The sequence below is a fragment of the Hesperophylax consimilis genome, chromosome 17 (assembly GCF_061612785.1).
Source record: "Hesperophylax consimilis isolate HC1 chromosome 17, BYU_Hcon_1.0, whole genome shotgun sequence".
In the NCBI taxonomy this organism is placed as follows: domain Eukaryota; kingdom Metazoa; phylum Arthropoda; class Insecta; order Trichoptera; family Limnephilidae; genus Hesperophylax; species Hesperophylax consimilis.
The window spans coordinates 11268138-11340226 of record NC_142852.1 but is presented as its reverse complement, the minus strand read 5'-3'; the positions used below and the strand labels follow the sequence as shown (position 1 = coordinate 11340226).

At 34.4% G+C, this 72089-nt stretch overlaps 2 long non-coding RNA genes across 3 annotated transcripts; one reads left to right on the top strand and one right to left on the bottom strand.

Annotated features, from left to right (window-relative positions):
• Positions 1–11935: 11935 nt before the first annotated feature.
• On the bottom strand, positions 11936–13559 carry LOC149415975 (uncharacterized). 2 transcript variants are annotated; one of them, XR_016303618.1, is made up of 3 exons: positions 13374–13559; positions 12611–12759; positions 11936–12471 (listed from the first exon to the last, which is right to left on the bottom strand). It is a non-coding gene; the product is annotated as an uncharacterized LOC149415975 (long non-coding RNA). The 2 variants fall into 2 exon arrangements; XR_016303617.1 differs by having other exon boundaries at positions 12611–12763; positions 13374–13418.
• A 3501-nt stretch (positions 13560–17060) lies between these two features.
• Positions 17061–23599, top strand: LOC149415974 (uncharacterized). The gene is made up of 4 exons (XR_016303619.1): positions 17061–17177; positions 21625–21739; positions 22545–22694; positions 22848–23599. It is a non-coding gene; the product is annotated as an uncharacterized LOC149415974 (long non-coding RNA).
• Positions 23600–72089: the final 48490 nt, after the last annotated feature.

The window sequence follows — 72089 nt, the reverse complement described above, 5'->3', positions numbered from 1 at the left end:
AACAATATATTTTAAATAAGAATCTTTTGTTATATTGTAGTATTTTGATAATTAATGAAGATAATCAATTTTATTTACATGCGTATGTGATATGTAAGTTTTCTTTTTTTAAGATGCTTGTTAATATTAAATTAACACATCAAAAGTTACACACTTTTCTTTACCAGATCCAGAATATTAAAATACATTTTATAATCATTGTTTATAGGCCTACACTATTTAAATACGTTCTATACACCTACTCTACATATACTATTATGTCCATTGCCTTGCATCTAAATTATCTATTAATAAATACTGTATTTCAACTTTTTACTTTTATACGGAATGTTATAAGTGTAATATTTTATTATATTTTATATAAAGAGTATAATAGTTTATATACACCGCAATACCAATATTCCCATTTAAATCTGCACTACTGTTTCAATACTTGTTTTAGCGGCGTAAACTCACGCACACTATCTTACTTACAAATCGTTACCAAATGGAGAATGAAACAAATAAATTATTGTTATCCATTAATTATCATGTTATCAATTAATTATCAATTAGTTATCAATTAAAATTCAATGAACGAAACAAATATATTTCATGTAGAAAATGTACAGTATGTATTTACTGGTGCAAATTATTAAACCTACCTTATACTGAACAACACTATAATCTAACCATGAATGTTTTTGGAAATATTTTATTTAAATCATTATGTCTTTTAGTTTCATAGATGATGACAATGATATTAATTTTTGTAAAGTAAATAACCTGCGTGAATGGTTTCAAAAGCAAGATTCAAGGAAATGTGATACAAGTAAACTTAATTTTGTTCAACTAAACATTAGGTCAATATGTTAATATTTCGACCTATTTCATGTTTATTTTAAAGACTGTTTAAATCACGTTGACGTACTCATGCTTTGCGAAACGGCAATTCGTTCGGAACTTGTTAATCTTTATGATATTCCCGGATACAATTCGTATCACTATTGTAGAAAACAAAAATCCGGTGGAGGCATCTTGTTATATATAAAGAATAACCTTTCCTTTTCGCAAATATTTCTGGACACCAAATTTTTTGAGAACGTTTTTGGAATATTGACACTTCCAAATAAGAGCACTTTAAATGTCTTAGCAATATACCGACCTCCGAATCTAAATAAGCTATCATTTTTGTCAGAAATATCCTCTGTGTTTGAAAACAATATTAAATCAAATGAAAGTGTAATATTTTTCGGCGACATAAATTTAAATTTATTAAACAAAAATGATCCTATCATAGTAAATTATGAAAATATTCTTACAAATAACTATTTGAAAAAATGTATAGATGGCGTCACTAGGGAAGTAATTGTTAAACAGAAAATAAATAGTTCATGTATCGATCATTTCTACGTGCGAATAAGCGGTAAACTGCCCGCTGGATTAACCAGTACAATCTTCGCATGTGTATGTGACTATAACATTGCCGATCACAACACAACAGCTATAAGTATGCGCTATAACTCGGTAGATAATTTAAACTCAAATGATTATAATAAAGTTAAAATTCTTTCGCAAAAACTGGTTGATAAACATATTTGTAATTATGATTGGAAATCGCTTCTAAAGGAAACCGAATGTTCTGTTATTTATTTGAAAATTAAAAATTATTTTGATGACTTGTATAAAAAAAGCACAATTGAAATAAGCAAAAAATCAAAAAACCGACCGCATGCCATAAATGAATGGATATCTACTGATGCACTTTATAAAATTAAAAAAAGAGATTTTTTATACAAACGTTGGAGAAATGCTCCAACGAACAAATACTATGAAAAAGAATATAAGTGTTTTCGAAATATTTTAAATAAATTGTTTATAAAATTAAAAACCTCATACTATAATGATAAATTCAAAAATATATTTCAAGACTCAAAAAAAACATGGGACGAATGTAATCAAATTTTAGGAAAGAAATGTAAAAATGATTTTGACCAAGTTGCATCCAAATATTTGATGAAAGATCGGACCGAAGAAAGCGTAACAAATGACTTTGTTGATTATTTCTCTGACAATGTTTGCAATATGTTACATACATGTAATCACAGGACAACTGGTTTTGAACCAGAGGAGATGCCTCAAAGCATGTACCTACCTAGGGCTAAAATTGCTGATATAGAAAACATTGTGAAACAACTTAAAAGCTCTTCTCCTGGAATCGATAATATCAGAATGAGCGATATTAAAAAACATATATTAACATTAGGTCCAATTATAACCCATTTTGTAAACAGAATCTTATTTGAAGCAAAAATTCCAGATGATTTAAAATGCAGTATTATCAGACCCATTTATAAAGGAGGTGATCACACCATTTTGGGTAATTATAGACCAATCAGTATTTTGCCATCACTAGAAAAAATTCTTGAAAAATACATTCAAATTAAATTAATAAAATATTTGGAAGATTTTTCTATTATTGATACTAACCAATATGGATTCCAAAAAAAAGGGCACTGAAATGCTACTTCAAAAGTTTGCCAGCTTGATAAATAATAATTTAAATAATAAACATCATGTATTAGTCTTATTTATAGATTATTCCAAGGCATTTGACACTATTAACCATAAAAAATTGTTGAAAATACTAGAAATCATAGGAATAAGAGGGAAACTTCTAAAACTATTTGAAAATTATTTGAACAACAGGTGCATGCAAATAAAGCTTTTGAACACATTAAGTAAAAAAAGAAAAATCTTAGCAGGTGTTTCTCAAGGTTCCATATTAGGTCCTATTTTATATATAATTTATGTATCTTTTATTAAATTTATTTTTAAACATGTAAAACACTTTGTGTACGCGGATGATACTGCATTGGTGTTTTCTTGCAGTGATTTGCAATTATGTATTGAACTTTTACAAAAAGATTACATTGAACTTTTAAAATGGTCTCACGACTCTGGCCTAATCATAAATGCAAAAAAAACTAAATTGATACACATTAGATCACCAAATGCCAAGGTAAATACTATTATACCCGAAATTAAAACACACAATTCAGATTGCTTACATGTTGGTATCCCTGCGTTGTGTACATGTGAAAATATTGAACTGGTTAAAAAATATGTTTATTTAGGTGTTATTATTGATTGTTTTTTCAAATGGGATTTACAGATAAATAAAGTCTGTGAACGACTGAGATCTATTATTAGTAGATTATATAAATTAAAATTTTATGTTCCAATATGCACACTTCGAATAATTTATTTATCACTACCTGAATCTATCATAAGGTATGGAATTACAGCTTGGGGATTTTCCTCTAAAACAAATATAAATCATGTTCAATCAGTTCAAAATTCTCTTGTTAAATTATTAGCTCATAAAAGTTTATATGAACAAAGGCATAATGTTCCATACCTTTATCAAAATCTGAAAATCCTCTCGGTACTCTTACCTTGCAATTATGTGGTATAAAATAATTTTTCAGCACATAAATAGCCCTATGTACATAAATAGACTGGAACACACCTACAATACTCGTTTTACATTAAATGAAGGACTAATCGTACCAAAGCATGTAAACAAATATGGACAAAAAACGCTAGACTACATGATACCAAATTGTTTAAATATGTTACCTGCAGAAATCAAAAAATGTACAAATATAAAAAGATTTTTTTTGTTGAAAAATTGGCTAGCTGAAAGAAATAGTTTGTACTAGACTCTAATACAAACTATTTCTAACTGCATACGCTTTAATTGTTTTTTGTTTTTATTTTTATTGTATTACACCTCTCATGATATGAATGTATACATTTGATATAATCTGTTTAAGTTAAAAGCACCCAATGACAAACTACTTTAAAGTAGTTTATTGGGACTTTTTGATTTTTGTATATTATTTTGATATTTAATAAAAAAAAAAAAAAAAAAAAAAACTAACCCACACAACGGGGGTGATTTGATAAGGTTTATAATTGATAACGATTATATTTTGATAATCAATTATTAAGAAATCGAAAAATCATTAGTTAGTTTTTGTAACGAGATTTTGAATGAATTAATGAAAATATGTCAAAGTTGTGGTATTTACTTAGGTATTTCATGCACTAATCTTGTTCTTTGTATGAAATTATGATATACCGTGTTATTTAAGTGTATATCTAATCTGTCCAGAACAGATCTAAGTGTCTTGTACATTTCGGTACGTCATTAGGGTAAATGTCAATATTTCCAGGTTACTGACTTGATTTATGTGAATTCCTTAATAGCACAGGTGAGGTGCCTATATGGAACGATATTCAAATTGTTTCTCTCACTGGAAATGTTCACTAACGTTGTTTTATTCATTTCTAAATACAGGTGTAATAACATCTTGAATTTACGGTACGGATGTTATTTCGAATATTATGGAATTTTTAGATGTAAGTGAAGGTTATAATTCCTAATTTATGATTTTATATAGTACATTTACATATAGGGTTAAATCGTAGTGTTTGCCTTACCATAAATGATGGGTTCGTTTGTATGTCAAAGGGTTCGAAATAAAACGAATTTTTGGAAAATAATGAAAAAAAGGTATTTTTAAATCTTAAACGTGGAGTAAATTATTTTTAATTGTAACCTCAGATATTCCTGTTTTTGATTTTTCTATGTAAATACACCACAACAGTCTCAACTGCTCCCAATCATCTGGAGCCAGTGCGACTATGGCATTCACAAATGGGGGATGTTGGAGTGGCGGCTCGTAACTTTTAGGTGTACTGGAGTGATAATATTTCAATTAATAGTAGACCCAAAAGTAACGAGCCGCTACTGGTATGTTGTAAGGCTAAAGGTAGTGGGGAGGGTAAGGAGATGGGGAAGAAGAAAGTGGGGAAATACCTGGCTATTCAGATCTGGTCACCAAACAAGGTAAAAGTCATTTCAAGCAACATTCGAAATGAATTCTGGTCACTAAATTGTGAAATATCACAAAGTAATCTATTAAAATTTAAATATTGAAGACAATATTAGTGATTTCTAAACGAAAATCTGATTTTCGTTTAGAAATCACTAATATTGTCTTCAATATTTAAATATTACAATTTGAGGTTTTACTCAATAAAGTCATTCCGAAAAATAAATATTAAAATTTACTTGCGCACACCGGGATTGGAACCCGCGACCTCCGGTTTACTAGTCTAGAGTCTTACCTCTCGACAACAGATGCTGTAATATTTATGAAAAAATATATATAATATCAAGTTGCAGGGCGGTAGATGCTTTCAGTATTGCCCTAGTAAAAGACCACCATGTAGAATCCAAACGTTGCTTGAAATAACTTAAGCCTATATGGTAATTAAATTTGAATATGCATGTACTTTCACCTTTTTCTTTCCCATATCCTCCCCCTCCCCATCCCCACTATCTTCAGCCTCACAAAATACCCCAATTGGGGATGCCATAGTTCTACTGGATAGGACTGTTGGGGCTCTTGTGCGGTTTTCACACAAATGAATTAAAACCATAGAATTTTATGATCTAATTTAAAACATTGGTAAATATTCCGTAAGAAAATGCAATAAATACATGCCGACTGATTACATAAATTCTAATATTAAAAGTACAGAATAAATATTTTACAACCTGAAAAAGATATTAATTTATAAACACCATTTCATAAGTATGAATGAACTACTTACCAGTCTGAAGATGCCCATAGCAGGGTGAAACTAGTCCGGTTTTGCAGAGAATTATTTACCACGAAAATTTAGAGAATTAGCAACTAAAACCCCGAGGAACATAGACTTTTTAACCATATAGAACTCTGTTTTTATTCAAGTTCCTTCAAATTACTTAAAAATGTAAACAAAATATGTGTCTCTTTCTGACAGATTTCTTTTCCATTTGAGAAACAGAGACAGACATAATTTTAATGTTGTCTCTAAACATGAAACATTTACAGGATGCACGCCAGACAGGCGGATCTTAGTCCGGCAAGTGAACATTTTAGCATCGCAAAAGGAAACACCAGTAGTGCAGTGTACGCGACCGGGAGTTAGCCCTTTCCATAAAATGCAACTTTTACGGTCCAGTTCGTAGCTCGCTGGATCGTTCTCGGTGGAGAGCGGGTAGTAGGGATGGGGACGGGGGAATTTTAGCCGATGCTGAGGTGAAGCTGAGGTGCGGGGCAGGGGACAGGAATTTTGCCGTAATTTTGTACAAATTATTTAATATCTAAGAAACTAGAAATAAAATATATATTTTTTAAATGCAGATCGATAACCAAATAGTTTTTTTAGGATTACCTAAATTACAGAGTATGTGGTGTGAAAAACAACTTAGATATAGCATAAAACTCTCGTTAGTGTGAGTGTGTTCCCTCCGTCCGGTACGGGAGTGTTAACAACGCTGCAACGCTGTCCGAAACGTCGGCTAAAGAAGGAGTTAGCGCAACACGGCATAACACCCCAAAAACAAACAACAAAAATGCTTTTGGCCGTGAGAATCTAAAAACTTACCTGACAGTATTTTAGCCTATTATGGGTGTAGCGTCACATTTCGCACATCGCTTAGTGCTTGGTCAAAGCAATGAAATATTTTATTTTCAACTTGAATGGAATCATTGTTTTGCATCGAACATTAAAAATTAACTTTATAATTCATATAAGAGTCCTTTAGGTATTTACACTAAACCAACCCAACATAAGTTATCGGTATAGTAAGAAGCGCGCTAAGAATTGGTTAATCTATATAATATTTAATCCATACGCAACAATATGTTGCATAAATCTATGTTAATACGTGAAACTAGAAGTGCAACTAATGTCATGAAAGAACTTCAACTGAAAACCGAAACATTTGCATTTGTTTTTTTTTATCTAAGGAAAGTTTTTTTTATCTAATGCACAATTGGAAGCACGTGGTTGATGTTTATGGTGTGCATAATCTTTACCTATATTGAAAGTACTTATGCATTCGTTATGTTGTGGCCACAATTATTACCTCGAGGTATCGCGGTGGAACTCATGTGATTGTGTTGTGCTTGAATTCTATATTATGATGTGTGCTTCTTCATGGAGAGTGATTCGTCTCCCTTTTTTCCTTCTTTCATACCATGTTTCAAACTTACATGTATGATCGCCCAATTCCAACAAACATCATTCATTTGATGGGATGATAAATTTAAAGGCGTGGGGTAAACAATATAAGGGATATTATATAAAATTAGCGCTTAGAAACAGGATGAAACGATTGGCAGATGACGAAAGCATGTTTGTCCACTAAGTAAGGTTGTGCAAACAACAAATACATAATAAGTCATAGTCTATAAATAGGTATATTTTAATTAATTCATTCGAGTGGGTACAGAAAACAAAGATCTGAAAAAATCTCACTTCCTTACTTTATTATGTGAACAAATTTTTGTAAATATATTGAAAATAGGGACTCACTTAATACGCACATTTTATTTACAAAAGTCTTTTTATCAGATAGACAATATTGAGAAATAAGTATTTGTGTTCCAGAAAATAGAAAATAATGTATTTTATAGCTTTTAGCTAAACCAATAATAATTATACTGGTTTCTCGACGCCTCGTCTTGATTTGATAATATAACAAAACACACTCTTTGTGAGGCATATTTTTTATTGGTTTAATGAATGATAGACAATCAGGATTCAACTCATGTAAACCATTATTTTGCAAATATAGGGTCAGAATTAGCAAAAAAAATCACAACAGATAACAATACAACCTAACACTAGAGACCCCTCTACCAATGATGAAGTCCCAACACGTTTTGTTCTTAAAACGGTTACAGAGAAAGATGTTTCTGTAGCAATAAACTCTCTCAAAAACACTTCATCTGCCGGCATAGATGAAATACCAAACACTGTACTTAAAAAAATTGCCCCTGGTATAATTCAACCAATAACCCATCTTCTTAATATAAGCTTCCGCCAAGGCCTTTTTCCCACTATTCTAAAACAAAGTCTTATTATCCCAATTTTTAAAACAGGTTCTAAACTTGACATCAGCAATTACCGTCCAATTACGTTGCTCAATTCCATTTCAAAAGTATTTGAAAAGATCGTGAATAATAGTCTGATGGAATACCTTGAAGCCAAAAACCTTCTATCGCCTCGTCAATTTGGCTTCAGAAGACATAAAAGCACTAACGATGCCATAGCCACAGTAACTGACCATATTTCTAGCAACCTAGATAAGGGCTCGAAATGTCTATCGGTATTTCTCGACCTCTGTAAAGCGTTTGATACAATCTCACATATCAAATTGGAACGCAAAATGTTCAATATGGGTATTAGAAATAAAGAACTAGACCTTATCTCCAGCTTCTTATCTGGCAGATCCCAATGCGTTAAGCTCGGAATAACAAAGAGTCAATTTTTGCCAATTAGTTTTGGTGTCCCACAAGGCAGTGTTATAGGTCCAACGCTCTTCCTAATATATATAAATGAGTTGTGTAACCTAGATATCGATGCCACTATTGTCAGTTTTGCCGATGACACAGTCCTTCTATTTCAATCAAAAGACTGGCCTACCGTATACGCCAAAGCGGAAGAAGGAATGCAAAAGGTAAAACATTGGCTCGACTCTAATTCACTAACTCTTAATATACCTAAAACAAAATACACACTATTCAGTCTCATAAATATCCCAAAGTCAAACCTAAGTCTAACTTTGAAAATACACAAATGCAAAAAATCATCTCTTAACCGGAATTGTGACTGCCCATGCTTAGAACAAGTAAACAATATTAAATATTTAGGTATAACTTTTGACACAAATCTTAATTGGAAACAACATATTCATAACACCACGAATAAAATCCGCAAATCTTTATACTTTTTCAAACAAACACGCAATTTTATTCACCTTAAACTTTTAAAATTACTTAATAACTTTTAAATTACTCACTATGCCAATCACACATAGAATAAGGAATTCTAGCTTGGGGTAATGCTTCTTCTAGTGCCCTTGACCCATTATAAAAGCACAAAAATTAATCATTAAAATAATCCTTGAGGTTCCTCTTTCTACCAGCACTGATACGATCTTCAATACTACCAATGTTATGGACATAAAACAGCTGTATGCAAGATCCATCTTGGTCAACTTACACCAGAACAATAAATCACTATACAAACCAACACAAACTATTCACAATACCCGAGCCAAAAACAAAGAACTTCTTCAAACTCCTTTTGCTAAAACCTCATTCGGACAAAGACATTTAAAAAATATAGCTTGCAAACTATACAATACACTACTAACTACGATCAGACAATTAGAAACAATGTCAAAATTTAAACACGAAATAAAGAAATGGATTGCAATCACAGGGCGTCCCACTATTGCAAGCATATGTAAACCAAATTGCACATAGACAACAAGTACTATTTACACACGACCAAATTCAAACTTAATTAAAATGATCTATTTATATTTTCCCACATTTGTAATGAACACAATCTTAACAGGATTAACCCAACCGTTCTTTTGATTGGATTGAAATTATGTTGTATTATTTTTATATTTTGTATTTACCCTTATTGATATTCACTTAACTATATGTATATACATCGATGTTCTAAATGTCTGTCTCGACACAGGTTTACCCTAGTGAGACAGGCATCGAAAAACCACTTGTAAAAAACTTTATATAGATAAATAAATAAAAAATAAAAAATAGACTTTTCTTAAACTATAATAAAACATTTTACCTAACTTTTTATAAAAACAGTAAAAAAAAACCTCCCAATAACCTTAAAATTAGACTACATAATGCTAACTGTAATAAAGTAACATGTACCTCTTGCTTTGAAATTGGAAAAATTGAAAAGATCAAATATTTGGGCATATATATTGACACAAATTTAAACTGGCAACCACAAATTAATAACACCGTTTCTAAATTAAGATATCTGACGTTCATATTTTATAGACTTAAGGAATTACTCAATGTTGACAAATTGAAAATGATTTACGGTATATTAGGATGGGGTGGTGCACTAGATACATTTATAAAACCACTACAAATAGTAAAAAATCATATTATCAAGGTTATATATAATAAAAAGAGGACATTTTCGACTGATCAATTGTACAAGGAATCTCAACTATTCAATCTCCGTAAACTATTTTTACTTCAAAGCCTGAAATATGTCATGAAAAACCAAAATAAATTTCAAAAATATGAACCCAAAATCAACTTTAGAAGAAATCATGTATTTTATACCCACACACCAATACCAAACTAATGCAAACTCACAGTAGTTTTATTGGACCTCGCACTTTTAATCTACTACCAAAAAAAATTCAAGTAACAACTAAACTAGCGCAATACCAAAAAGAATTAAAGTTGTGGCTGTACAATGCACATGTTGAAGCATTATTCATTTAATTTTTAATTTTTTCTATTTTGTTTCTGTATAGTTATTATTATTTTATTAAGTGTTCTTTTAATTCATATATATTATCTTACAATCTTTATTCTTACTTTGATTTATTTTTAATATGCACCTCTTGTACAATCTTTTAGACTAACTTTAATTATAACTCTACCGTTTTTCTTTATTATGCTTACTGTTTTTATTTTATTTTTACTGTTATATATTTTTAGATACAAAAATCTAATGTATTAACTTATATTACCCACGCACAGGCTGCGCCTTAGTGGGTTCCCTTGCTTATTATTATAAAACTTGTACTGTGAAATATATAAATTGGGAAAAAAATAAAGGGTAATAAAAAAAAAATAAAGATAAAAACACTTATAATACCCACTCTCAGACTTCGCCTTCGTAGGATTTTTTTTAATTATGTACATTTTTATCAACATTTTTTATACATTTTTCAATATTTTATGTAACCATGTATGCATAAAAAAAATTCAATAAAAAAAAAAATCACTCATTCAAGAATACGAATAATTGCAGTCGTAACATGAAAAAGGCTTTTATCCACAGTGAGTCAGCATGCGTGTCGTCAAATGTACCCTTTGAGAAAATTAATACTTGCACTCGGAACATGAAAAAGATTTTTCTCCAGCGTGGGTCAGCATGTGACTTGTCAACGCTCCCTTTCGAGAACATGAATAATTGCAGTCGGTACACAGAAAAGGTTTTTCTCCACTGTGGGTAAGCATGTGTCTTGTCAAATTACTCTTTTGAGAACAGGAATAGTTGCACTGGGAACATGAAAAAGGTTTTTCCCCACTGTGTGTCAGTATGTGGCTCGAAAGACTAGCCTTACGAGAACATGAATAGTTGCACTCGTAACAGGAAAAAGGTTTTTCTCCGCTGTGGGTCAGCATGTGACTTTTCAAATCTCCCTTCTGATAACATGAATAGTTGCACTCGAAACAGGAAAGAGGTTTTTCTCCACTGTGGGTCAGCATGTGCCTCGTCAAAGATCCCTTTCAAGAACATGAATAATTGCAGTCGGAACACTTTAAAGGTTTTTCTCCATTGTGGGTGAGTATGTGGCTCGACAGACTACCCTTTTGTCTGCATGAATAGTTGCACTCGGAACATGAAAAGGGTTTTTCTCCACTGTGGGTCAGCATGTGACTTGTCAAAGTTTCCTTTCGAGAACATGAATAATTGCAGTCGGAACATTTAAAAGGTTTTTCTCCACTGTGGGTAAGCAAGTGTCTTGTCAAATGACTTTTTTGAGAACATGAAAAGTTGCACTGGGTACATAAAAAAGGTTTTTCTCCACTGTGGGTCAGTATGTGGCTCGACAGACTACCCTTTTTAGTACATGAATAATGGCATTCGGAACATGAAAAAGGTTTGTCTCCACTGTGGGTCAGCATGTGAATTATCAAAGCTCCCTTTCGAGAACATGAATAATTGCAGTCAGAACATATAAAAGGTTTTTCTCCAATGTGGGTAAGCATGTGTCTTGACAAATAATTCTTTTGAGAACATGAATAGTTGCAATGGGAACATGAAAAAGGTTTTTCTCCACTGTGGGTCAGCATGTGTTTTGTCAAAGCTCCCTTTTGAGAACATGAATAGTTGCACTCAAAACATGAAAAAGGTTTTTCTCCACTGTGGGTCAGCATGTGACTTGTCAAAGCTCCCTTTCGAGAACATGAATAATTGCAGTCGGAACATTTAAAAGGTTTTTCTCCACTGTGCGTAAGCATGTGTCTTGTCAAATTACTCTTTTGAGAACATGAATAGTTGCACAGGGAACATGAAAAAGGTTTTTCTCCACTGTGGGTCAGCATGTGTTTGGTTAAAGTTACCTTTTGAGAACATGAATAGTTGCAGTCGGAACATAAAAATCGTTTTTCTACGCTGTGAGTAAGCATGTGTCTTGTCAAAGCTCCCTTTTGTGAAAATGAATAACTGCAGTCAGAAAACGAAAAAGGTTTATTTCTACTGTGAGTCAGCATGTGTCTTGTGAAATTTGACTTATGAAACAGGAGTAGTAACACCGAGGACAAGATAATCGTTTTTCCACAGGATCTGTCAAGAATTTGAAAAAAAAACGGATACAGGCTCAACAAGTCTTATATTATTTGCTATTACGCAGAAAATTCGTAAAAACGTTATTAAAATGGGATAAGCACGAATTGATAAATCTTACAATGAAAATCGGTATTACCTTCTGTCTGGGCAATTCTTTCAAAACGTTCTAAGCATTCCTTTTTAACATTAGGCAGGTCTATATCAATTTCCATATTTGGACATTCCCTTTCATCTTCTTCTCGGAGTCCAGGTTCCGCCTTGATGGTAACAGTCTCCAAATTAAATCTACCTGTAAAAAATACAACAATTCGTGAATTGATCATTGATACAAAACAAAATATATTATATTCTTAAATTAATAAAAAGTAACGAATAAAGATACCATTAGAAGCAGGATTTCGTTTAAAGTGTTTAAGGTCAATGAAGAAAATATAAGAATGACCCCCGATGTCTCTTAGGGACCGATGCTTTAGGAATAAAAAGCGCTGCTCTTGAGCTCTTTCAATACGGTTGTTTTAAGTTGATGGAATCTAGCATCAATTATTGTAAATCAAAGTACAAATACACGTGTTTTAAGGGTGCAAGTTGCGGAGCGTGAACTTCCTTATTCCGCACTACACCCTCTAAAATATCACTTGATACTTACATCATGTCCCAAATAAAACGGGGTGAAAACTTGAGGAATCGACAGCTTATTTGGAGAAATATACTAAGTTAAAAGAATACCGTAATTAGGTAGTTTCCGGCAAGGACTAATTTTAAGGTAAATGAGTTTCGACAAGAGAGGGTGTTGTAAATAAGCATAATCTGTTCTGTTCGCACGAAATTTCAAAACGCACATGGATTCCAAACATCCAAATTAAACATCCTACAATTTTAATATATTCAATGAAACTAACTGGCTGTCTGAGTACTCTTTGCATACTGTAAACATTCCATCTTTACATCTGGGTGGTCGAAATCTATATCCGCATACGACAATTCACCTTCGCCTTCTTCTTGGGGCCTGGTTCCGTCTTGGTAGATATAGTATCTGGATTTTGTAGATCCATGGCACTGCCGTGGTAGTTAGGCAATTGGTTTAACTTCGAACAAACATACCTGAAACAGGACATAGTTGTAACGGAACTCTAATTTGAATAAGTTTTTAACATTTGGTTACGGTTGGAATATTCTTTCAAAACAATAAAGTCATAGCCAAAACACAAATTTGGAAAAAATGATACAAATTGTGACCTTGAAGTTAAGACAACGGTTGAGATAATCGTTCTCAATCATCGGATAACTCTGTATTTGGTATTTATATAATAAATCTTCTCGTATATCTAAAAATAAATCGCTATTCTGCTTTTAACAAAATACCGGTAATCCATTTATTTGAGATTATTTTAATAAATGCCTTCAAAATACTAATCTAAAAATAGGTAGAAGTAATATCAACAGTTTAAACGTTCGACTATTTACCAACAAAACGCCAAATGATTCCGTAACTAAACTGGAATAACGGCCGCTACAGAAATGAATAGCGATGAATATAAGCAATCTTACTTGCCAATACCTGTCTCAGGTTCGATGAAAAAATGACGTTAATTTCGCGAAATTATCCATAGATAAAAACCACTCACTAGACACAAGACCAGTGTTTCCTACTCCCGCGAATCTAACCATCCCAATGTCCCACCTCAAATGCGTCACAATATTTTCGTATGCGGCAGGAGGGTGTGTCGCTTTCGAATTTCAGAGAAAAAATGTTAAGCGTCATACGACTGCACGTATTACTGTAGTATTTTAAAAAACATGCAAACCTACCGCCCCCTCCCGATTTTACCTCCCGTCCCCCCTCCCATACTCACAATCCCTCAACCCCCCGGGGAAAGTACCCCCCACCAACTTGAATGAGAGGTCGCGAATCGTCACACTAAAAATCCCGATGAATTCATTCTCATTATTTTCTTCTTGCATGATATTTTTTTCGGTTCATAGAGGATTTCTAAGGAACAGATTTGCAAAAATTTTCATCATAAAAAGTACCTTTTTAAATTGAGCCAATTGTCAGTTAAATGTAAAACTATTAAAATAAAAACGAGATTTAATACAAATTACTATGCGAATTGGTTAAAAAATGCGCCAGTCAAAAATTTTCGCAAAAAAAATTCATTTACAATTGTAGAATATCAATAAAAAAAAATGTCATTTTGTCCTGCGAAGCTGTAAGTCTTAAGCGCCCAAGTTACCGATCGCATAAAAACGCTACCACAATATAATTTATTTCAGCAGTCTTTGGTAAAAAGTAGCTTTAAACCTCATAAAGGTTGTGAACCCTTGACTTTGATTTTCGATTGAATACAAGATTGCGCAGTACATTCTGTCACATTTTTACTGGCAATTTCTTAAAATTTTACATTTTGTTGATGTTGCGGTAGAGTATATTTATTATTTTTTAACAAGTGTTTTTGATTTATGTGTACCAATTAAGAAGTAAATAAATGTAAGTGCAACCTACACGGTATGGTTCACAAAATCAATTATTGACAAAATAAAAATCAAATATCGGCGATTTCAGAATCACCTAAATCCATGAGGTTTTTGATGTTTTAATAGTACACTTTGAATCACAAAAGTCACAAAAAATGTTGTAATTTCCGGCTCACAAACACAAAACACAAATAATAATGATAAAAACGTATAAAAATATGAATCACAATGCTCAAAATATCACAAAACCACGAAAAAGTTATTTTAATACGGTTGGATCACAAGAAAAGTTTCGAAACTAAGGAATTTACAGTTTGACAAAATACTACATTAAAAACATTGTAGTGATCACCTATGCCAGTCTGTAAATCGACTGTAAAATGCCGGTTTCCTCTCTGCGGTACCTTAGGGAAGGATTTGCAATTGAAACACAACTTTGCGAATGTCGTCGGAGAAATGACTGATTGGGCCAGTTGTTTGCATATTTATTGAGTTAATATTCAACAGTTTCTACACGTGTTAATATGCAGCAAGTATTCTTATCTCGAAATAGGATGTATGAGAGCATTAAGGAACTTAGAAAAAATAACCGAAATTTAATTACTTCGGTTAAATCCGATTCGACACATGATACGAGTCCGGTGATAATCATTATAAAGTATTCGGCGCGGCGTCGTAAAATGTGTGATAATAGATAAATATTATTTTTCTTTTACCTGCTGTCCGGTACAAACGTAAAATACATTAAATTCAAACTCTAATGTTCAGATATTCCAACAAATTATTAGAAATCCGCGAGAAAAACGTAAAAACACGTACGCGCCGAAATAAATTGTTGAATATTTCTGTGTATGTCCGAATTTGTTCCTGTGACGTCATGCAAAATAAATACCGGCCGATATCTGTGTCGATAATATTGTAAGATGGTGTAAAGTTACAGGAATATGCCCATAGATGGCAATACGATGCATATTTACAGATTCGAGATTTAACTATGCGTCGTCCATAGCCGTCCATACTCCTTAGGCAAAAGTATGTACCGTAGTTCAAACGTCCATACTTTGTAACGAGATTTTGAATGAATTAATGAAAATATGTAGTTGTAGAGTTTACTTAGGTATTTCATGCATCAATCTTAATGTTCTTGTTATGAAATAATGATATCCTGTGTTATTTAAATGTATATCTAATATGTCCAGAACTGAACTAAATGTCTTGTACATTTCGGTACGTCATTAGGGTAAATGTAAATATTTCCAGGTTACTGACTTGATTTATGTGAATTCGTTAATAGCACAGGTGAGGTGCCTAGATGGAACGATATTCAAATTGTTTCTCTCACAGGAAATGTTCACTAACTTTGTTTTATTCATTTCTAAATACAGCTGTAATAACATTTCGAATTTGAAGTGAAAAATGTTGACATACCCCTATATCGCGCCAAAAATATCGAATCGTCCGAATTAAGCATTTTATTAAACAAATTAGAAAACTAATTGATTGAAGAACACATTTTGGGGAAAAGGCTTTAGTCGGACGTAGTCGGAGGCATGACGGTGACCATAAACAAGGTGAAAGTTGGTTTAGTGTTGTTTGGCATATTTTATATATTTTTTTTTAATGTACAACAGAATACTTTTTCCAATTACAGTACAATTTTACATACGTCAGCATTTAGCTAGGTGTCTATTCAATAATTGTTTTAAGTCATTTAGAGAACGGTCACTTACATCCAAATTCTTTGCAAGTGGTTTGAATATCATAACATCCCAAGAAGAATGGGCTATCGATAAAATTGTTCTTATTTTGAAATACGTAATAGCTAAACTTGCTTTCCGCCAATATATTGGCAGTTGGTACCACTCGCGTGGAATGACTCGCAAATTGTGCTGAATAAGAAATGTTCTTAAAAATCATTATTCTTAGTTACGATCGTTCTTAATAATAACCTTTCTTATTGATTATCATATGATAAATATGAATGTTAAGAATATATGGTTGTGTTCAAAAGTCACACGATGAAAATGTTTTGTTTTTTTTGAGTTATCTGGTCGCCATGAAAATTATAATAATTGTCTATGACTTCATTCTTGTCTATGCATAACCTATAAATATTTTTGACAAGTGCTAATAAGTGCTTTCTTCTCCGAGAGCCGTTTGTTCCTGTTTCCCAACTCTGTTTATCCCGCGTTGTTAAACTTACTATCCCACGCCTGTGATGGTTATTGGTAAAGTAATTACTCATTCTTATATTCATCGCTATTTATTTGGTAGCTGCCGTTATTCCAGTTTAGTTAGGGAATCATAGGGGCGTTTTTTCACCGTATAATGTTTAAACTGTCAATTTGACGTCTACCGATTATTAGATTAGTATTTAGAAGGCATTTATTACAATTACACAACCAAAAATATATTGTTAACATATATTTTGTTAAAAGCGGAATGGCGGTAAACATTGTAAATATATAAATATAGTTTTCCCACGATAAACAACGTTTCTCTTAACTGTTGTCATATCTTCAAGGTTTTCAAATATGTGTTTTGGCTGCGACTTCGTTATTTTGACAGGATATTCCAAGCGAAACCACATTTTATTTTTTTATTTTTTTTAATGTTTTTTTTTATTCTAGATAAAAGAAAATTACATTTTTAATTATTTAACTAAAAAAAACTAATACATTACATATTAATATATTACATTACGATTTTATTCACGATCATTGTTTTGTTGACTGAGCATAAAACTGAACAACTTTTTTTAAAATTTACCTTCACTTTTTTCATTTTTAATTTCGTCTGGGAGGCAATTATATATCTTGCTCCCCTCGAAACCAATGGATTGCTTGCCGTTTCGAGTATGTATGGTGTTTAAATGTATTTTATCTTGTTGCCGTGTAAAGTGTGTGTGTAATTGGTACGTTTTAATGATTTCTGTATTTGGATGTATGAGTTTATTATTTATTTTGCATATAAGGAGACATGTATAATATTCTTAAAAAGTTTTTTAATGTTAATAGTTTTGTTTCCATGCATAATTTTTCTGTTGATGTTCTAGGTTTGAAGTGAAATAGCTTTTTGATTACTTTGTTTTGTTTTACGTGTTGTTCATTTCTATATGTTTCATTGGTGGCCATCCCAAAAAATATGCACTTACATGCATTCATGTTCCACCGGGCAAACACGGTTGATCAAATAACCTCATTTCTAAAAAAGAAGAAACCCGATCTAGAATTTACGGTAGAGAAACTCGTTACGAGACATAAAAGGTATGCCTCTTTCAAAGTAGGAATTCCGGAAAATAGTTTCCATTTTTTCCTGGACCCCATGATCTGGCCTGAAAACGTGGCCTTCAACGAATGGTCATTTCGGAGGCCACGACCCAAAACCAGATGGCCGACACCAACACGCACGAAAACCAACATTAGTGGAATCTACCAAATCGTCAGAAGTTTAAATAATAAAATTTTAGATTTTATGACCAATGTAATGTGTCAGAAACCACTTCTGGTTGCTCTTACTGAAACGTGGCTAACTTCGGGCACGTATTCCGCCGAGCTATTCGGAATTCTATACGAAGTAAACAAGAAGGATAGAGGCAGTCGCGGATTAGGGACACTCCTGGCCCTCCGAGCTGACAGCCACTCACACGCTGAAAGACTGGAATACATTGAAACCCAAGGTGAAGACTTGTGGGTGAAAGTTTCACACAGAAATGTCATCATATATATATATATATATGTAGTATACTTTCCTCCAAATACAAAATCGGAACAATATAAATTATTTTACGAGAAAATCATCAGTGAAAGTGCAAAACTACAATCTAAAAATATTATTATCTTCTGTGATTTTAACTTTTCGTCACGGAAGAACCCGAGTGATGTTTACGATTATTTTTGTTCTTTTTATGATTTGACACAAGTAAACACTGTTTATAACATAAATGCACGCATGTTAGACTTAGTATTAAGCAACATACATTCCAAAAATACTGTTGTCCGTCGTCATGATTCTCCACTTGTCAAAGAAGACCTTAATCACCCTTCACTATCATTCACACTTGAGTACATAACAAAAACACAAGAAAAATCAGACATATTGCCTCCGGACATAAACATGGGTTGGATTTTCAACGAAAACTTATATCATAAACTTAGAAATGACTTAGAACAACATAACTGGAATCATTATGACTGCCTCGATGTAAACCTAGCTGCTGAAATGTTTTATAAGCAGTTCAATAATATTTTTGACTTATGCTTAATGAAAAGATCCACATGTATGCTCGGAGATAATGAACAATATCCAAAATGGTTTACTGGAGAGATCATTCATCACATACGAGAGAAAAATAAAATGCACCATCTTTGGAAAAAAACTAAATCCGAATATGCCTTAACAAACTTTAAAAAATCACGAAAATTAATCAAGCAGTTAATTGGTAAGGCCTACACTGACTTTACACGTGATGCAGAGAATAGTATTACAACACACCCCACTCGATTTTGGTCTTACACGAACGATAAACGCCGCGGCTGTGACAAACTTAATCACATGACCTTTAATGAAAATCAATACAATGAATATTCTGAAATCGCAGAAGGTTTCGCAAATTATTTTCAATCAGTATTCAGCGACAATATTCCCAAACTTGACATTTCCTCTATAGCTTCTTCGTCACACAATGCTTTACCTGTTCAAATTCACGAAATTAACGATGATGATATTGTTGCCGCTTTTCACAAGCCAAAACCTAAATACTCGGTCGGTCCAGATTTTATACCACCCATCATACTCAAAAGATACTCAAAACATTTAATTCAACCTCTAAAGCACCTTTTTAACCTTTCACTTCGTCATAATACCTTCCCTGAAATGTGGAAACTAACAAAAGTTCGGCCTATACACAAAGAAGGCAAAAAATAGGCAATCGATAATTACAGACCTGTAGCTGTCTTATCAGCACCCGCAAAACTTTTAGAAACCATAATTTACTCACAAATATAATAATCAAACAAAACATACACTCACCGAGAATCAGCATGGATTTCGCCCCTCTCTATCACCCTCAACAAACCTTATGAATCTCACCACCTATATAAATAAATCGTATGAAATTTTTTTACATGTCGATGTGATTTATACAGACTTCGAAAAAGCATTTGATAAAGTCGACCATGATATTTTACTAATAAAATTGAGTGACATTGGATTCTCTCAGGATTTTTTCTCTTTCGTAGCTAGCTACTCACACAATCGTCATCAGTATGTCAGTTACAGACACCAGTTCTCTCACGAATACAAAACTAACTCCGGGATTCCCCAGGGATTTAATCTAGAACCCCTCCTCTTTCTTTTATTCATTAATGATATAGGCAAGACCATTCACCGCTCAAAATATCTCCTCTTTGCTGACGATATCAAACTTTTCAGAGCTATCAAAAGTTGTTTCGATTCCATTCTTCTACAGAATGATCTTGATTCTCTTGTCAAATGGTCGGAATTAAATAAATTACCCTTCGGCATCCAGAAATGCAGTTAAGTTACATTTACAAGATCCAAAGATACATTTCTATTCCCATATCACATTAATAAAAATTTATTAACACGCAAAAACGAGATTCGTGACCTTGGGGTGATCTTCGAAGCAAATCTCTCTTTCAAATCCCACATATCTGACATTGTCTCCCTCGCCAACAAAATCCTTGGATTTGTTCTTCGTTATGCGAGATCATTTACTAATGGAATTGCAATACGGAGAACATATGAAGCACTTGTCCGCAGCATCCTGGAATACAGCTCCATTATTTGGGCCCCTTCTGAACAAAACCATATCTTAGAAATAGAAAAAGTACAATAAAGGTTTATGCGTTACCTGTATATGAGGGAATATACATACTATCCATTCCTTTATTCATCCTTGTTCTTATCAGGAATGCTCGATTTCAATACATTAGAAGCCCGCAGAAAAATATTTTTAGAAAAACACTTTTTTAAGTTAATCTCTGGTACAATACACAATCCGCCTATGCTGGAAGAGGTTAACATTTATGTCCCTAACAGTTATACTCGAGGGAGATCCCATGCACTCTTATATGCTCCGAAAGCGAGGACTTCTGCCTATCAGAACGCGCCAATAAACAGAGCGACTCAACTGCTTAACGATTCTGCATAGGCCATCGACATTTTCAATGTCACCTACAGACAATTCAGTAACTATCTTATAACACATGTCACAAAATAGTAAAACTGCCTCTGTAAACTTTTTAATTTGTAATCTTCTCCATGATATATTGGTGTATAACCGTTTTATGGAGAACATGAAAAAAAATATAATAATGCAGATTTCAATCAAGTAGTTAAAATGTGAATGTACGAGGCTATAATATTAACCTTTTTAAATTTTATATGGTAACAGATATGATATCTGGCTAAATACGCTAATTAAAGGGTTGATTTTATCATTAATATCTTTAATATGCTGTTTAAAAGTTAGGTGTTTATCAATGCACAGCCCAAGATATTTCTCCCGTATCTGGATTTGCAGGTTGTTATATTCAATTTTTAAGGGTACGTAAGGAGGAATTATTTAACGAGTTAAACTAAAAATCATGTATCCTGTTTTAATTAAACTTTTAAATTTTATATTTTTATTTTAACAATGTTCTGTTTCAGATATATTTTTGGGGTTAAACCAATAACCTAACTCTAACATAGCAGACCATGGATCTACTGAAGCCAGATACAATATCCATCAAGACGGAACCAGGGCTCCAGGAAGATGATGGAGGTGAAATAGCATTTTCAGATTTAGATTTCGACCACCCAGCTGTAACGAAGGAATGCTCGCAATATGCGGAGAGTTCTCAGACAGCCAGTTTGTTGCATTGCATACGTGTTAAATATAGAACTTAAAATTCAGATGTCCGGAATAAATGTCTCTTGAAATGTCGTGCAAACAGGACACACACTTGTGCACAACATCCTCTCTTATAAAACATGAGGTGTATTGGGGATTTACCTTAATATGCATACTTGCCGGAAAATACAAAATACAGCACTCATTAAACTTTATAATATTATTCATTATAAGTCGGTTCCTCGATATACATCTAATTTTATTTGGGATATGATGTGAATTACACGTATTATACGTTAAAAATACATAAATATTGATTGGAAAAACAATATTCCATTAACTGAAAACAACCAAACTCTCTACTAGAGAAAGGTTTTTCCTTCTTGAAGAATCAGTCTCCGAATCGGACATCAAAATTCAATTTTTCAATTAAAAAAATTATCGTTTATAACAATTTGACGAAGATACAGGGCTGGCCTTATGTGGGCGCAATTGGTGCAATTCGCTCCGAGCGTCGAATACTTAACCTAACACATCGCCCTTGATATTATTTTTGATAAATACCGTTCTACAAAACAACACAAATCATCATTTTAATGATTACATTGATATCCTGCCTCGGCGTGTACTAATTAAGACTGTTAGGGCAGCCAAAATTAAACTCGCGCCAGGCACCGTTTGGTTCAGGGCTGGCCATGCAAAGATTCATTCTATTAATTGTCCTTTTTTATTCCAGGAAACATTAATGTGAAGACAGTTACCATAAATGCGAATCTTGGACCCCGACAAGATGAAGCGGTGCTTACTTATATGAAAATTGACATAGACCTGCTGGATGTTAAAGAGGAATGCTTAGAACGCTTTGGAAGAATTTCCAAGGCAGCAGGTAAAACCAATTTTTCACTGTAAACTTGAATGATTCGGACTCTCCTATTTTTTTAACCTTTCTACGAACTTACTTCGCTTATTTTCTCTAAGTTTAGGAAATAAGTTTAACTGAGTCATTTTCACCCATGTCATTTTTCAAATTTGTCGACAGATCTTCAGACGCATTTTGACGAAAAAGGATTCACTCCTCCCCATCGCAACTACTCCTTTCCTAAGTCAAATTTGGAAATAAACGTACGAAAAAGAGAAAATAAAAATTCATGTTCCGTGTGCAACTATGCATGTTATCATAAGGGTCATTTAAAGAGCCACATGCTCACTCACAGTGGAGAAAAACCTTTTTCATGTTCCGTATGCAACTATGCGTGTGGTCGAAAGGGTCAGCTGAAGAGGCACATGCTGATTCACAGTGGAGAAAAACCGTTTTCATGTTTGGAGTGCAACTATGCATGTTATGGAAAGGATCAACTGAAGAGGCACATGCTGATTCACAGTGGAGAAAAACCTTTTTTATGTTCCGTGTGCAACTATGCATGTAATCGAAAGGATCAACTGATTAGCCATATGCTGACTCACAGTGGAGAAAAACCTTTTTCATGTTCCGTGTGCTACTATGCATGTAATCGAAGGGGTCGACTGATTAGCCATATGCTGACTCACAGTGGAGAAAAACCTCTTTCATGTTCCTTGTGCAACTATGCATGTTATCAAAAAAGCGAACTAAACGGACACATGCGGATTCACAGTGGAGAAAAAGCTTTTTCATGTTCCGTGTGCAACTATGCATGTAATCATAAGGGTCTTTTAAAGAGTCACATGCTGATTCACAGTGGAGAAAAACTTTTTTCATGTTCCGTGTGCAACCATGCATGTAATCGAAGGGGTCAACTGATTAGCCATATGCTGACTCACAGTGGAGAAAAACCTTTTTCATGTTCCGTGTGCAACTCTGCATGTAATCGAAGGGGTCGACTGATAAGCCATATGCTGACTCACAATGGAGAAAAACCTTTTTTTTGTTCCTTGTGAGACGATGCATGTTATCCAAAGGGCCAACTGAAGAGCCATCTCTCACATCGTAGTAAAAACCTCTTTAATATTTCGTGTGCAACTATACAGCAAATGGTCAGCATATGTTGTCTGAAATACTACATGCTAACTCACTGTGGAGAAAAACCTTTTTCATGTACCGTGTAAAACATTTCATTTAATCAAAACGCCCATTTAAAGACCCACATGCTGACTCACAGTGGCAAAAATTCTTTTTTATGTTTCAAGTTCACATATTAATGTTTTTATAAAGGCAATCTGAAGCGCACGTTGATTCACTACGGAGAAACTTTTTCTTGTTCCTTGTTCATCTATGGAAATTCTTAAAAGCCACACGCTGACTCATAGTGGCGACAAACCTTTTTCATTTTCCAAGTGCACATATTCAGATTCTAAGAAAGGCCACCTTACCCCCAATATAGGACATTTGTTGGAACACATGCTGACTCAGAGCGGAGAAAAAACCCCTTTTCTAATTCCGAGTGCAATTATGCAAGTTATCAACAAAGGTGGTCGTCACGATGGAATATTTTTCCTTAGATCTGCTGCGTCGTCATTGTGTGTGCCGCTTACAATAATATTTAATATATGTCTGAGTGATGGGTTTTTTTCTGGCAGGTGGAAGTTGGCCTATATTATACCGGTTCACAAGGGTGATTCGCGTCAACGAATGGAAAATACAGGCCAATATCCATTCTCTCGGTGATCCCTAAACTGTTGGAAAGATTTGTCCATGCTTATATATATCCCTAACTTGCCGCCAAAATTACAGACCAATAACACGGGTTTGTCAATGGAAAATCTACCGTGATTAATTTACTTACTCTAATTTCTTGTCTAGTAACATAGATCGAGGCCATCAGGTAGATGCAAGTTACTGTGATTTCAAAATAGCTTTTGATAAGGTTGACCACCTTATTCTTGTGGTTATCTTAGGTGTACAAATAAAATATCTCTTCAACTCTAATACAGGGTTTATTATTTAATCGAAATATCAATTTTATAGTCGTAATATTCACGCATTACTATTTACTATACTATGGAATGCGGTCGAATCTGGGTCAAATTCCTTAGCGCGATAGTACGTGGCCGACGGTGTCGAGACTGAATACTGGCTGCTCGCTGCGTCGGGCTTATTTATACTGTTCTGCCGGCGACGGTAGTAGGTAGGTGATATTGCAACTAAATCCGAGGCACTCGCACAGTCTGGGTGTTTCGGGAATCTTCGGCAGCGCGGCAATTATTCATAGGCGGTAGACTCGAACCTTTTGGCGAGTTGTCGTAATGTGCCAGACCGACTTGCGATCGTAATGTCGCCGGTAGGCGAGTAGATACTTGAAGCAGGTAGGTTGCTTTGTTTTGTTTACGATTTCGGCTGCAAGTACGTAACTCGGGAGTAGGTACTAAGTAGGTCGAGCGGTTTATTATTAATTAGACAATACTGGATTGTTATCTCGACGCTACATTCTTATTAAAAAAATTATTTACAACTGAATTAGGGGAAAATTATTACGTTGGTTCATCTAATATAAAACGACACCAAGCCGTGTCGTTACGAGGACATACTTCTGTATGGGAACCAGTTACTTCTGACATACTACGGGGATCAATCCAAAGGGTAAGTCGGCATATCCGAATTTTCCACTCCTATTGCGACGGTGCTTTTCCGTCCCCAACACGTTTACTATAGGCTGGTCCGTTTTCAACTTGAATACTGTACCTCCATAGGGACTCAACTTCGCAGAAGTCAAGCTTAATGGCAAAAAATCGCATTCATACTAAGGAAAAACCATTCTCATGTTCTTACTGTGACTATTCTTGTTCTCAAACGACAAATTTAATGACTCATATTTGCATTCACACTAAGGATAAACCTCTTTCATGTTCTTACTGCGATAATTCACGTTCACAGAAGTCACGCAGACAGAATAGCACTCATGCTTAATAAAAACCATTCTTACTGTAATTATTACACACATTATCACTCATATTTAGGATAAACCATTTTCATTTTCTTAGTGTCATATCATGTCACTATTCATGTTCACAAAAGTCAAGCTTAAGAAGAAACATTCGCCCTCATACTAAGCAAAACCCATTCTCATGTTCTTACTGCAATCATTCTTGTTCACGGATATCCAGCTTAATTTTACAAAACGCCCTCATGCCTAGAAAAAATCATGTATCATGTTCTTTTTGCAATTATATATTTTATTCTAAGAAAATTGACAGTTACTTTGTTGTTTGATTCATATGAAATTTACTTTACTGAGAAACCAATTATTTATTTCCTCGTTATACTTATACATTGTGTATTAAACAATTAAGCAGTATATTGTCTACATCGTGCATAGTTTCTGTCTTTTTAGATACATTTCATTATATTTTTGGTAATATTTTGCGTATATTTAAATATTGCACATCTCAGACAGTTTTTTGTATGACCGACGAGTATTAAACCTGTCTCATCTCTGAGGCGTTATGCCCCACAGGTCGGGCGTACGCCCCACCGTGGGAAACACTAGTCTATACACAAATTAATTTACTTATATACTTTTTCCCTATTTATATTTAAAAAATATTTTTGAATTGTTATCTACCAAGCCAATCTGTAAAAATAGTTGGGATGCAGGCAAATTCTCAAATTGTTGTTTTATAAAACTATCTGGTCGGTAGCTGAGTTGACATCGCGTTTGGGTCCCACCCAGGCGTAGTGTGTTCAATTCTTCGGCTGGCTAAGTCCTCCATCACAACACAAGCAACATTTTCCGCTTACTGTGGTGGTAGTAGGAGATTTTCAAATATTGTCAGGTTATTCGTAACCCGGGAATGTTTGTCTTTCTTTTAAAAATAATTAAAAATAAATAATCTGTTAATTACTGTTTGTATTTGTGTTTTCTCCTTAATCAAATACAGTCGTGTTTTCTCTGTTCAAAAATCTCAAATCATACTATTCTATTGTCCGGTTTTCCGAAATTCTAAACCGGACAGCCGTTAAAAAAACCGTACTGTCCGGTCCAAAAGCGGACAAGTGGCAACCCTTGTCATATCTGATGATCCGTTGCTATTAAATGTTTGCAACAAGACTTATCTTCCCTAATAAAACGGTCACATGACGCAAGCCTATCCATAAATAGTAAAAAAAAACAATAAATAATACACATATGATCTCCATTTGATCGCCTCAGATTCGATAACACCTGAATTAATATCTGACAACTTAACATGTATTCATCAAAACATTTTGTAGCCTGCAAATGAGATTAAATTGAAATTGTAATTGAATACATTTATTTGGGAGTGACATTCAAATGAACAATATTTGTAAAAAACTGAGAGCGATTGTGGGTAGATTATATAAACTGAAGTGTTTCGTTCCTGTGAATATGTTATCATTTACCTATCACTCCCTGAATCAGCTCTACGATAAGGAATAACCACTTTGGGACATTCTAGCTAAACTTATTTAAATAACCTACAATCATTACAAAATTTTATAGTTAAATTACTATTTTCAAAAACTTTTTTTCACAGAGACTTAACATTTCATTGCTAGATCGAAACTTATTAAACTTATCTTGCGTGTGCAGGTCTTACTATGGGATAAACTATTGATTCAGCATATAAAATAAATAATATGAACACAACACTAGGTTCACAAATAATGAAGGCTGCTTGTTCCCAAATATAACAATAAATATATTATATTTTATGTAATAAAATGTTCAACGTAAATTCCCAAATAGATTCAGATATATGCTGAATGCGTGGCTCATAAGTAGAAATACGTTACACAAATCATCACTGTCAATTAATAGCCGTTATTTATTGGCATGCAGATTTAGTGTTATTTCAGATTTCCTGTGCCAATAATAATAATCTGAATATCTTATAAGTAGTTACAATAATATGTATATTTACATTGTAATTGAAAATGTACATCCTGTTGACAAACTGCTTATTTGTAGTTTAACGGAATAATACTTTACACAACAGTAAAATATCGTTATTCCATTTGGATTTCCTGGAAACTCAAAAACCCAGGTAAACGTCTTGGATAGAATAGAAATGTATTATAGTAGATTTTTGATTTAAACATGTATTTGGTTTAAGTTTAAAGTGTACCTACATTTTATTTGAAGATAGAAGATATAAAAAAAAACTCGACATACTAATATGGTATCTAGTTCCCACTGATGTTTTAGAAAGTAGAAGTTTTATAAAAATATGTAACTATTGAGCAATCAAAACTAAAACATGGGAAAGTAAAAATACGGATTACTGTTGATTTATAAGAAAAAATCTATCTTTTTCAGTGTATTTTAGCCAAGATTTGATGTGTTTTTTATAATGGTCAACATCTCATGAAAAGTTGTAATTAGTGTGTTGTACATTTGAGGGGCAATGAAATGAATATGCCTTAATCTGGTTTTGCAATGGGGTACTGCAAATACATAAGTGCTATGTCTTTAGCTAGAACGGTTATCATTTTTTACTTGATTGTTAGAACGCCATAAATAAATTGTAGACATTGTCCAAAATATGACTTTCTTGGAACAATTGTTTGAAGGGAAAATTTTGAAGTTTTTACTATACAATCTGCATTCTGCATCTGTGTAGATAAAGAAACAATAGCGCGTGTTGATTTTACTTCCAACAGATGGCGCTGAAAAAAGTTCTTAACTGTGACAGGTGGCATCTATATAATATATAGATCCAGAACATTACTAAATAAACGTCATCTTTTAAAAAACAACACAAGGGTATACCCCGATGCTACATTTTTTCAACAAAAACATCTAAAAAATCTAAGAGAAGAACTGGAAAAACGAAAGTCAAATGGCGAATATGATATTACTATAAAATATGTAAACGGAAACCCTAAAATAGTGCAAACACCGCCAAAAAACGATGTAAACTCAAGATATACTACCAGAACGCACGGGGACTACGCACCAAATTAAATGAACTACGTTCTACAATATCGCTACACCATTACGACGTATATGTGCTGACAGAAGCTTGGCTCGACTCGGAAATAAAATCAACAGAACTCGGACTTAACAACTACAAAATTTTTCGCTGCGATAGAAACTCTAAATCCAGTTCCAAAACAAGGGGAGGCGGAGTACTAATTGCAATAAAGAAGAAATTGATGTCAACAAAACTCAAAACAAAAAATAATACACTCGAACAACTATTTGTACAAATTGATACCACTGTAGAAAAGATAATAATTGCAACTTTATACACACCGCCACTATCTGATGCCGGAAACTATCGAAGCCACAGCGAAGACGTTGAAAATCTACTCTACAAATACCCTAACTCTAAAATTATTATTCTCGGGGATTACAACCTCCCTAACCTAAAATGGAAAACAAGTGATAGTGGTTTCATTGTTAATGAAAGTCAAAATGATCGTGCACGTGAGATATTAGATATGACAAATTTTTTAAATCTTTTACAACATAACTTTATATACAACATAAATGATCGCTTACTAGATCTAGCAATATCAAATTATCCTTAATTGTTCATTGAGAAATGTAATGATCCTCTGTTACCTGTTGATAATCATCACCCCCATCTTTATATTAAGTTAAATATATGTGGCGTCGAGCCGAAACCCGTTGAAAAAACTCTCAACTACAAAAAAGCAGATTTTGAATCTATAAATTCTCATCTTTCGCATGTTGACTGGTCTTTTTTGTCTGACGTTAATACCGACGATTCCTTAGAAAATCTATATTCAATATTCTCCACCACTATCAAATCATATGTACCACTATTTACTCCTAAAAAACATACATATCCAACTTACTTCTCATCAGAACTAATAGCCTCACTACAACAAAAAAAAAATACTTCATAAAAAATTCAAAAAAACTCTGAAGAAAATCGACTATACAAATTTCAGTGAAAGTAGGAAAAAATGCAAAGATCTCTCTAAAATCTGTTATAAAACATATATAAATTCTATCGAGAACACAGCCTTAAACTCGAACAATCTCTGGAAATTTATTAAAAAAATAAACAACGACAGCACAGACTATCCTCCAGAAATGCACATGGAAGACAAATACGCCAACAATACGCAAGACATTGTAAATCTTTTTTCTGATTTCTTTAAAAATGTTTATGATGATGAAACACTAGAAGAAAATATTCCTTCATACACATTCAAAAAAACCACACATTTAACAGACTGCTACATCACCGAAGAATCTTGCAAAAAAAAATTAAGTTCCTTAGACATAAACAAGTCTGCAGGCCCGGACTCCATCCCGCCAATTTTTCTAAAACAGTGCTCCTCCGTATTGTCTAAACCACTAACCATTTTATTTAACCACCTACTATCCTCTGGATATTTTCCAGTCTACTGGAAATCCAGCTATATTATTCCAATATTTAAAAAAGGTGACGAGACTGACATTTCAAACTATCGACCAATATGCATACAATCTGTATTACCCAAAATCTTTGAATCTTTAGTTTTGGAATAAATATATCCCACACTAACAAAGTTAATAAATGACAAACAGCATGGCTTCATTAGAGGTAGATCAACTACAACAAATTTACTACTGTTTCAAAACTATATATTGGAGTCTTTTTCTAAAAATAAACAAGTTGACTGTATATATACTGATTTTTCGAAAGCCTTTGATAAAGTGCCTCACAAAGTACTGATCCAAAAACTTCATGCTATAGGAATCAGAGCGAATATGTTAAGCTGGTTAAGTAGCTACATATCTGGTAAAACTTTACTTGTTAAAATAAAATCTTTTTTATCTAAACCAATTTTGGCCACTAGTGTCGTACCGCAAGGTAGTCATCTTGGCCCAATTTTATTTATTGTTTTTATAAATGACATAGTCAACTGCTTTAAAAATGTCAATGTACTGCTATTCGCCGACGATATTAAATTATATAAAGAAATACCTTCCTTAAACGACTGTCAAGTTCTTCAATCTAATATAGACATGTTAAATAACTGGTGTTCACAAAACAATTTATATTTAAATGTAGAAAAATGCAAAATTTTGACCTTTTCCAGAAAAAAAACATCACAATTTTTTGGCTATTCAATAAATAAAACAAATTTAGAAAGAGTAAAGGAAATGCGAGATCTTGGCATAATAATGGATGAGAAACTAGACTTTACGGCCCACATTCAACAAACTGTGAATAAGTGTATGAAAACATTAGGTTTTATATTAAGAACAATTAAAAACTTTGAATCTTTACAAATCATAAAACTATTGTACATATCCCTTGTTAGAAGCCTGATAGAACATAACTCCATAGTTTGGTCGCCCTTCTACAATGTACATATTCATAATGTTGAAAGAATTCAAAGAAAATTTCTACGCTTCGTCAATTTTAAACTTAACATCCCTTTAGAACACATAAATTACCAGTCATTATTGTATCATTTAAATATTCCGACATTAGAAAACAGAAGAAAAATAAACGACCTAACCTTTTTATTAAAATTATTGAACTCTAAATTCGATTGTTGTGAACTCCTGCATTTAATAAATCTACACATACCCACACGAACAACTAGGCAAATATCAACATTTTACATACATACATCTCATTCCAACTATAGTTTTCACTCTCCAATACAACGTTTACACAGTCTTGGTAACAAATACTTAAATAATATAAATGTATTTGACAATAATTTGAACTTGGCCAACTTTAAACGGAGTATGTGCGAACTATTTTTACCTAATTTGTAAACTATTGTTATACTTTCTTATTATAATTATGGTTGATTTTGTGGATTTTAGAAGATTTTATATTTTTCGTTTCACTTACTCTATCCATACCTATATTTTTAAAATTCTTATATTTTATGTAACATATTTTGTCAACTCTGATATTTTTTTTATGTAACCTGTATTTTGCTAACACTGATTTTTTTATTTTTTTTAAATTTTTTATATGTCATCTGTATAACTAAAAAATAAAGATGTACATTATTATAGGTAAAAGCCCTATGGGCGTTTAAATAAATAAATAAAAATAAAATATAGATATATATAAAAACACACGCTTCTTCGAATACAAAGTTGTGTCAAAATTTGAAAGCAATCGGTGAAGAACTTTCGTTTGTTTAAGATTTTGAACAAACGAACATTTGTATTTTTATTTACACATATAGACGATAATCTTCATATTTAATTTTTGGTAAATTTCCAACGTTTAATACTCGTATAATAATAATTATTGCCACATTGACTTTGGACTCCCAACAAATATACATCGAAGGAATAAAATCAATATTGATAAGTTGATAAGGTACTATGGAACCATTCGCTGATAATATCGTGTATATTTAGCACTTGGTAACATTTCATATTTGATTATGTACCTAACATGTACATGTTATTTGTATTCAATTAAATGTTCAATTTTATTGGAATAACTTTGATGGTTTTATGGATTATACGTTTTAAATCATTGAAGAAGAAGATAATACTGATAAATCTAAACAAAACATGAAACGGAACAAGACACAGAAATATTAAAAAGTTAACGGTCTCAACTTGGATTCAAGCCCAGGATCTTTGTCTTATCTATATACGTAAAAATGTAGAAGTTCGATTCTTCAAAATCTTAAATCTCCGAAATTTATTCAATGATTGCTTTAAAATTTTGACACAACGTTGCATTTGAAAAAGCGTGTGTTTTTATATACCTATGTAGATGTCACCTGTGAGAGGAAAAAACGTGTGTTTTTTAAAATAGCGCCATCTATTGAACGTAAAAGAAACACGCTCTTTTATTTAGCTATCTGTACAGACAGACTGAGCCACAACAACGATTGGCTGAGTACAGCTAAATGACGTATAATAATTAGGTTTCAATGGCCGAGTGGTAAGACAAAGATCCTGGGTTGGATTCCCAGCTGAGACCGTTATATATTTATTTTCTGTGATTTTCTCTTGATTTGTAGTCTAGGATCTGACAACTGAGGTCGTCAAGGGACTTTTTTTTTAATTCAATTTTTATTCTTTGAAAATATTTTATTTCGTTCTGTTTGTGGCAACCATTTTTGCTTCATCGAATATCCGGCAGATCCAGACTAGGGTTTGCAAAACCCTCACCCCTTAAAAAACCCGCGGGATTGCGGGATAGCATTTAGAAATCCTGTGATATATTTATTTTTCTTTATTTTTTTTATTTATTTTTTTTTATAGTGAATACCTCACAAGAGTCCCAACTGCTCCCGTCTGGAGCCAGTGAGACTATGGCATCCCCAAATCCCCAACAGACCGCCCGTTTCTGCACAGAGTCGAGGGTTTTTTCAGGTATTTTCGGGCTTCACACCAGAGGTGGCTGCCAAATCCAACCGTGGGGCGCCCTTGTGATTTGTACAGGGTTAGCAGTTGTGTACTATTCAAGTATTTGCGGGCCCTGTACAGTACGCCCTCATTAACCTCAATTAATTGAAATATTCAGAACTGTTTTATAGTGAATTGTTTTATAGTGAATACCTCACAAGAGTCCCAACTGCTCCCGTCTGGAGCCAGTGAGACTATGGCATCCCCAATTGGGGGATGTTGTGAGGCTGAGGGTAAGTGGGGAAGGGAAAGAGGAAGGTGGGGAAGTACCTGGCTATTCAGATCTAGTCACGAAACACGGCTAAAGCCATTTGGATATTATAAAATATATACCAGAATATTATAAAAATACATAGAAAATGTGACAGTGGAAGTCATTTAAGAAGTTTTTTTGTCATCTTTTCATCATCTTCTGAGTTAATCATTGTATAAAAATATGTTTAAAAGTAACGTGGTAAGTATTTTTGGAAGACTTCGATTAAAAATGAGATCGTAAAAATAAGCACTACCTATGGAGAGTCCTGTCACCCATACATGAACAGTAAACCAAAACAGTTTGGTGTAAATTTCAATTCCGCAAATGCCGCACAAACAAATCTCTCCAATCCTCGGGATTATATATTGCAGAAATCCTGCGGGATTGCTGGATACAGAATTACGGGATTGCAGATCTTAAGCCAGAATCTAGTCCAGGTTGCTCATAAAATCTTTTATCTTTTCTTTTTCATTATAATTTCATTGTCATTTATTATACCTACTGTTTTAAACATAGCAAACCATAATTTATTTTCGATAATATATTTATAAAAGGATCTGTTTCTTCTTTCATTAATCTGAAAAATAAACCATTGCTCATTTATGTATCGTTTTCTTTACCAAAAATAGTTTCATTTAGAATTAATCTGAAAAATTACTTGTTTCTCATTTATTTACGGTTTAAAAACATTTTTAATTAATTTTAAGTTATTCTTACATCGTCGTGTGTGCTAATAGTATTAGAAACATATAAACATTACACTCATTGGCAAACAATGGATCTTTTAATATAAGTACATATTATATGTCACAAAAAACATACATTTTAGAGGAATATATGTTAACTAAATTCCTCTTTAAATTAAGGCGATGCCATACGTAAAAATTTCATCAAAAATTGGACGCGCTGTCAAATGAGTGGAAGGACCGGTACACCAAAATTATGAGGTGTGTAACTGTTCTCCAGGAAGAAAATGCCAGCCCAAGACAGGAAATGGAATCAATCAGAGACGCTCAAGATGAAATGGAGCAGCGTAGCAGAGTATGTAACCTGGACATTCATGGCATTCCCGAGTCAAAAGGTAAATTGAATAAGAATTTGTTAACATTACTTGAGAGAATGGGGTCCAACATTGACGTCCTGGTTCCGAGTGGCGCTGTGGTGGCGGTGCACCGCGTCGCTCGCAGTCACTCGTCGCCCTCCAACCGGCCACGCAACATAGCCGTCCAGCTCACTACAAAGCGTCTCCGTGGTGATGTCATCGCTGCGGTAAGGACTCGTCGTGGCTTCACAACAGGCCTACTAGGACTTGGCGCTCCCACCACTAACTTCTTATAAAATAAAATACTCTTTGCAAAAACACGTGCCGCCGGAAAAAAAACGGCTGTAAATACGCATGAGTGCGGAATGACAGTATCCTGGCGAAAAGGAATGATCTCTCTCGAGTGGTCACCATTCATCGTGAGGGAGACCTTAACAAAATTAGCACTCATGATCAACAAAATATGTGACTTCTACAACACAGTCGTTACTGCTGCTGTCGATACCAACTCTCTCACACTATCCTGTACCCAGTGGCGGATTAACCCTAAGGCAAAGTAGGCACGTGCCTAGGGGCGCCAGTTACAAAGGGGCGCCGGCGGGCGCCCCTAGAATTAAAAAAAAATATATATATATATAAACTTAATTTTGTAAGTAAGTATGCACCTGCTTACACAATATAAAAGATTATTTACTTCTGTAGAGATGCAGAGCTTCCAAAGCATACTCGCCTTCTTGATTATTCCTCCATGCCTCCATCGCATGATTTTTTAATAGAAGACCGCTCGCTCGTGGATTCGTTCGCGGGCGTTGCTAGATTGCAGGGCAAAGGGCGCAGCGGGGGCAGGGGCTAAGCGGCCGGCACCGGACTTCCGAACGGATGACGGGGTGACAGTCAGGGGGGTATAACTCCGCTTAAAAACGTCAATACAAATTATAGACATGGTAAAAATCTATGTTTGTGACGTAGGCGATGCGTATTTTTTTTGTTTCTTTCTCACTTTACCATAAGACTCGTGCGCCAGAAAGAGAGGTTTCGCAAACGGTATAATGCGTGTTCTCGCCGCTAGGTGGCCGACTCATGCTTCCCGCCATTTCACTTCCTCTAAAAAACTGTAAGAAAAGTTTGACAGACGCCGTTGTTTGTCATCATAAAATTGTCAAATATCTGGTTGTGTGAAACAGTTGATTTATGTGTGATAAATAACATTTATGTGCCTACCGATAAAGTCCTTAACGTATTGTGTGAAAGATGTACGGACCGAGACTATTCGACACAAGTTTCCAACCATAACCTCTGAGAGTCCATTTCGAGAATGGTGTTCAGCACGTATCATGACTACATCCTAAAAGGTATTCTATACTGCATCAGCCTATAATAATAATAATATGTTTTGTTAATTCAGTTAATCTAATAATTATATTTATTTCACAGCGTAACATCTCAACCAGCAGCGTACCCGTTGCTGCACAGGGGATGCTAGTAGAAAATGAAGGTACATATCTGTTTTATATTACTTAAAAGGGAATAGTTTTGTTCTTCTAATATGTCAATCTTTACTTCAATTTTTCAAGAACTATGATATATTTTTTCCAGAAATAAGTGCAGGACCCAGTCATGTCTTCTTTGCAACCAGCAGTGTCGCTCTTGCTGCACAGGGGATGGCAGTAGAACATGGAGGTACATATCTGTTTTATATTACTTAAAAGGGAATAGTATTGTTAGTTTTGTTCCTCTAATATGTCAATCTTTACTTCAATTTCTTCAAGAACTATGATATATTTTTTTCCAGAAATGAGTGAAGGACCCAGTCATGTCTTCTCTGCAACCAGCAGCGTTGCTCTTGCTGTACAGGGGATGGCAGAACATAGATGTAAAATATCTTGCATAGGTGACCCATATGATCCCACTAAGAAATTTGCTATCAACGCTCTTGAAATTCATTATGTCGTCGAGTATGTACTGAATTATAATTGCGAAAATTTATATCTTGTGCCTGTTATTGAAGAAACCATTGCCAAATATATATGTTTTGATTGGCTTAATTGTAACGAACATAAATTTTTTTTATTCAATTCATTATCAAAATTACTGTACCATTTATAATCAATGCATGGTGTACCGATGTCAATAGAAAATTAATTGGCAAGGATACACTACCATACAATGGACCTGACTCCATGAAGAAAATGGCAGTACTGCAACATTTGAAATATGCTAAATATAGGAAGAAATGGTTGTCATAACTAATTTATTTTAATAAGTTAAAACCAATTAGGACCACAATTTGTTCCTATAAGCGTCTTTTAAATATCGTAGTACTGCCATGCTCCTCATTAAATCAGGTCCATTGTATTGTTGTGGTGTATCCTTGCCAATTTATTTTCTATTGACATCTCTATATGAGTAGTAGAATAATAACGAAAAAATAAATATACAAGTCAAATATTGTTATCGTTTGTAATTTTAAGCCAAATATTTATTCTCTGATGCGGAGTTTACATTATTCAGTTTGGCTGTATTAGTCTGCAGCCCATTTTCAGTCACCGACTAGTGTTAATAAAAAAATAGTCGAATTTGTTTATTTCATATGTCTAGTTTATATATAGTTCTACTTTTTTATTACATACTTGACATCATAATGAATATTCTCTCAACACCTTCTTTAAATTGTACTTTTGTATTTGGTGTTTTTATTTGTTATTATTATAACCTATTTATTTATCAGGTGCCAATATGTATTGTTAAAACAATAACCTATTGTTAAATTTACTTTTCTGTTTACACTGTTACATTCTTTATTTTGTGTACTATTCCTAAGTTAAAAATATCTTAAAGGCATATAAAGTTTTTTTAATTAAAAAATATTATAGACTTACTATTTATATATGAAAGGTATAAATATTTAAGTAATAAGATAAGTAGGAGGGAAACAAAAAAAATAATAATGTAATTAGACGCTAAAACAGTAGGTTGAATCGTTGACTGCCTTATTGACAATATTTTTTTCAATTGCCGTTGGATGTTGAAAGAAAATAACTATCATTTCCAACAGCTAGTTTTATATTGATACAGTAATTTCACCTTCTAAATGTGTTTTGTGCTTATATTATTGTATTTCATGTTTATATTTAAAAAATAAAATTATTGTACATGTAATTATGAGTTTGCTTTTCAGCTTCCTTCTGATAAAACGCTGTCCTGAGAAAATGAGCTGTAAAGGAAGTTACTTTAAAGGTCATTTCTTTCTTAAGCTAGCTTTAGACTTGTAAGTTTTTTCGTAAATTTACGACTTCTAGCCAATGGGCATATTGGATTTTCAAAATGCAATAAGCCCATTGGCTAGAAGTCGTAAATTTACGAGTCTAAAGCTAGCCTTAGGACAGGGCTTTGTCAGATGGGACCTTGTGGTCTTGGGTGACATTTTACTTATGTTTTAGGCTAATTGTAGTATCCTGTAGATTCACCTTAAAAGGGGGCTTGGATTCAGGATTGATAAAATACGTAAGGCTGGTTAAATAATTACAGAGATCGTTTATTGCTTGTTAACTGTGAGACTACAGAATACCGAATGACAATACAGACTACTGCTGAATTCCTCCCCGCACCTCGCGGCCCGTAGGTAGGTACCGTGTACCACATTCTCCCCCACTTAAGAGGAGAACTCCTACCAGGTTTACATCTTACCTGAGCCTGTTTACAACACATTTATATAGTTATCATATATAGCAGAATTATAATAATAGTAAGACATTATCTATAGGTTGTTACACATTAGTTTTTTCTATGCCACAGCCTTCCAGTCCAAGGAGACTGCCAAGGTGATTCCTGAAACAGAGGAGAAGACCCATTAGCCCCTGTAATGATCTGCACTTTTCAAACTTTTCCTTCTCTTCTTTCTACGATAAATTTTCTTTAAGTCCCATAGGTAACTTTTCCATAAGGCTTTGATTATGTATATATCCCGGGTAGGAATATCCTCCCTGCCGTCTTTACAAGCCTTTGCTCCTCTCTTTATTACACACCCCTTCAACTGTGTGCATCATAATTTGTCTACGTGGTTTACGGCCTTGAACGTAATCATTTCACGTGACGGTCCAGTATAAAAAGGTTTCACCGAACGTTGTGTTGGCTTTTTTATTTCTCGGTATAGAAACCTAGTTATCTTTGTATGTGTGTGGTACCCCTCGGTTCTTTTGAGATAGAGTGAGTTGAATCCATTACCGCTGTGTTTTAAAGCCATTTCATAAACCTTATTATTCTGAGTCGCCTGCTCTTCAACTAGCTACGTGATTCTACCTGTCATAGGGTTATGTGAGTATAATAAAGTGTTAGATTTTAAATATGTGATAAACATACGATAAATTTATGGTGTTAGTTGTCGGCGCCATCCATGTATATACTTTGGGAGGGAAGGGAGAGGAACGGGAATGATTTTTTTTCAAATTAAAGTTGGCTCCTCCTCTTTACCAAACAAAACCGATGGATGATAATTTGAACAAGGCGATCAATATCTGCGTGTCTGGATATCACAACCGACCGGGTCTCCCCTTGTTCCAAATCGGCAACCGTCACGCCAGAATAAAGAAAACCAGGTCTCCTCACCAATTTCAGAATTGCCCCAACCTCATGCACCTCCAGGAAAAACTACTTTACTGAGTGTAGAAGGGGAAAACGATGACATTCCTTGTCACGAATCTAGTCGCGAAAATGTGACACGTAAGGTCCTAAGTTACGTGCCACCTCTAGAAAACGCTGTAACTTCCTCGTCGTCGGGAATTTACATCCCTTTCTAGGTCAATAACATAGATAACACACGACGATCTTGTCAACATTTAGCCTGCTTCTATCGATAGGTTGTGTTCCTACCCATTCAGCCAATTATCATGTGAGATATATGTAAAGTTTACTCGAAATGCCAAATTTAGGATGAGGACTGTCTGTATTTTAATATTTGGTTCCAGTAATTATTTCATGAGGATACTAGCATCCTCGTGTATTAGGTATGGGTAACTTCTATTGAATACCTATCCTCTCAGGTAGGTATAAACGGACAATTGGTTTGATTTTTTGCATTTAATTTAAAGAGGCTGCCTACCTCTCGAAAGGTACCTGTTGAGAAAAGTTGTTCGGTTGGTGGTTTTATTTCGGAGATTACCATCTCCCTCTTTTGACTCTAGATTTGTCTTTGTGCATCCCAATTTGCAAATTAGAAAGTCAAACAATAGATGAAAATTATTAAATTTTGTTCTGTCTGGTTGCATCCGATCGCTTTCTATTCGGGCGGTCATACGCTAGCAAAACTTCTCCTTCGACTGACTGTACACTGCCGTAGCCTAAACGCCTCTATCCCTCATAGTGTTCGCTGTTTTAATTGTACGCCAGTGTTGTGGTAGGTACTCTGTAGATAGGTATTATTATACTGCGAATTTATATTGGTTGGCCTAATTTGTAATAGGTATTTAATGTTTCGTCGGCGATTCAATCTATCGCAGGGACAACGTCATGATTTGATTCGTAATGTTTTAAAAGAATAACAGATCGGCAGGTAGGTAAATTCTCGATATGACCCTCGGTCCAAGGCGTTCCCCTAAAACAAAAGTTATCGGCCTACATATGAAAAGGTCGTTGGCCCGTCTCTCGCTCACAGCTGGTTGACAGTTCGCCTAGCACATTCCTTTTAATGATAACATTATTTGGGCGGCAGGTGTCGTAAACTTAGTTCCTGTACCTCGGTTGTATCCGTCTTTTAAAAGGGTCCTCTGGAATTTAATAAATAATATAAAACTCACCCAGTTAGCCATCTCCCACTCTCAGCGTGAAGTCTACCTGGTTACACACTAAACAGCTAAATCAGTTTAGTTTTACGGTCTCCTCCCTACCGGCATTCCATCCTCCTTTTAGCGAAATCCTTGCAATTTATTCAATTTTGATCCCCTCCCTACGCCTAAAAAAAGGTAATTAAATAATTCTGTAGATACAATTGTACCTCCCTAATCTCTGTCAAGATTCGAACCCGAGTTTTATGATTTGGTTGATTCTCTGGTTTACGTCTCCGTGGGTAGAACGCCATCACGCCAATCGTTAATTCCTCCTTAATCCGATCAAACACTTCCTGCCTTTAAATACGTTCACTCTGTTTTAAACGCAATCATTATCATTATTATTTCCATGTTTTTAAGACAAGCAATCTAGTTCGAACTGTATACGAAATCACGCTTAAATCAACACAACTTTATAACACAATCGCGATCGCACAACACCTTGCGCCCCTGAGGTGATCTTTTCACAAAACGGCGCTCTACAAATTATCCAATTTTCTTTCCTCACTGAGTACAACCACTTTCACTTCACACAAACACCGGCTCAATAATATTTCACTTTAATTCAATATTCAACAAAGCTTTCCAACACCATCTGAATTCACTAATTAACTGTAATTTCACACAACACTTCTGATTTGTATCGATTTCTCGGAGCTGTCAACGTACCCAAGTTCAAAAATCGACTGTCCCAGCGATCTCTTCTTTCCACCTTCCCGTGGGAACGTGTTTACTTATAAAACCTGCCTGTCAATAAATCTTCTCCCAGTCTAAACAAAAAAAATTTTGGAGCACGTTCGTCTCGTTCATTCATGTGAGTATTAAAATCATCACACCCCTTTCCGAAAATAATGGGAAAGGTTTAGGTCTGATACTCTCATATCAGAGCCTAGATTGTCACTATACACTCTTACACGCTCTTTAGGATTCCACCTTACACTCATTGGTGTCAGTTGATCCTCATTTCTTTTCCAGATTTGCCCTGTGTCTTTTATGAAAATTAAGTAGGTATTAAATCCAATTCTTTTTTTAATGATACCTACCACCCAACTTTTTTTCCTCTAAAATCCTTAGTCATCACCTTTTTCCCCACCACAAATATATTCATATTTCTTTTCTTAGATATATAACTCTTTTTCTGATTTTCTCTACTAACTAATATTTTACTCTTTACTTTATCCGACATACACCTCTCCCCCCTCCTTTCCGCAATCACTGGAGAAATGAAATCAAACACGGACCTTAATCGTCGTCCTAACATAGCCACCGCTGGCTCTACACCAGTCGTGATATTTGGGGTATTCCTATAATCAATTAGGAATTTGGTTAACCTATCATCGACGTCTCTCGGTAACCCCCATTATGTCAAATATATTTTTTTTTAAATGTACACGTTTTAACTCCGTTTTCAGCTAACCCATTACTCTGCGGATGATTCACAGGAGAAGTGATGTGCTGGATTTTTTTATCTTTACAAAAACGCTTAAATTCTTCTGAACAGAAAACAGACCCGTTATCCGATACAATAGTTTCTACAGTACCAAATTGAGCAAACATCCTCTTTAATTCCCTTAAAGTATTATCCGTATTAGCTTGTTTTAAATTAATGCATTCTATCCACTTGGTACTTGCATCTACTATAATTAAAAAAATTGTATTAGCCATCGGACCAAAAAAATCAATATGTATCTTTGTCCACGGCTTTTCCTCAATCGGCCAATGTTGTAAAGGAGTTTTTGGTGGATTCGCCTGATTTTCCAGACACTCTTTACATGATCTAACTAAATTTTCTAAATCTTTGCCCATTTTTGGCCACTAGAAATACCCTCTTGCTAACCCTTTAGTTTTAGCTATACCTAAATGTGAATGATTTAACATATTTAACAAATCCCTTCTCATAGTATTTGGAATGATGGCTTTATGTCCCCAAAAAATACAATCTTCTACTAAAGACAACTCATCTCTAATTTTCCAAAAAGCCCATAACTCAATATCTTTTGGAATTTTCCTTGGCCAACCCTGCCGTAAATATTGTTTTACCAATGATAATACGTCATCTTTATTAGTGGTTTCCTTTAAATTATCAACATTTAATGGAACCTGAGAGTTATCACAAACATAAAATAACAACTCTTTTTCAACATCCTGAAAATTAATAGAACTCAGCTTCTCGATATATAAATCCTCCGATTTATTTGTCTCTTCTATTGGTAATCTTGATAAAAAATCTGAACAATTTTTTTCTGAAGCTACGTATTCAATTTCATAGTTAAACCCCGTCAAAATTAAACTGTAACGTTGCAATCTATTAGCACTCAACACAGGAATGCCCTTCTTTTCTGACAAAATTCGTACTAAAGCTTGATTGTCGCATTCTAATTTGAATTTCCTACCGTATAAAATACAAAGAATTTTTTTAATGCAAACACTATCGCTGTTGCTTCTAAATCTAAAATGCTATATTTACTCTCTGTGTCTGTCAATTTCCTTGATGCAAACGCTATAGGTCTACTACTACCATTTGAATAAGTATGTAAAATTGTCGCACCCAATCCCTCTAAGGATGCATCCGTTACTAATTTTACTGGTATACGTGGATCAAAATGTACTAACACGCAATCAGAAGAAATTTCTTTTTTAAGTTCTAAAACTGCATTTTCACAGTCCTTTGACCAAATCCACTCCGAATCTTTTTTTAATAATTTATATAGAGGTCCTAACAAACTAGATATATTCGGAATAAAATTTCTATAATAGTTAACTAAACCTAAGAAACTTCTTAACTGGTTAATATTACATGGACTACTAGACTCCATTATTGCTTTAACTTGACTTTCTAATGGTCTAAAACCTTCCTTCGAAATAAAGTACCCTAAGTATTCAATACTTGTTTTGAAAAATTCACATTTTTCTTCATTTACCGTGAGACCACAAAGTTTCAATCTATTCAAAACTGCTACTAAATTTTTATTATGTTCCGCAACTGATTTGCCCGTAATCAAAATATCATCACAAAATATAATTGTTCCGTTTAAACCTTGCAATGAATTAAGCATAACCCGCATAAATATACCTGTCGCTGCATTCAAACCATATACCAGTCGAGTATATCTATATAAACCTATGTGTGTAGCTATGGTAGTTATATCTCTACTACCTTCACTTAACTGTAATTGTGAATATGCCATTTTCAATTCTAATTAAGAAAACATTACCGCTCCACTGATTTGTGTCAATAAATCCGTAATTACGGGTACTGGAAATTTATTTACAACCACACCTGGATTAACTGTTAATTTATAATCTCCACAGATCCTAACTGATCCATCTTTCTTAATTATTGCAACAATGGGAGATGCATATCTACTCGTTTCTACTGATTGTAATATTCCCTCTGAAACAAGTCTATTAATTTCATGTTCGACTTTATCTTTAATATCTAAAGGTATTTGCCTTGCATTGCACATTTTTGAGTGAAATCCCTCTATTAATTCCAGCTCAACGCTATATTGATTAAATTTCCCTAATTTATTCGTTAATACGTCTCCAAATTGTGTTTTCAACTTATCGACATCTAAATTGCTTTCTTCATTAGCACCAAAATTATTTACTACCGTGCAATTATTCAAAAAACTAATGCTAATCCCAAATAATTCCATAAAATCCCTACCTAAAATTAAATCCGAACCATTTTCAATAACCACAAATTCAAAATTTTGTTGATTATTATTCCATGTAACCAATAAATTTATTTTACCGCTCGCCTTTAGCGGCTTGTTATCGTAACTCGCTAAGTGTAAATTAAATGGCATTAAATTAACATGTTTAAAATATAATTTATAGATACGTTCGGGTATGGCACTTATTCCCGCTCCTGAATCTATCATTGCCTCGAATGAAATATCATTTATTTTCAATTTAATTATGTACGGTTCAATCCTCTTATTAATACTTGAGACAAAAATCTTTTTTTTAATGCACGAAATATTTCTACAAAATTTAGCAATGTGACCTTTTTGACCGCATTTAAAACACTTCGAAAATTTATTATTCACAACCTTGCACTCTGATTTAAAGTGCCCGAATTTATTACAATTAAAACACTTTTTCTGTTCCGAATCTAGATGCTTCAATTTCGGTTTAAAATTATTACTATCGCGCGATGAACTTCTACTATGCCTCGAATTTAAATAAACACTTCGATGTTTCGATACTGATGGATTATTTTTCGGACTTTTTGATCTTGAACGTGAACTAGCTACTTGATAACACACTTTTTCATCTTTAAAATTTGCTTCTGAAGCCTCTAAACACGCTGCGATTGAAATTAATTTCTCAAACGAATTTTTTTCGCCCTCAATGAATAACCGTTCTTTAATTTAAAGGTTTCTCACTTTACAAATTAATAAATATTCTAAAATATCTTCAAATCTAGTACCGAATTTACAAATAATGGATAAACTTTTTAACCGTGCCGCAAATTCTTTAACACTTTCTCCCGATTCATTAATTACATTATAAAATTTTGATCTTTCTTCAAACAACGTAGTAACATTTTCACAATAATTACCCAAAAATTCACACAAAATTTCTACTGTGACATCATTTATTTTTTTAGGAGTAACCAACTCAATCAATAATTTAAAAGTTTCCTCCTCCAAAGCGTTCAAGAATATAGCACGTTTCTTTTCGGCAGAAATTTTCTCATCATATAATATGAAGTAATTCTCCAATCTTGCTTTGAAAACCCCGAAACAATCTGTCTTGTGACTGAAGGTCTCTAATGGTTTGATTTGAGCCATGATTTTACAGCAAAATTACAACAATATTAAAAAAAATTATCAACACAAAACTTAAACTACGGACTTAACTTAAGTCAATGATGTTGAAGCTCTGGTTCTGGTCATCTACTCCCTCCTGTTGCAGATCTTCCTTCTTAACCTCGGCTGTACTCCAAGAATAGCTCTCGACCGATAGTTCCCAAGGATCCACTCTCAGCTGCTCCTTGCTCCAATACAGCTCCCCGCTGTGCTGCTGTTGTTCAGCCCCCGGCTTCTTATGGTTTGAAATATATATATATATAGCTCCCCGCTGAATATTTATCCTCTTCACGATAACCCCGCTCCCGCGTGATTATCTTGAACAAATTTTTTTGATTCTGGTTTCGCAATTCAGCTCCCCGCTGAATTCTTTTCAATCTTATCTTTCAAAGATTCTACGATCCTGTTCTATGAATGTTGCGAGACTCCCCGTCCGTCACATTTAAAAGAGCACCGCCATTAGGTGAATACTCTCCGAATTTCATAAATTTTAACAACACGTTTGCCGCGTAAATTCTTTTAAACTTCGCCACTGTTTTATTATAATTAGTGACCAAGTTTCCTCGTCGCCACTGTAGTATCCTGTAGATTCACCTTAAAAGGGGGCTTGGATTCAGGATTGATGAAATACGTAAGGCTGGTTAAATAATTACAGAGATCGTTTATTGCTTGTTAACTGTGAGACTACAGAATACCGAATGACAATACAGACTACCGCGACAGTGTTGCCAACTCGAATTTTAAAGTAGAGCTAGGCGAAACCCAAAAAAGAGCCAAAAAGGAGCTAAAATTTTGAAAGTGACATAAAGCATGGGGGGGGGGGGGTTGTTAGAGAATTTCAGAGAAGAAAAATTCGGGGGCGGACTGCAGAATTTTTGACAAAAAAAAACTTACCTTTTGCCCTTCTTGTTGGCTGCTTTTGAACAACTCATAACAAACACTCAACAATACACTTGTTTGTTTTTATAATTTTAAAAACACAATTATTTTTGATAATATCGAAGTCTTCAGGATATTTTTATTGTTTTTTTTTATAATTTTTTTTTGCTAGGCAGCGACTAGTCCTCTAAAAAATCTAAGCAGTCATCCGGTTCCAGTTCCTGTACCATCGCACTGCTAGGACCGGCTTCATCAGGATTTTTTTCATATTATACAGCCATTGTTCCAATTTTTAGTTTTGAACTCTTGGGGGAAGTTCATAATCCTCGCAACATTTGTTGTGTCGCCTGAGCCCCGATCGAATTGTTAAAATCGAATTAACCATGTCATTGCCAAGTCTATTTCTAGTTTTATTTTTGACTATATTTAACTGGCTAAAAACTCGTTCCACTTCTCCGTTTGACTACGGCAAAGCAAGTACCGAAACTGCGAAAGAGCTGATTTCGTGGAAAGAATTTTCATCAGCGGCATCACAATACTTTAGAACCTCAGCCCAAAACTTGACTGTGCTTGATGTGCTTCTCCAGGGTATTAGAGAGATCTTGAACCATTGGAGACTTCGGCTTTTGCAATGATGTCTGCAGAAATACCCATTCCGTTTATCAGAGGTGCGATGCTTTCTTTCAGCTGTTTTAAAGTGTTCGAAACTGACAACTGATCTATTTTCCGTAAAACTTCATAATTTTCCGGTAGTCTTTGCTTAAGTTGCTTAATCAGTGAAACAACGAACTGAGTGGAATATTATTGCAAATATAATTTTTTTTTTAATATTATTTCACGTGAATAAGAGCTGAAAAATCTGAAAAACGAGCTAAGAAGCTAAATGACTTTTTTTGGAGCTGATGACGTCGATTTAGAGCCAGATCTAGCTCTAAAGGAGCTGAATTGGCAACACTGTACCGCGAAGTGCTCCCCGCACCTCGCGGCCCGTAGGTAGGTACCGTGTACCACACTAATGAATTGGGTTTTAGGTAGGTTCCGAAACAGAATTAAATTGTCTATGGTTGCGCCTTTTTTTTTTAAATTTCCTCTATCCTTTGTCGATGGTTTGCTGTGACGTCGGCGATGCGTGGTGTATTCAAATTTGCCAGATCTATGGTTAAAACTTGACGAAAGCAAACGTATGGAAAGAGGGCGGAGTTATCAATCTATAGATAGTTGATTTATGGATGTGCTGTGCTTACACTGCCCTGTCACTCGCTACCTACCTAATGATGTGCGGATATAAAAAGTTTAAGTAAAAAATTGCTCGGCAATCTGTTTCATTACAGTGACTCCTGTGCAATGAAAGATCTGTTAGCGTCACATTGTTTAAACGCTTTTTACATCGTAACGAATAATTTACATTATTTGCCAGTGTGATCATGATTCTACGACAGCCGCAAAAGTCTTCAGGCTTGACAGTGGAAAATGTTGACTAAGTCACAATAATAAACGTCATTACATTATTTATTACATTAGTTTGATAAAAAGAACGGTTTGAAGTGTTTACATTAATAAAACAGTTTGAAAATAATAAAAGTATCAGGAAACGTCGGGACGCCCGTTTTCTGAAAAGCGCTGAAAAATCCCCGAATCCATGAAAACAAGAATTTTCTCTAATTTGCACTTACCTGATGGAGTATATAGACTTAGAGAATAGAATGCCATTTACAACTATATTTTTAAGGAATATCTGATATCCTTAAAGGAAAGGTAATTTTTAAGAGTTTATTCAAAGACAGATTATTTTGAGACACAATCACGAAAGTGCTAAAGACAGAAAGAGAATAAAATGTCAACTAAAGTCATAAATTTATAAAAGTATCGATAAAAACTAGGTTCCTATATTTCGTATTATTTATATAGGTTTATTTGGTTATACACTATATTTTTTTATATCGAGGAAAACCTGGCACGATCAAGTCAACCAAATACTTGAGTCGGGCCATGTCAAGAGCCACAATATAACAACCAAAAGAAATTAAGATTACTAGAAATTTGAAATCCTCTAAATAAAGGATTTGATTTGAAATCATTTATAAGAAAGGTTTGTTTCGGAGAATTTGAACAATTGATCAAATTTGAAGGTTCATTTTAAGGATCTGTGAAAGTCCTATTGAAATCATGTTATTTTATTTTTATAGGCTAGTAGCTTGAGAGAACTATAATAGTAACAGAATTTTGAAAAAATATTTCACAGAACATGAAAATTAACTTTAAAATTTGAAGAATTATTAAAATTCACCGATACAACCCGTTCTTAGACTATAAAATATGAAATATGAAGATGTGGTTTTTACGACTTTATCGAATTTTGACATTTCTCTGACTTTAACATTAAAATGAAATACACAGTATTTTTTATTTCGTTTAATAAGAGTTAAATTTTATACATATATCGCACCTCCGGTGCTAAACTGTCACTTATGCAAGTTTTGTCAAAATTGATCTGAGTATGAGAAAAAATAACTAATGTACCTCTTTACTTGGTGTGTCATCGTCGCTTGTATAGTGCGTATAATTTCCGCGTGAGGGCAGTTATGTCGTTATGGTTTTGGTGCAAATCTAACCTCCACTGGGAGAAACAACGTTTGATTGGTTAGTTGCGCGCGGCACCCCGCACGAGTAGCAGTCTCCTGGAGCTACAACTCCACAAAGGTAATTGTGACAATTCATTTTTATGATTTTGGAGCAATAACAACACTAAAGTTTGTTGTGACATTTTTTTCTTGAAATAATAAAGATACTTGTGTACGTAGTGACATTGTTTCCCCAATCCTTATGTTTTATGGTATAAAGTTTTCGTTCGATTAACAATTGTGACAATGTTACATGACAGGTTCAAGTTACATCAGGAAGAAAAAAAATTAAGTAGACTTGAAAAAGACAGGGATATGAAAAAGTGTCATGAACCTGACACCAACACAATTGTTTTCATCTATGACTTACAAGCAGTGTTACCCTGTCCTGTTGGCAAATCAAGCTCTTTTTACTACAAATCGAGACTAAATTGTTATAATTTAACAGTGTCTAATGCAAAAAAGAAAAAAAACAACCTGTTATTTTTGGCACGAAGGCTTGGGCAATAGAGGAGCCATAGAAATAGGATCGTGTGTGTATACCCGGAGCAGATTGCACTTGAAAGTAATGGCAGCGATATAATTATTTACTCGGACAATTGCTGTGGCCAACAAAAGAACAGGGTTGTGTTTGCGATGTACTATTATGCAGTCAGTAAGTTTGACATTAATTCCATTCAACATAACTTTTTGATTCGAGGTCATACGCAAAACGAAGGCGACGTAGCGCATTCGGTTATTGAAAAAGCTGTAACAAGAGCAAAAAATGCTGGATCTATTAATGTACCCGACCAATACATGTCACTGATTCGTGGGGCGAAGAAGACTGGTAAACCATTTGTGGTAAAAGAAATGAATTACGATGATTTCTTTGATGTGAAGTCACTTGAGGAAAACATGAAGTTCAATATAGCAAAAAATTTAAACGGAGATGTAATCAAAACTGGTGATATTAAATGCATTAAATTCACAAAGAATTGTGAAAATTACCAATATCTAACAACTTACAAAACTGAAAATTGGGAGGAAGCAAAAGCTATAATTCAACCAAGAGGAAAAAATTTACGCGGAAGTAGAGGCAACGCCCAAAGAATAGATGAAATTCCCTTCAAGCAAGCATATACTTCAAAAATACCAATTAGAGAACGCAAAAAGCGTGATTTATTGCAATTAGTGGAGGCAAATATCATACCAAGATACTATGAAAGTTTCTACAATGATCTCATTTCATTTTTTGTACTTCTAACATTCTATAAAGTCACATTTCCACTTGCAAGGAAAACAAGTTTATTGAAACCGCAGTGTTAAAGACTCCCTGATTTTCTTGGGAATGTAACAATAAATTAAAGGTTTTTGATTTTTTAAGAGTACCCAATTAGTACAAAATTAGTGCTAATTAAAATAATAATAATAAGTAAAAGAAATTATTCCGTAATTATAGTATTTAAATAGGTACAATACGTGACCAATGACTGATTTAATATGAAACGTCGCTGAAAACCGTTCGTAAAATGGTAAGAAGACTGAGATTAAAAAGTCTGATTAATAGTTAAGTTCTATATGTAGAATTAAGAAAGTTTGTTAAACTGCTTTGATTTTTTAATTAATAAAACTTTATAAAAGTATGATATCGTGTTTTGATAGTTATGACACAATTGCCTGATAAATTGTTTTCTAGTGCCATAACGTCACTTCTGGGAGGGTTGTAAATTTAAAATGTTTATATTTTTTTATTACAAAGTTGTGAGACGTTTGCTTTTACTTTGATATGAAGTTTAAAGTTGTAGTTTAAATAATTACCAGTTCATTTTTCAGACAAGAAGAACTATACATCATAATAGGATGTCGAATTTTCAAACGCTTCTCCTGAAAAATTACATTATTTGCATAAGTGACAGTTTAGCACCGGAGGTGCGATATATTAGGATATTAAATTGAAGATCATTATTGGTAATGTACTCTTTATCAGAAAAAAGAATTTCTTGGTTCTGACAAGAAGGGAGCCACGATTCTTATATGTCTTGATAAAAAATAATTTTATAAATGCCCTTTTTGTTGGTAAATGATTAATATATACCTACTGTACTACTACTAGGCTAGGCATATTTATCGTACGCATTAAAATTAAAGTAGATATTAAAATTTTCTTAAATGGCCGAGTTCATGAAAATTATATTAATAGTCTATGACTTCATTCTTGTCTATGCATAACCTATATATTTTCTGACAAGTTCTTCATTCTTCCTGTTTCCACACTCTATTTATCCCGCCCTGTTAAACTTATTATACGATGCAAGTGATGTTTAGTGGTAAGAAATAATACTTAAATTCATTTCTATTCATTTTGGTAGCGGCCGTTCTTCCAGTTTAGTTAATGAATCGTCGGGCGTTTTGTCACAGCAGAATATTTAAAACTGTCAATATGACATCAACCTATTTTAAGATTAGTATTTCAAATATATTTATTAAAATGATAAAAAATATACGGATAACAGTGGTTAAATCACAGGTAGATTATAACGGGATGGCGGTAGACATAGACGGTAAATAAATAAAGAGTTTTCCCAAGATAAACGACGTTTCTCTCAACCTTTAACTTCATAACTTCAAGGTTTTCTATTTTGTATTTTTGCTACGACTTGAGAAACCAAATTTTAAAAACTGAATTCCGTTACAACTTTGTTTTGTTTCAGGGTTAAACTAATTACCAAATCCTACCAAAGCAGACCATGGATCTACTGAAGTCAAATACCATATCCATCAAGACGGAACCAGGGCTTCAGGAAGAAGGTGGAGGTGAAATTGCGTTTTCGGATTTAGATTTTGACCTCCTAGCTGTAACGACGGAATTCTTGCAATATGGAGAGAGTAGTTGGATTGCATACGTGTAAAATATAGAACTTTAAATACGGATGTCCGGAATCCATGTCTGTTTTGAAATGTCGTGCAAACAGGACACATACTTGTTTCATCCTCTCTTATAATACAAAAGGTGTATTGGGTATTTACCCTAAAATGCGTCCTTTCCGGAAACTACCAAAATCCAGCACTATTTTAACATGATTATACTATTCACAATAAGTTGTCGGTTCCTCTATTTTCCCCTAATTTTATTGGAACTTGATGTAAATAACACGTATTTTTTAAACGTTAAAAATTCATTAATATTGATTTAGAAAAAACTATTCCATTGACTTACAACTCCCTGCTTAAGGTGCACTAGAGCAGGGTTTTTCTTTCGTGTTGAATCGGTCCCTCAAGTGGACGTCTGTGGTCATTTTTATCTGATATTGACCTTTAAAATTCCAGCTTTTATTGTATCTTTATTCGTTAAAAAATTGTTTATTGTTTTTTTAATTTAAAAAAATGTTTCGTTTTACATCAATGGTACGAAGATACATGGCTGGCCTTATGTGGACGCAATTGGAGCAGTTCGCTTCGGGCGTCAAATACTCAACTTAACAAATCGCCCTTGATATTATTTTTGATAAATACCGTGCTACAAAAAACCAAAAATCATAATTTTATTGATTACATTGATATCCACCCTTGGTGTATACTAATTAAGACTGTAAGGGGAGCCAAAATTAAACTCGCGCCTGGCGCCGTTTGGATCAGGGCTGGCCATTCAAAGATACATTCTATTTATTCTCCTTTTTTATTCCAGGAAGCATGAATGTGGAAACCGATACCATAAACGCGGTTCTTGGATCCTCACAAGATGAAGCGGGGCTTACTTATATGAAAATTGACATAGACCTGCCGGATGTTAAAGAGGAATGCTTGGAACACTTTGGAAGAATAAGCAAGGAAGCAGGTAAAACCAATATTCATCGTAAACTTGAAAAATTGGGCATTTCCTATTTTTTTTACGTTTCTACGAATTTACCTCGCTTATTTACTCTAAGTTTAACAGAATCATTTTCATCCACGTAATTTTACAAATTTGTTTACAGATATTCGGACGCATTTTGTGGCAAAAGGATTCACTCCTCTCAACCGCAAGTACTCCTTCTCTCCTAAGTCAAATTTTGCCATGAATTTTCAAAAGCGAAATTCAAACGTACACATGCAGATTCACAGTAGAGAAAAACCTTTTTCATGTTCCGTGTGCAACTATGCGTGTCGTCAAAAGCGTCAGCTGAAGAGGCACATGCTGACTCACAGTGGGGAAAAAGCACTTTCATGTTCGGAGTGTGACTTTGCATGTAATCAACAGGATAAACTAAAGAGACACATGCTGATTCACAGTGGAGAAAAACCTTTTTCATGTTCCGTGTGCAACTATGCATGTTATCAAAAGTGCGACCTAACGAGCCACATGCTGACTCACAGTGAAGAAAAACTTTTTTCATGTTCCGTGTGCAAATATGCGTGCTGTAGAAAGAGTCAGCTGAAGAGGCACATGCTGACTCACAGTGGAAAAAAACCTCTTTCATGTTTGGACTGCGACTTTACAAGTTATCATCAGGGTGACCTGAAGACACACATGCTGATTCACAGTGGAGAAAAACCTTTTTCTTGTTCCCTGTGCAACTATGCGTGTAATCGAAATAGTCAACTAAAGATCCACATGCTCACTCACAGTGGAGAAAAACCTTTTTCATGTTCCGTGTGCAACTATGCATGTTATCGAAAGAGCAACCTAACGAACCACATGCTGACTCACAGTGGAGAAAAACCTTTTTCTTGTCCCGTGTGCAACTATGCGTTTCGTCAAAATGGTCAGCTGAAGACGCACATGTTGACTCACAGTGGAGAAAAAACACTTTCATGTTCGGAGTGTGACTATGCATGTAATCAACAGAATAAACTAAAAAGACACATGCTGATTCACAGTGGAGAAAAACCTTTTTCATGTTCCGTGTGCAACTATGCATGTTATCGAAAGTGTGACTTAACGAGCCACATGCTGACTCACAGTGAAGAAAAACTTTTTTCATGTTCCGTGTGCAAATATGCGTGCTGTAGAAAGGGTCAGCTGAAGAGGCACATGCTGACTCACAGTGGAAAAAAACCTCTTTCATGTTTGGAGTGTGACTATGCATGTTATCAACAGAATAAACTAAAAAGACACATGCTGATTCACAGTGGAGAAAAACCTTTTTCATGTTCCGTGTGCAACTGTGCATGTTATCAAAAGTGCGACCTAACGAGCCACATGCTGACTCACAGTGAAGAAAAACCTTTTTCATGTTCCGTGTGCAAATATGCGTGCTGTAGAAAGGGTCAGCTGAAGAGGCACATGCTGACTCACAGTGGAAAAAAACCTCTTTCATGTTTGGAGTGTGACTATGCATGTAATCATCAGAATAATCTAAAAAGACACATGCTGATTCACAGTGGAGAAAAACCTTTTTCATGTTCCGTGTGCAACTATGCATGTTATCGAAAGTGCGACCTAACGAGCCACATGCTGACTCACAGTGAAGAAAAACTTTTTTCATGTTCCGTGTGCAAATATGCGTGCCGTAGAAAGGGTCAGCTGAAAAGGCACATGCTGACTCACAGTGGAAAAAAACCTCTTTCATGTTTGGAGTGCGACTTAACAAGTTATCATCAGGGTGACCTGAAGACACACATGCTGATTCACAGTGGAGAAAAACCTTTTTCTTGTTCCCTGTGCAACTATGCGTGTAATCGAAATAGTCAACTAAAGATCCACATGCTCACTCACAGTGGAGAAAAACCTTTTTCATGTTCCGTGTGCAACTATGCATGCTATCGAAAGAGCAACCTAACGAACCACATGCTGACTCACAGTGGAGAAAAACCTTTTTCTTGTCCCGTGTGCAACTATGCGTTTCGTCAAAAGGGTCAGCTGAAGACGCACATGTTGACTCACAGTGGAGAAAAAGCATTTTCATGTTCGGAGTGCGACTATGCAAGTTATCAACACGGTAACCTGAAGACACACATGCAGACTCACAGTGAAGAAAAACTTTTTTCATGTTCCGTGTGCAACTATGCGTGTCGTCAAAAGAGTCAACTGAAGAGGCACATGCTGACTCACAGTGAAAAAAAAGCACTTTCATGTTTGGATTGTGACTATGCATGTAATCAACAGGATAAACTAAAGAGACACATGCTGATTCACAGTGGAGAAAAACCTTTATCATGTTCCGTGTGAAACTATGCATGTTATCGAAAGTGCGACCTAACGAGCCACATGCTGACTCACAGTGAAGAAAAACCTTTTTCATGTTCCGTGTGCAAATATGCGTGCTGTCGAAAGGGTCAGCTGAAGAGGCATATGCTGACTCACAGTGTAAACAAACCTCTTTCATGATAGCGACCTTACAAGTTATCATCAAGGTAACCTGAAGACACACGTGCTGATTCAGAGTGGAGAAAAACCTTTTTCATGTTCCGTGTGCAACTATTAATGTTATCGAATGTGCGACCTAACGAGCCACATGCTGACTCACAGTGAAGAAAAACCTTTTTCAAGAAAGGGTCAATTGAAGAGCCATATGAAAACCAATAATCAAAAACCTCTTTGATGTTACGTTTGTAACAATATATGTTATCTGAAGTGCCACATGCTGACTCACAGTGGAGGAAAACATTTTTCATGTTCAAAACGCTCATCTAAAGGCCCACTTGCTGACTCACAGTGGCGAAAAACCTGTTTTATGTTCCATAAGTCCACATATTAATGTTTGAAAAGGCAATCTGAAGCGCAAGCTGATTCACTGCAGAGAAAAACTTGTTCTTGTTCCTTCTTCATCTATAGATGTTCTAAAAAGCACATCAAAAAGCCACATGCTGACTCACAGTAGAGACACACCTTTTTAATTTTCCAATCGCACATTTTTAGTTTCTAGGAAAGGCTATCGTACCTCTATGTAAGATTTGACGGGTTTTCCAATAAGAGTTGTTATTTTGATATTCAATCGTAAAAGATCAATGGTTTCGTTGCTTGTGCGGCACGTAGCGCCGTTTTGTTGAAAGGAAATGTTGTCCAGTTCAATACCATCCAATTCCTGCCATAAAAAAATCATTAATCACATCTCGATAGCGCAATCCATTCACTGTTACTGTTGCTCCAGCCTCATTTTCGAAAAAGTCAGGTCCACTGACTCCTCCGGACCATAAACCGCACCAAACAGTCACACGTTGAGGATAGAGATAGAAAGCCTTTTCAAAAATTACTCTTGGGTTTTCCGAGCCCCAGATGCCACAATTTTGCTTGTTGACGAAGCCACCGAGGTGGAATCGGGCCTCATCACTCAAGATGATTTTTCGATGGAATTCCGGATCATTTTCACGCATTTCAAGGACCCGTTGTTGAAGCGTGTATCATTCCATTTTTATAAATGGCTTAGTTTCTTCTTGTCAAATGTCATAAAATGACAGCTTCAAAAGTAACATCTACCGAAATAGCGGGCTACTAAGAATAACACCTCTTATTGGAAATATTTGACATTTAATGGATCACATGCTGACCCACAGAAGAGAAAAACATTCTTTCTTGTTCCGAGTGCAACTATGCAAGTTATCAACAGTGTACCTTGAAGAGAAACTTGCTGACTTACAGCTAAGAAAAAACTTTTTCGTTTTCTGGCTGCAATTATTCATGTTCTCAAAAGAGAGGTTTGAAAAAACACCTGAATACTTACAGTGAAGACTAGTTTGTTTCATATGCAATTATGCATTTTCTCGAAGAGACTCTTAGACTGGATACTTTCTTTGTTCCTTGTGTTAACATTCTTCACGAAAACTATTTACAAATTTTTTTTTAGTTATAGACATGATGTTTCACCAGAGAGTTTCCAGTAAATAAAAGATGTATCATTTGTTATGGTCAAAATATTTATTACCTTTTGATTTATTTAAATTTGTTCTGAATCGCATTGTAAAAGATTTGATTTCTTTTAAACTGAAATGTACGAATTATGTGAAAAAAAGATAATTATGTCATACTACTTACACGAATATCAAAATATATGTGAATATGTGTACATTTATGAATTTAATTATTTATTCAAATCATATAATTACACTTCTTAATTGAATGTCAAAACTATAGAATTGTAGCAGCAGCTACTAGTGCGTTCTAGAAAATTTTCTCTTTTGTTTACCCTGCGGAGATCGCACCTTGTTCCTAAGAGAATTATTTGGTAAACATAAATATTTAATATAATAATGGTTATTTTATAAATAATTTTAGTGTAACACCTTCAAAAATTCCAAAAGAAGATATTATCACCGCAGTAGAATCATCCATCTCAAAACTTCCCCTAAACAAAGCCGAAATAATCCGACAAGAAACTTGCCATATTCTTAGAAAAGCCGTTCAACCCAAGAAAAATATTACACTAGAAGAATCTAAAGCCCTTAAGGCACTTCGTTTGAATAAAGAAATTATAGTCTTACCGGCAGATAAAGGCAACGCGACAGTAATAATGAATACAAGCGATTATAGCTCAAAAATGCGCGAAATTTTACTTGATCCTGTTTACAAAGTAAATAAAAATGACCCCACTACATATCTTGAGAAAACAACAAAAAGTAAAATCATGGCTTCTGAACTCGATGATGAACTCAAGAAGATACTTCCCCCCGAGAGAAAAGTCATCACGCTGTCCAAAAATGTATGGTCTTCCAAAGATTCATAAACCTAACGCACCCCTCAGGCCTATTGTTAGCTCGTGTGGTTCACCCACCCAGAAATTAGCAAAATTTCTAGCCCAACGCTTTCAGCCTTTTGTTGAAAAAGCTGATTCTTACGTGCGTAATGCTGAGCACTTTACTTCAATAATTTCTAATATAACTCTAAAAAAAGGGGACATTTTAGTTAGCTTCGATGTAGTCTCTTTGTTTTCAAAAATACCAATCATTGAAGCAATAGAGTTAATTAAAACAAAACTAGACGTTCCTGCTGATTTTATCACTTTGACGGAACATTGCCTTAAAAATACCTACTTTCAGTTTAAGGGACAAATACATAAACAAATCCTTGGGGCTCCCATGGGTTCCCCCCTTAGCCCGGTAATCGCTAATATTTACATGATGTACTTTGAAATAAAGGCACTAGAGAGCGCTCCTCTGAAACCTTCACTATGGCGTCGGTACGTAGATGATACCTTCATTATTTGGCAACACGGAATTAAAGAATTAAATAACTTTCTTATTCATTTGAACAGTATCCACGAAGATATTAAATTTACCATGGAAATCGAAGAAAACGATTGTCTCCCATTTCTCGATATTTTAGTCAAAAAGAAAAATAACGGCAGCCTTAGCCATACCGTATATCGTAAACCGACACATACAAATAGATACTTAAACGCTAACTCAAATCACAATCCATCTCAACTATCATCAGTTATAAATACCTTAGTTACCCGATCACAACGACTAGCGGACAAAGATCATATTCACGAAGAACTAGATCTTCTTAGTAGCGCTCTTCAAGCAAATGGCTTCTCCAAATATTTAATTGACAAATCCATAAATAGACGCAAAAAAACTGATCCTGAAACGGAAGAAGAACCCCCCCTTTCTATAGTGATTCTCCCATACATCAAAGGCTCAACAGATAAAATTAGTCGTATCCTCAAAAGCAATAAAATCAAAACAATTTATAAATCGGAAAATAAAATCTCATCTCTATTAAGAAGTCCGAAAGACCACATTCCACTTGAGTCTCATGGTATTTATAAAATACCTTGTGGGGCATGTGAAAAGGTGTATATTGGACGGTGTAACAGAAAAATATCATGTAGAATTGCAGAACACAAGGTGGATGTCACTAATAAACGCTTAACTTCATCCATAGTGCAACATGTCCTTAATGAAGGTCATAAAATGGACTTTAATAGTACCACAACAATAGCTAGCATATACAATGAGCCAAAAAGAATTTAAGGCGAAGCAATTGAAATTCATAAACAAAAAAATAATATGAATACCAGAAATGACTCAATTAGAATTCCCAACACCTGGAAAGTTATAATTGACCAAAATAACCCAAAACCGGCATTTCCAAAATTCTCAGAAACACTTCCAACAAGTTCAAAGCAACCCAATCAGGTCGCTACACGCATACTGCTTGATATTGCCAACCCCGCCCCCACCCCCTCTACCGTCAAATCACTATCAACACGCATACTTCGTCCTAGACATAAGAATTGATAAGCACCCACTTGTATCTTGACTTCTGGACCGAACAGACACGCGAAAGCGTTCAGTTTGAGACGAAATTCAAGACATAAGGCCTCTGAAGATGGACAGTGAGATCTGTCCGAAACGTCAGAAATTAAAAAGTCCTTTTAAGGACTGCTTTACGCGGGTTAACCGAGAACATTATTCTACATCTTACACCCGTGAAAACCTTAACCATAACATATATGTATATATATACGTATATATATATATATATATATATATATATATATATATATATATATATATATATATATATTAAACTATATCTATATAAACTATATAATATATTTAACCATAAAACTAGTACATTGAACAACTAAAATAGAAATACATAATCTTGTGTATGAAAAATTGCTCAATTCTTTCACACACAAAAAAAAAATTAGAATCCTTCTTTCCAGGTCCCCTGGAGACTCTTTGGATACTAATAAAACTTCGATACTTGACAAAATATAAGAAAACTCCAATAAACTTGTGAAAGAAGGGTTCAGACCAAAGGATAATGACAACCAAACTTATGTCCATTATGCTGACGGAACGTACCAATGTGTGTGTGTGCGTGTGCGTCGCACTACTAAGCTCACAACAGTAAGAAGACGAATCGTCTCATTTAAAATGAAAATTACTCAAAACGTAAATAAGAATAAATCTCAGTAAAGTTTAAGTGATAATAAAGAATTAAGACCTAAACTAAATTAATGGGCGCCACTGATCACTAGGATCAGAGAAAACGACATTCATTACAAACGACATCTCCTAAAAAAATTCAATAGAATTTAAAAAATATATATATGAGATAGTAAGAATGAGAATATTTTGTGAAATTCTAGTCACAAACTCTTGAGGGAACAAGCCTCAAAAGCAAGTCACTATAAAAACACTGACGAAACAAACGGAACAGTATGCAGGGTTGGTAGTTTCGCACACTATCACGTTGGTTTCATCTACCTATAAAGTGTAAAAAAAAAATTTAACTTATTATAATTATTATATTTCTAACTTATCTAAACTAAACCCTAAACTTATAAAGAAGTTGTAAAGAGAACCGCCAAAACAACTGACCACTGTCCAAAAGACCCGAAAAGACAAGATTTTGAATAGAAATATTTGCATGAGGTCTGATGTCCTGTCCAGAACTAGCCATCGGCATGCATGCGTCCATGTCACGCCCGAAGAACCGGTTACTGGAGCTATCAACTAAGGGTGATGATCTCCTGGCATCCTTGCTAGCAGGACGCAGAGGATCACACGCTAGTTTTTTGGGTTTGTGCGAGCGGAGTCATCTTTACGTTTACTAGAATTCCTCTGAGATTCAGACTTCCATAGCCTACAAAATTGCTTTGTATGACCTTGCGCCTTACAATAAAAACAATTTAAAGTTTTTCTATTATTCGAAGAAGAAGATGAAGTATGTGTTGATGAAGAGGAAGTTGCTTGAGAAGAATAGAAATGCGGTAAGGGTTTATCTACCGAGAGCTTTTCAAATCTTCTACACACATTTACCAAAGAATTAAAGTCCTTTTCTGCAAAATATGCAATAGCCAAGGCGTATTTAGGTAACAGACTATCAGAAACTAGGTCTACCAACTGTTCCTCCGTAAGTGGAACGTCTTATCTGAGATTAGTTAATTTAATGTCCTCGACGTAATCCACAACACTTTGATTAAATTTTTGTTTCATTGCGAATAAGGCTTTTAGGGCCTCTGTTTGGTTAATACAACGGTCAAAACGTGCTATGAGGTGATTTCTCAACTCAGGCCAAGATAAAGAATCTTTATAAATTGTCCGATACCAAGAGAGAGCTCTCCCCTCAAGAAGATCAGCAAAGGAAATCACAACCGATGACAGTTCTATATGACGGCATCTAGATAACTCTTCCACACGTTGTATAAAATCCCTAACATCAGAAGAACCCGAAAATTTAATACCCCAAGAATGTACGGACGTATTTGTATTTGCAGATTGATAATAATTATTAATAACTATGTTTGTAGTCTGATTCGCATTATCACTATTGCCTTCATTTTGTTGTGAAGAATCACTACCGGATTGTTTTAAGCTCTTATTATACATACGAGCCTGTTCCCGCATAGCTGATAACGTAAGCTCTGGAGTGATATTCACTTCAGATGACATTTGCATCATCTCCTCCTTTGTTGCACCGTTTATATTAGAAATTGCCATAATGAAAATGCTCGAGGAGTAAAGCTTCGCAAAACAATAAAAAAAAAATCGAAAAAAGAAAATAATCAAAAATGATTATTTTGGAAAAATATTGTCGTAGCTAAGAACAAACACCCTGTAAAGGAGAGCATAAATCGAACCCACGAATATTTCATTAAAGAATAATTAATTCAAAAAGAATTAAATATATTCTAAATAAGGTATGTTGCCTAAAACAAAATACTAAAACGAAAAGAATAATTAATTCAAAAAGAATTAAATATATTCTAAAAAGGTATGTTGCTAAAATACTAAAACGTATTTATAAATTATGTCGGTAAACAAACAAACAGCAGATGACAACTGACATAAGATTCATGTATTGCCAGTGGATTAAAATAACAGTGCCCGAATATCCAATCAGTAGTGAATTAAAAAAAAATATCACATGAGCGAACGAAGCTAGTTCACGTCAAAATTGTACACCGTCTACCAAACAAAACATCAATGTAAAGCGAACGAAGCCACAACGCAACCACGCAATGCACACACATAAGTACTCCGTAATGCACATCATTTCTATACATTAGGCATATTATCAGAGAATTTATACATTAAAAATTATAAAATTAAAATTTTTAATCTTAAATTTGATACGATAGAGAATATCCCCTTGCCATAGGCTTAAATACGAGCACCTAAAGTTGTTTTAAAACTTCATTTATGTTGGAGCGCCAAATGTCACGTCTGTAGTCACGTCTGATGAGCATGGACCCTTATCAATCACCAGGGCTATGATGGGGCTAAGGCAAGAAGGTATAATGTGTAAAAGCATTGAAGAACCTTGATCATGTTATCACGTCTGAAGGTGTTTTGAGAGTCCGCCAGCGGTGAGCAGGTTGCGCCGGGAAGAGATTCGTCGGATGGAGTGCGCGAGGCCATCCTCAATTAATCTGCATCCATTGAACGTTTAACGGAACAATGATGATTCATCTTTGTGTCACCTCGACAGCATGCTTGGTAATCCAGTGTAGTCTCCAAGGAATTACGCTTCAAAACCACTCACAAATAAAACCATTTTTTAATCCAAATAACTGAATGTATATTTTAATCTCTTCGAACAATACCACTCGAACAAAAAACCAGCTGATCTCGCGCAGGAGTCAAAACGTCTGTTTTATGTTTGGTTAATTAAACACGGAAAGTCTCCGAAGGATCGGTTCATGGTATCCGCGTGCTCTTTTCCATTTTTGTACAATATAAATTTGTCTCGCAAAACTCAACGCACAACGCGGAATCGTCCTCTCTCGTATTGTCAACGATCTTCCTACCCGCGTTATTTCGCCGGACCGCAGGGCAGCCACCCGAAAAAACTCTCAACAAAACAATAATCGGGCACTACCCTGGCAATCCAAACTTGTACAATTCTGTGACGTTACACACTTTATTTCGAAAAAACTCCAACCACAGGCGAAGCGCGATCGTCGTTTTAGTGAATTTAGCACTTTACACTTGTTATTACTTGAAATTTTAATACTTTTATATTCAGTAAACTAGGAAATGATAGACAAACGTCAGTTCGGTAGTAGGTAGGTAGTAGTGAATCGATATATACATATCTTCAAAAATAAATATAAATGAATTTACGTTCTACATGGCTGCCTCCCGCCTGGCTAGTACCGCCGCCACTGACATCTGTCATCAATTCTGAAAATATATCAAACTATTATAATGCAAGTACATTTCTCGATATCTTCATAAGAAAAACTGTGCTTTATGTTACGTATTTATTACTGCAATATTTTTACTGGCACTCATACCATCGTCTGTGGTCTGGAAAACTACTTCCATCATCCCCACATCCATATTCCTTGCGTAAAATGATGACGCCTGTAAATAAAGCAAATATATTATTATATAATTATTCACCGCATTATTTCAAGTGCAGTGTGAAATAAAATAAATAATGAATACCTCTTCGAAATCATCAACCGGGTTGAGGATTTCTTTCTCACTCGTCTCTTCGTCATCTTCTTTGCTGATGGTACTTATCGTTTCTGTTTCGAGAAATTCCAGCAACTCGGTTGGTGGCTCTTCCTCCGCTGCGCAATTCCATAATTTCCTAATGTAATTGTCACAATAATGAGTTTTATGTATTATTCTATCGCTGAATTTTGGTAACCAAAAATCTTTACAGTTAGATACCTATTTATTATTTCTGTAAGTTATTTTTTTTCTCCAATTCATTATCAATATTTAATATTATTACGATAGTACATAAAAAAATGATTATAAGCAATCATTATTAGCCTGAAATATCCATTCAAACTGACAAGAATCGAACACATTTAAATATAGCATATAATAATTTGTTATCCTTTGTGCTATGCATAAAAACTTTGTCTTATAAACTTTAGTTTGATATTTAAAAAAAAAAGATTATTATTAAATTTTAAATTTAAAGAAATTTTAGATAAAGATTATGCAGAATAACGATAATATACTTACTTTATAAAAAATATAATTAAAATTACAGTTACAAAATAAATTATTAATACCCACAAATCTTCGAATAAATTATCGATTCAATTTCGGTTGGCCCCATCACTAAATTATGCAATTCAGAAATTTGGTACATAAAACATATTTCGACATTCGAGTTGACATTTTAGAACAATAATTTGTAATTATATAGAAAGTCATTACTGTGTTTCGTGAATATTAAATGTAAATATATGCTTCCACTTTTTACATAAAAATATTCATAAAATACAGGGAACTCAATTACTAAAAATGGATTTAAAAATGCGTTTGCGGCGATTTTAGCATTTTTTTAAATTTTCTATAGGATAATTATTGCATTTTAAATCATCAAAACCTATCAAATATAACATAAACACGTATATAATATATTGATTAACAAATACAAATTTACTTACCTAGACATTTCGTCGTATTTTTTGTTAAAAACGGTTTTTTTGTAAATTCAGGCGCACACACTTCACGATTGTACTTGTCAATAAAGGGCGGGAAACAAAACGGTCACTTTGATTCAAGATAGTAAAATATCTGTGTAAAATAGCCTCAATATTTTAAAGACAATAACAAGCACTATTTCGTTCTCTTTCTGACATAAAAGAAATAATTAATTTTTAGATGAGAGGAAGAGAGATATATGCATTTTAATAATGTGCGGTCGTTCTGGGACAAATATAGTCTTAGGAGAGTATAATGCGCGCACGGAATTCGGGACTATTTGGGTCTTAGAAGGTCCCGAGGGTTAATACATATGTGTAATAGGAAATTATTAAAGATCATTTTCGAAGATTGAAGCTATAATATGCCCATATTATGAGTTTAAAGGTGGACGTTGAACATGGCTTGAAAATGACGAATGATTATTTTGGATATTGAACATATCGTCTGGAGATTGAACAATGCGGCTCCCATAAGTTTGAGGTACTTTTTGTTCAATTAGCCAATTAGTGGTAAATTGTATATACAGGGTGATTTTCAGATTTCAAATACTTTACTTTTATCTTAGTTAGTAGTTGACTTAAAGTATTACTTTAAAATATATACAAACAGAGTCCTTGAGTTGATTTTTCACAAAAACTGCTCTATATAAATTATCCAATATTTTGGAAGTTTGAAAACAATGCACAAGTACAAAGTTACCTTCCGCTAATATATTACTATCGGTTGTCGGTGCATGCGTAATGTGAAATATTCTTACATCGTACGTATTACGGCCTCCGTGGTCTAGGGGTACTCTTGACTAGAAATCCGGAGGTCGCGGATTCAAATACGGCGCGCGCAAGTAAATATTATTTGATTCATATTATGTTATTTTCACAAATTATTCATTTAAAATAACATATAGTCTATTTGCTGCATGTTCCAGAAGGGAAGATATGGTGTAAAGACCACCATAAGAATTGAAATGGCTTTAGCCGTGTTTGATGATCAGATCTGAATAGATACTCACATACCATCTCTCTTCTCCTTCATCCTCCTTCCTCTCTTTCTCCTCTCTATCTCCTTCCCCTCCACACTACCTTCAGCCTCACAATATACTAATATACCCCAATTGGGGATTCCATAGTCTCACTGGCTCCAGATGGTTGGGAGCAGTTGAGACTGTGTGCGGTATTCCATAAAAAAAATCCCGAGTGATGCGTAAAATTATTGAAGTTCAATTTTCAGTAGAAAATTTGTTTTTTTTATTGATTCGTTACATTTGATAAATGTAATTTTTAAAGTTTACTTATTTTAGAAAGATTTTTTTTCTTTCGGAAGGTCTTATTTGCCGTGAGCTTATTATTTATGTTGATTATCGTGAGAAAAATATTATTTTTTTAAATACTTTCAGCAGATTTGGGTTATGTGTGTGCGCTATTTAACATTACATTTATTGTTGTTAGTCTTTTGCCTAGTTGGTTTTATTGTAGTTCCTACATAAGAATATGTTTATTGTTTTATATGTGACTAAAAAAACAAAAAAAATCAGAAACTTTTAATTGAATGAATTCAAAATTGAAATATTTGGACTTCGTTTTCATCAGCGATCTCAGCAGTGATAACGGACAACATAATATGTGTCGTAGATGTCTTTCAATCAGACAATGAGGACAGTCAACTTTTTGCACATTTCTATTTCCTGGCTCTTTTGTTGTATTTCTTGAATAAAAATAAGTTTTAATGCACTTTTATAATTTATTAATACTCATTTTAGGTAAAAGTCCTAAGTTTGTAAATAAATAATTGAATAAATAAATAATAAATGAAGCATCCTGTATATTTGCCTATCAAATTCAAGAAGTACATGTAAAATATGGTGAAAAAAGCCTATAAATGACATAATTTTAAGACTAACCTTTCTATTTGAGCTACTGTAGGTACTAAGGTTTATTGATTCTGCAGTCGGTGAAGTCATTTTTTAGTTCAATAACAGTATATATTCGCAATTAAACGTATTTTTAGTGGAACAATTTCGTTGTTAGAAAACAACTAAAAATCAACACGGCCGCACATTTTGACTAGCCGGCTCCTGATTGGTTGACAGTGGAGATTGAACATTCAAGACCTCAACCTTTTGCGGGATGTTGAAGAAATATCTATGAACTTTAAAAAAATATTATATTGATAACTTTGAGTGTTTGAATGTTCAATATCCAGGAGATTGAATAAATAAGAACTGAAACATTGTTCCGTGAGTGGATATTGGCACTCGAAAAATGCTTAAAATGTCACTTAAAAACCAAAAAATAGGTTTTTTTAGCTTCATTAATGCGAATAGGCTAATGAACATATTGGCATTCATAACGCAGTTTTGCATAAAAGGTCTATTGAACATACAAGAATTAGGACAGCAAACTGAAATAGTAACAGAATTTTGAAAAAATCTTTCCAGAACATGAAAATTAACTTTCAAATTTGAAGAATTATTAAAATTCTCCGAAACAACCCGTTCTTAAATTTTAATATTTAAAATATGAAGATGTGGTTTTTACGACTTTATCGAATTTTGACATTTCTCTGTTTTAACATTAAAATTAAATACACAGTATTTTTTATTTCGTTTAATAAGAGTTAAATTAATACATATAAATTAAGATATTAAATTGAAGATCATTATTGGTAATGTATTCTTTATCAGAAAAAAAGAATTTCTTGGTTCTGATAAAAAGGGAGCCACGATTCTTAAATGTCTTGATAAAAAATAATTTTATTAATGCATTTTTTGTTGGTAAATGATTAATATATACTGTACTACGACTAGGAGAGGCATATTTAACGTACCCATTAAAATTATAGTACAAATTACAATTTTCTTAATTGGCCGGGTTAAAGAAAATTATATTAATTGTCTATGACTTCATTCTTGTCTATGCATAACCTTTATATTTTCTGACAAGTGCTTTCTTCTCCGACAATCTTTATTCCTGTTTCCACACTCTGTTTATCTCGCCCTGTTAAACTTATTATACGATGCAAGTGATGTTTAGTGGTGAGAAATAACACTTTAATTCATTTCTATTCATTTTGGTAGCGGCCGTTCTTCCAGTTTAGTAATGAATCATCGGTCGTTTTGTCACAGCAGAATATTTAAAACTGTCAATATGACATCAACTAATCTCAATATTAAAAGATTAGTATTTCAAATGTATTTTTTAAATTGATAACAAATATACGGATAACAATTGTTTAATCATAGGTTGATTACAACGGAATGGCGGTAGACATAGACTGTAAATAAATAAAGAGTTTTCCCAATTAAACGACGTTTCTCTCAACCTTTGTCATTTATTTATTTATTTATCAAAAGAAAGTACATATTACATATTGGATGCTTTGCCTGTCCAACTAGGAAAGTTTCCCGTTCTAGGACTTCCGTTGTCATAACTTCAAGGTTTTCTATTTTGTATTTTTGCTACGACTTGAAAAGCCATATTTAAAAAACTGAATTCCGTTACAACTTTATTCTGTTTCAGGGTTAAACTAATAACCAAACCCTACCAAATCAGACCATGGATCTACTGAAGCCAAATACTATATCCATCAAGACGGAACCAGGGCTCCAGGAAGAAGGTGGAGGTGAAATTGCATTTTCCGATTTAGTTTTCGACCTCCCAGCTGTTTCGAAGGAATTCTTGCAATATGCGGAGAGTAGTTGCATTGCATACGTGTAAAATATAGAACTTTAAATACGGAAGTCCGGAATCCATGTCTGTTTTGAAATGTCGTGCAAACAGGACACATACTTGTTTCATCCTTTCTTATAATTCAAAAGGTGTATTGGGTATATACCCTAAAATGCGTCCTTTCCGGAAACTACCAAAATACAGCACTATTTTAATATGATAATACTATTCAAAATATGTTGTCGGTTCCTCTATTTTCCCCTAATTTTATTGGAACATGATGTAAATAACACGTATTTTTTATACGTTAAAAATTATAAACATTGATTTAGAAAACACTATCCCATTGACTTACAACTTCCTACTTAAGGTGTTCTATAGCAGGGTTTTTCTTTCTTGTTGAATGTGTCCCTCAAGTGGACGTCTGTGGTCATTTTTATCTGATATTTACCTTTAAAACTTTCATCCAAATTCCAGCTTTTATGCTATCTTTATTCTTAAAAAAATAGTTTATAGTTTTTTAGTTGAAAAAATGTTTCGTTTTACATCAATGGTACGAAGATACATGGCTGGCTTTATGTGGACGGAATTGCAGCAGTTCGCTTCGGGCGTCCAATACTCAACTTAACACATCGCCCTTGATATTATTTTTGATAAATACCGTGCTACAAAAAACTAAAAATCATAATTTTATTGATTACATTGATATCCACCCTTGGTGTATACTAATTAAGACTGTAAGGGGAGCCAAAATTAAACTCGCGCCTGGCGCCGTTTGGATCAGGGCTGGCCATTCAAAGATACATTCTATTTATTCTCCTTTTTTATTCCAGGAAGCATGAATGTGGAAACCGATACCATAAACGCGGTTCTTGGATCCTCACAAGATGAAGCGGGGCTTACTTATATGAAAATTGACATAGACCTGCCGGATGTTAAAGAGGAATGCTTGGAACGCTTTGGGAGAATATCCAAGGAAGCAGGTAAAACCAATATTCATCGTAAACTTGAAAAAGGGGCATTTCCTATTTTTTTTTTACGTTTCTACGAACTTACTTTATTTACTCTAAGTTTAAATGAATCATTTTCATCCATATTATTTTTAAAATTTGTTGCCAGATCTTCGGACGCATTTTGTGGAAAAAGGATTCACTCCTCTCAACCGCAACTACTCCTTCTCTCCTAAGTCAAATTTTGATATAAATTTTCAAAAGCGAAATTCAAACGTACACATGCAGATTCACAGTGGAGAAAAACCTTTTTCATGCTCCGTGTGCAACTATGCGTGTCGTCAAAAGGGTCAGCTGAAGAGTCACATGCTGACTCACAGTGGAGAAAAAGCACTTTCATGTTCGGAGTGTGACTATGCATGTAATCAACAGTATAAACTAAAGAGACACATGCTAATTCACAGTGGAGAAAAAACATGTTCCGTGTGCAAATATGCGTGCTCTCGAAAGGGTCAGCTGAAGAGTCACATGCTGACTCACAGTGGAAAAAAACCCATTTCATGTTTGGAGTGCGACTTTACAAGTTATCATCAGGGTAACCTGAAGACACACATACTGATTCACAGTGGAGAAAAACCTTTTTCATGTTCCCTGTGCGACTATGCGTGTCGTCGAAAGGGTCAGCTGAATAGTCACATGCTGATTCACAGTGGAGAAAAACCTTTTTCATGTTCCCTGTGCGACTATGCGTGTCATCGAAAGGGTCAACTAAAGATCCACATGCTCACTCACAGTGGAGAAAAACCTTTTTCATGTTCCCTGTGTGACTATGTGTGTCATCAAAAGAGCAACCTAACGAGCCACATGCTGACTCACAGTGGAGAAAAAGCACTTTCATGTTCGGAGTGTGACTATGCATGTAATCAACAGTATAAACTAAAGAGACACATGCTGATTCACAGAGGAGAAAAACCTTTTTCATGTCCCGTGTGCAACTATACGTTTCATCAAAAGGGTCAGCTGAAGAGGCACATGCTGACTCACAGTGGAAAAAAACCCATTTCATGTTTGGAGTGCGACTTTACAAGTTATCATCAGGGTAACCTGAAGACACACATACTGATTCACAGTGGAGAAAAACCTTTTTCATGTTCCCAGTGCGACTATGCGTGTCGTCAAAAGGGTCAGCTGAATAGTCACATGCTGATTCACAGTGGAGAAAAACCTTTTTCATGTTCCCTGTGCGACTATGCGTGTCATCGAAAGGGTCAAATAAAGATCCACATGCTCACTCACAGTGGAGAAAAACCTTTTTCATGTTCCCTGTGTAACTATGCGTGTCATCAAAAGAGCAACCTAACGAGCCACATGCTGACTCACAGTGGAGAAAAAGCACTTTCATGTTCGGAGTGTGACTATGCATGTAATCAACAGTATAAACTAAAGAGACACATGCTGATTCACAGAGGAGAAAAACCTTTTTCATGTCCCGTGTGCAACTATACGTTTCATCAAAAGGGTCAGCTGAAGAGGCACATGCTGACTCACAGTGGAGGAAAACATTTTTCATGTTCAAAACGCCCATCTTAAGGCCCACTTGCTGACTCACAGTGGCGAAAAACCTGTTTTCTGTTCCATAAGTCCACATATTAATGTTTTTAAAGGCAATCTGAAGTGCAAGCTGATTCACTGCGGAGTAAAACTTTTTCTTGTTCCTTGTTCATCTGTAGATGTTCTCAAAAAGCACATCAAAAAGCCACATGCTGACTCACTGTAGCGACACACCTTTATCATTTTCCAAGTGCACATATTCTGTTTGTAGGCAAGGCCATCTTACCCATATGTAAGATATAACGGGTTTTCCTATAAGAGTTGTTATTTTGATATTCAATCGTAAAAGATCAATCGTTTCGTTGCTTGTGTGGCACGTATCGCCGTCTTGTCGAAAGTAAAAGTTGTCCAGTTCAATACCATCCAATTCCGGCCATAAAAAATCATTAATCATCGCTCGATAGCGCAATCTATTCACCGTTACCAATGACTCCACTGCACCATACACCGCACCAAACAGTCACACGTTGAGGATAGAGAGGCTTTTCAAAAATAACTCTTTGGTTTTCCGAGCCCCAGATGCGACAATTTTGCTTGTTGACGAAGCCACCGAGGTGGAATCGGGCCTCATCACTCAAGACGACACTCACTTATTCAGACTGCTGCGAGGCTATTTTGATAACTCAGCCATTTTGGAGCGCGTGAGTCTCTATGTTCCAGATGACTATCTTGGACAACGTCATCATAGATTATTTTATCTTCCTGCCTGCAGAACTAACCTGCCAATGGTTCTCCCGGTAGGGAGGAGTATATTGCTCCTGAACCAAATCTCCTCCGAGATTGATATATTTGGCGTTAGTGAGGATAGATTCAGAAGGGAAATTCTTCTGATTCTTGAAAGAGTCTCTCCACATTGACGAGATCTTTCACCTCTGCTTGAAATTTTTTTGGAAATTCTTCATTTCTTGAAATTTCTTTTTTTATGTATAAATACTTGAAAACAATCTTTTGTAAAAAATTTATGTAACCTTATTTCTTATATGCATTAAACCCTTATTTTTAATTGTGTAAGAAATTAATAAATTAATATTATTATTATTATAAAGAGTACATAATGATTTTTCGATGGAATACCGGATCATTTTCACGCATTTCAAGGACCCGTTGTTGAAGCGTGTATCATTCCATTTTTATTAATGGCGTAGTTTCTACATGTCAAATTTCAAAAAATGACAGCTTCAAAAGTAACATCTACCGAAATAGCGGGCTATTCAAAATAACACCTCTTATTGGAAATATTTGACATTTAATGGATCACATGCTGACCCACAGAGGAGAAAAACATTTTTTCTTGTTCCGAGTGCAACTATCCAAGTTATCAACAGTGTACCTTGAAGAGAAACTTGCTGACTTACAGCTAAGAAAAAACTTTTTCGTTTTCTGGCTGCAATTATTCATGTTCTCGAAAGAGAGATTTGAAAAAAACACCTGCACACTTACTGTGAAGACTAGTTTGTTTCATATGCAATTATGCATTTTCTCGAAGAGACTCTTTGACTGGATACTTTGTTCCTTGTGTTAACATTCTTCACGAAAACTATTTACAAAATAAATTTTAGTTATAGATATGATGTTTCACCAGAGTGTTTCCAATATATGAAAGATGTATCATTTTTTATGGTCTAAATATTTATTACCTTTCGATTTCTTTAAATTTGTTTTGAATCGCATTGTAAAAGATTTGATTATTTTTAAACTTAAATGTACGAATTATGTGTAAAAAGGATAATTATTTCATACTACTTACACGAATATCAAATGTACAATAAAGAATTTAATTATTTATTCAAAAAATTTAATTACACTTCTATATTGACTGTCAAAACTATAGAATTGTAGCAGCAGCTACTAGTGCGTTCTGGGACATTTTCTCTTTTGTTAACCTTGCGGAGATCGCACCTTGTTCCTAAGAGAATTATTTGGTAAGCACAGCCGTTAGGTACTTCAACCGCTCGAGAACGTACTACCTGGGCAGACAGGAAAAAGTTCCATTGATTTGACTG